Source organism: Lolium perenne, chromosome 1 (genome assembly GCF_019359855.2).
Source record: "Lolium perenne isolate Kyuss_39 chromosome 1, Kyuss_2.0, whole genome shotgun sequence".
Lineage (NCBI taxonomy): Eukaryota > Viridiplantae > Streptophyta > Magnoliopsida > Poales > Poaceae > Lolium > Lolium perenne.
The window spans coordinates 58383614-58455456 of record NC_067244.2 but is presented as its reverse complement, the minus strand read 5'-3'; the positions used below and the strand labels follow the sequence as shown (position 1 = coordinate 58455456).

At 45.1% G+C, this 71843-nt stretch overlaps 3 protein-coding genes and 1 long non-coding RNA gene across 7 annotated transcripts; 3 read left to right on the top strand and 1 right to left on the bottom strand.

Annotated features, from left to right (window-relative positions):
• The first annotated feature begins 10867 nt into the window (after window positions 1–10867).
• Window positions 10868–15128, top strand: LOC127331731 (uncharacterized). Its single transcript, XM_051357915.2, has 2 exons — window positions 10868–13023; window positions 14001–15128. The coding sequence occupies exon 1, from the start codon at window positions 10868–10870 to the stop codon at window positions 12692–12694; it is 1827 nt and encodes a 608-aa protein (XP_051213875.1). The 3' UTR covers window positions 12695–13023; window positions 14001–15128.
• Window positions 15129–31659: 16531 nt separating this feature from the next.
• LOC127294521 (boron transporter 4) lies at window positions 31660–37962 on the top strand. 4 transcript variants are annotated; one of them, XM_051324363.2, is made up of 14 exons: window positions 31660–31805; window positions 33241–33347; window positions 33442–33524; window positions 33818–34010; window positions 34115–34253; window positions 34596–34761; window positions 34842–35008; window positions 35099–35272; window positions 35505–35600; window positions 35687–35803; window positions 36167–36489; window positions 36632–36905; window positions 37273–37407; window positions 37498–37962. In XM_051324363.2, the coding sequence occupies exons 2-14, from the start codon at window positions 33244–33246 to the stop codon at window positions 37561–37563; spliced, it is 2037 nt and encodes a 678-aa protein (XP_051180323.1). In that variant the 5' UTR covers window positions 31660–31805; window positions 33241–33243; the 3' UTR covers window positions 37564–37962. The 4 variants fall into 4 exon arrangements, with proteins under 4 accessions (XP_051180323.1, XP_051180318.1, XP_051180331.1 ...); XM_051324358.2 differs by having other exon boundaries at window positions 33229–33347; XM_051324371.2 differs by lacking the exon at window positions 31660–31805 and adding an exon at window positions 32375–32814.
• Window positions 37963–39712: 1750 nt separating this feature from the next.
• LOC127294519 (uncharacterized) lies at window positions 39713–47420 on the bottom strand. The gene is made up of 5 exons (XR_007846709.1): window positions 44929–47420; window positions 44629–44844; window positions 44186–44541; window positions 43906–44083; window positions 39713–40015 (listed from the first exon to the last, which is right to left on the bottom strand). It is a non-coding gene; the product is annotated as an uncharacterized lncRNA (long non-coding RNA).
• Window positions 47421–52256: 4836 nt separating this feature from the next.
• Window positions 52257–63826, top strand: LOC127294510 (disease resistance protein RGA5). The gene is made up of 4 exons (XM_051324344.2): window positions 52257–53163; window positions 59924–61870; window positions 61969–62190; window positions 63382–63826. The coding sequence occupies exons 1-3, from the start codon at window positions 52328–52330 to the stop codon at window positions 61997–61999; spliced, it is 2814 nt and encodes a 937-aa protein (XP_051180304.1). The 5' UTR covers window positions 52257–52327; the 3' UTR covers window positions 62000–62190; window positions 63382–63826.
• Window positions 63827–71843: the final 8017 nt, after the last annotated feature.

Sequence of the window (71843 nt, the reverse complement as noted above, 5' to 3'; positions counted from 1 at the left end):
TCTATCTCGGAGGCTCCCATAAATAAGACAAATTGTTCTACCTCTTCGAACCCATAATGAATATAGCAATTCCGATTATAGCTCTTAATAAAATATTCCTCACTAAAGCCACATTGAAATTTAAGATGTTTAGTATCCTGTTGAGAGCAACAGTTTATATCATGGCGTCTAAGCAAGATTCTAGCAATTGTATTCAATTTTTCTATCATAGCACTCATTATTTTACCAGTTCTTGATTCTCTATAACAATTATAACATTCCATAAGCTCCAAGTAGGTTGTTGGTTCTCCCATAATAGCAGTTTTTAATTTTTCGGTTTTTCAAATTTTTATGGATTTTTGGGTATATGAGGAAAATAAAACAAAACTGAAATAAACTAGATAAAAGTAAACTAAGCAAACTAATACTAGACAGAAATAAACTAAGCACAAATAAACTAGGCAAAAGTAAACTAAGCAAAACAAAATAAAACAAAATAAAAACAGAGAGAGAGGTAGAGTGTACTCCCCAGGTGAACTTATGAGTAGAGCTATGCCTCCCCGGCAACGGCGCCAGAAAACAGTCTTGATAACCCACAAGTATAGGGGATCACGGCAGTCTTCGAGGGTAGTATAACCCAAATTTATTGATTCGACACAAGGGGAGGTAAAGAATACTTATAAGCCTTAACAACTGAGTTGTCAATTCAGCTGCACCTGGAAAAGCACTAGCAACAGGGGTGATGTGAAAGTAGCAGTAATATGAGAGCAATAGTAACAAGAATACAAAGCAGTAATAGCAATAACACAGGAGCAATGGCACCGGAAGATAGTTGATACTACTTCCAATGACATGTAGAACAAGTATATGATGATGAAAGATGGACCGGGGTTCCCAGCGATCTACACTAGTGGTAACTCTCCAATAACAAGTGACAAGTGTTGGGTGAACAAATTACAGTTGGGCAATTGATAGGAATCAAAGCATTAAGATAGAACATCAGGCTTATTAATTATGTAGGCATGTTTTCCGTATATAGTCGTACGTGCTCGCAATGAGAAACTTGCACAACATCTTTTGTCCTACCAGCCGGTGGCAGCCGGGCCTCAAGGGAAACTACTGGATATTAAGGTACTCCTTTTAATAGAGTACCGGAGCAAAGCATTAACACACCGTGAAAACATGTGATCCTCACATCACCGCCATCCCCTCCGGTTGTCCCGATTCTTGTCACTTCGGGGCGTTTGGTTCCGGACAGTGACATGTGCATACAACTTGTAGATACAATCTAAGCAATAAGTATAGAGCTCAAATCTAAGATCATGCCACTCGGGCCCTAGTGACAAGCATTAAGCATAACAAGATTGCAGCAACAATAACTTCACAAACTTTATAGATAGACTAATCATAATGTATCATCCATCGGATCCCAACAAACACAACACCAATTACATCAGATGAATCTCAATCATGTAAGGCAGCTCATGAGACCATTGTATTGAAGTACATGGGGGAGAGTATACCGACATAGCTACTGCTAGAACCCGTAGTCCATGGGGGAACTACTCACGGAGCATGGCGGAGGCGGTGGCGTTGATGGAGATGGCTTCCGGGGGCACTTCCCCGTTCCGGCAGGGTGCCGGAACAGAGTTCTGTCCCCCGAATTGGAGTTTCGCGATGGCGGCGGCGCCCCTGGAGTCTTTCTGGAGTTTCGTCAATTGGTACGGTGTTTTTAGGTCGAAAGGGGTTTTATAGGCGAAGAGACGGCGCAGGGGGGCACCTGGGGGCGCCACACCCTAGGCCGGCGCGGCCTAGGCCTGGCCCGCGCCGCCATGTGGTGTGGTGGCCCCCTGGCCCCTCTCCGACTCTTCTTCGGTGTTCTGGAGCCTTCCGGGAAAAATAGGAGGTTTGGCGTTGATTTCGTCCAATTCCGAGAATATTGCCCGAACAGCCTTTCTGGAACCAAAAACAGCAGAAAACAGGAACTGGCACTGTGGCATCTCGTTAATAGGTTAGTTCCGGAAAACGCATAAAAACATCATAAAGTGCAAGCAAAACATGTAAGTATTGTCATAAAACAAGCATGGAACGACAGAAATTATGGATACGTCGGGGACGTATCACTGGCCCTGATTTATCGTACGCAGTACGCGAACTACCAATCATAACCTTTCATTTACATACCCTAGTATAGGCACCTCTCCCCATGAGCTTGGCCTCCCAGTGAAGACAGATAGTCAGCCTGGGAACTGCACAGGGCTTGGGCCGGACATTCACCTCATTTCGCATCATATCTTATCGTTTCGGTTGTGGTAGAGGCAGCTTTCGGCATAACCCCGATGACGCTTGTTTAGAGGGAACCCATACTAAGACACACAAACTTCCAGTTAAGCCCTACCCAGATTCAGGTATTGTGGGGGTACATGTAAAATTGGAATGGTATCGCATCCGAACCCAACCATCAGTGTTTTTGTAAAATTCACCAAGTCCTTCACCAGTCATATTCACCTTCAAAATCTTTCAATAGAATGACTCATCATTCCAAGGTTTTCAAAGTCATTTCAATTTCCAAAGTTCCAAATGGAGTAGTCAGTTTCAAATTAGCACTAGCATCTATGTATGAGGGGTGCTAAGTATTTTGCTTGGTTTCTAGGCTAACTTTGATACTCTTGTACTAATCCAATACTAACCAAGTGAATCAAAAAGGTACTTTGCTAAACCAAAGTAAATAAAGCTTGTAAGGTACAACTGGGAAATACGATCATAAGCATAAAGTAAAAGGGGTAATGTCTTGCTCATGGTGAGCTTTGCACTTTGCAAGAGTATTATCTTGCTATGCTTGGGGGAGACTAACTTTACTACTCTAGTAACCAACTTGTACTTTGACCAAAGTTAACTATAAAAGTAACTCATTTAGAAAACAAGTGAAAACTGGTAAAGCAAAACTTGGGATGGGTTCATATAAGAAAAGGTAAGAAACATGGTGCCTTGCCCCAAGGGGCTTTGCACTTTGCAAGAATATTAGCTTGCAATAAGATCATATTGCAACACTATAACTTGCAATAGTCTAGCTTGCAATAATATCAGCTTGCCTTGGTTGAAGTGAGGGTCCAAGTTCTCTTCTCCTTTCTCCTGGTAGAAGTCCTCCTCTTCCTGATGGTCTCCGGTACTAGCGTCTAAAATACGAATACGGGGTACGCAATCATCATACCAAAATTTACATACTAAACTAGGCACACACAAGTTTTACACAACTTAACTAGCATCACACACTACTATTAAGTGGGTGGATGTGTTCCTCTTATTTAAGAAAAATAATTTCCTCTCATGAACAAAATATGACCTAGGTTGACCAAAGTCAACCTCTTCATACTCATCATTTAGGAAAATGATTTAAATGAGGTTTCATACCTCATACAATTTAATACTAACATAGTAGTGATTTAATGTCACCAAATATTCAACATGAGATTGTATAGACCATGGTCACCACCACATGTTGAAATACTTGGGACCAAGATTTAAATGAGAGGGAAACCTCTCATATGATTTAACACAGAGTTGTAACTAGGTTAACAACTATCATTGAGGTGATTTAACATTATCAACTATTTACTGTCTATTCTAACCCTACTTGTATTCACACCAATTATTCTATTCACACAAATACTACAATTGGGGTGCAATGGTTGGGTTGCTTGAGGAAAAATAATTTCCTCTCCTTGCATATGTAAAAGATAGTTTCCATCTAGTGTTTGAGAAATACTTTTCTCTCATTGACAACTTCTTAAGATTTAATTTCTCAAACAATCATACATGAAATCATGTTGACTCAAGTCAACCATTCATTATCATTATTTGAGAAATAGATTTAAATGAGGTAGAGTACCTCATACCATTTAATAATACTACATAGGATTTAAATCTCTAAGTAATTCATATAAGTGAGTTTGGCCAGGGGTCCAAACATCACATGAATTCATTTGAGACAAGATTTAAATGAAGTATAAGACTTCATATGAATTACTTAATAGTTTTGGACAATATCAACTAGTTAAACTAGCCATATTATCCACTACTTAAACTAGGGCATGATCATGCAAAATGACCACCCCATTTTATTGCATAAACAATTAGTGTAAGTCAAATGTGAGCTATTGGAGTTGGAATCAACTCAATATCTATTTTGGTTGATTTTTAAGAATTATTCTAAGGCAGCAAAGTCCCTGTCTTGTTTATTTTGTCAGATTAATTCTACAAGTAATTTTGAGATGGGGCCAGTGGCATTTGCTAGATAATTTCTCTAGCTTTCCAACGGTATAAAATTCACTAAATTTGGTTCAGCCAATTTGAATCTATTGATTTTCAAAGTTTGGGCAGTATTACAATTATTTGGAAAAGTTTAAAAGGAGTTTGAATTAATAGGGCCGGCGGGAAATGAAACTGGGCTAGATTCGAATTAAAGCGGCCCAGTCCAGCCCACCACGCGTCCACGCACGCGTGGGCTGTCTGACGGTGGGCTCCACCCATCAGTCACACATAACTCCCGAAACGGTACCTTTCTTTGTGAGCCGTAGGATTAGATGGACGATCGACGGTCGTGCGTCGTCGTCGTCGACGATGCGAGGGAGGCGCTGGCACGGCGGCGGTAGTGGGTCGACAGCGAGCTGGGACTCCGGCGAGGGTCGGCGGCGGCGTAGGACGGCGTTGTCGACGATGAGGGGTGTTCTGGTACCAGCGGCGTCGCTCGGGGAGGCGTCAATCGACGGCGGCTTCTGCGTCGGGTTCCGGCGATCGACGGAGCAATTGGTGAGCTCTGGTGAAGATTGGAGAGGGAAAATGGGTCGAGGAGATCGAGGAGAAGGAGGCGAGCAGGTTTGGTGTGGAGGAGAAGGCGCGGGGATGGCTCTATTTATAATGGCGAGATGGCCGTGTGGGGTGCGGCGAGGGTGACAACATCGCGGCGGCTCCGGCGAGGGAATCGGGTTGGCGAGGTAGGCACTAGCTAGGCGGTGTCCAGACGGTGCTAGGGAGCTAGACGGCGAGGTGGGGGACGGTCTGGTTGGCGCGCGCGACGTCGAGCTCTGGCGACATTGGCGCGGGATCCCGGCGATGATGTCGACGGCTGCGGTGCTTGCGCGAGCAATGGCGAGTGTCTGGCGGGCGCAGGGGGTGGCGGTGAAGCTCAACGTGCAGCATGGGGGTCCAGGGGAGGTGTGCTGCGGCGAGGTGACTCGTGGCCAGGGCATGTCCACGGGCGCGCGCACGACGCCTTCGGCATGGCCCTGGGCTGAGCTGGGCGCGTGTAGTTCGGCCGCTGTCGTCGTTCACCTCGACAGGGGCATGGCTAGGGAGGTCTAGGGAGGTGAGGTGGAGCCAGAGGACAATGTGGTCCGAGCTGGGGATGAAGGAGAAGAGAAGAGGAGGAACATGGCCGGCATGGGGTTGACATGGCCATGTCCATGGCCGGCTAGCCTCTCCCTTAGGGTTTCTGTGGTGGAGTGATGAAGAGAGGGGACAAGGGAACAAGGTGGAGAGATTTGGGGCAGGGTAGGGTTAGCTAGGGCACTATTTCAAATAGTGGGGTATTGTTCCATAATTGAATTTTGATGTAACTCACCCAATTTGGTTTGAATCAATTGATTTGAGAATTTGAGAATGGGGTGTTTGAATGAGTTGCAAAAGACCAGCGCCAAACATGTGTGGTGGTGGAATTTTGAAATTCAAAGAAAAGCAAAAAGTGACAAAGTGAGATTGTTCCCCATAATAAAAAGTCTCAACTTTGGATGAACCTAGCTATGGATCAAAGATGATTTTGGCCAGGGGGTCTTTACCAAAGTTGCTCTCCTTGATGTGCTCTTGGATGACATGCAAAGAGTTGGGAAAGTTTAGTTTGAAAAACTTGAGAAAGAGAGGCTCAAAGTAGTGACCAGAAAATAAATGGCAGATTTGACCATTATCATATGTGATCCCCAATTGAGTTTGAAAAACATTTGAATCGTGTTTCTCGGATTCCAATAGTTGTGATAAATGTTTAGTAACATTATACAACTAATGGTGAAGGCCAAAATGGTCTAGGGTCAAAATTTATAAAAATGGCATAAGCCATATGTGAGGGTTTTGTGCTTTTCTCACTTTTATTCTTTTATTTTTCTTTGCTTCAATTTGACAAGAGTGAGGTTTACTTAGTGCTAGATTGAGTGGGATAAAAGGTTCCAACCATTTTGAGACAAGGTTGGTGCCTAGGTCAAGATTGGATAAATTAGGCTAAAGGTGTATGTGAGGGAAAAATGGAATTATCCCACTATTGGATTTCTCTCCATTTGATTGGACTTGTCTTGACTCTAATGTCATTCTTATTAGCTTAGAAACATTTTCAAACCATTGAAACCATTCCCAAAAGGTCAAGCTCAAAGATTTGTAAAATTGGCCAAAACACAAGAGAGGTGACATGTCAATTTTTCTTAATCTGGTAAGGTGCTCCCCTTGCTTCACTTGGGCAAGGTTGAGGGTCAATTTAGGGTTAGATTGGGTTCAGAGATGGTTTCACACCATTTGGTTAGGGTAGAAGTGCATAGGACAAGAATTGATGAAAATGGCTATGTGTCACATATGCCTCTATGCATATGTGGCGTTTGATTTTTAATTTGACCCAAATGATGTTGTTGAGAGTTGAAATGGTATATAGGAGTGATCCACCCATTCAACTTCAAGTCTTAGGGTCAAGATCCTCCATTTCACAAATTGGATATTTTGCTCTCATATGCCTTTATGGCATTATTACTTTCTTTGTACAATCCTTTGTTTCACTTTGAATTGGGTTGGAGAAGTACTAGATAAGGTTTAAGAAGGTTTTCCAAACCTCTAAATAAGGTAGAAAGGCCTAAGGTAAAGTTTTACAAAATAGCCCTAGGCATATATGCCTCTATGCATATGTTTGATTTTATTTTGTTTCACACTTGAATTGGTTGTTAAGTGCTTTGTTGAGTGTGTTGAGGTATTTCAGTTTATCTACTCAAGGTAGATAAGGCAAAGCTCCTCATTTTCAACAAGTATCCCCAGGCTTGCATATGCCTTTTTCTTTTATTGAGGTTTCTCAAAATAGATCAAAATGATTTTTGAGAAGGTTAGGGTTTAGGGTTTTTCTTATTTGATTTCTTTCTCTTTTAAATTCATTTGGTTTGTGATCTTCACTTGATCACTTTAGGGTTTTAGGTTTTGTCCCCTAAGCATAATAACACTCATCATGGCAAAACACAAGTATTAGGTATGAGCACTATGCATAGCACTCTATTTAAGAAAAGTTTTTGTTGGTTCTCATTTTTGGAAAAAAGGAAATTCATTTTTGCTTTGTTTTGAAATTTGGGGTGTTACAAAGGGTTTCGATCTAAAAACGCGAGACGGAAAGTCGAAGTCGCCAGAAACCATCCAGTACGCCGCCACCGTCGCGAAACTCCGTCTCGGGACCAGAAACTCCGTTCTGGCACTCCGCCGGGACGGGGAAGTGGAGGAGATCATCGCCATCATCACCACCGATGCCTCTCCATCGACGAGCAATATTTCCCCCATCCATGTGTGAGTAATTCCCCCGCTGTAGGCTGAAGGGGATGGTAGGGATTGGATGAGATTGGTCATGTAATAGCATAAGATTGTTAGGGCATAGTGCCTAGTGTCCGTAATTGGTACTTTGATGATATTGTTGCAACTTGTTATGCTTAATGCTTGTCACTAGGGCCCGAGTGCCATGATCTCAGATCTGAACGTGTTATTGTTTCATGATGATATGCATTGTTTTATGATCTTACCTGCAAGTTGTATACACATGTCGCTGTCCGGAACCCGAGGCCCCAAAGTGACAGAAATTGCGACAACCGGAGGGGAAGGCAGTGATGTGAGGATCACATGTGTTCACGGAGTGTTAATGCTTTGCTCCGGTACTCTATTAAAAGGAGTACCTTAATTTCCAGTAGATTCCCTAGAGGCCCGGCTGCCACCGGCTGGTAGGACAAAAGATGTTGTGCAAGTTTCTCATTGCGAGCACGTACGACTATATACGGAACACATGCCTATGGATTGCTTAGTACTTGGATACTATTTTATTATTATCTGCAAATGTCCTGCTTTGATTGTTACATGAATTTCTCTCATCCATGCAACGCCCGTCATCCATCCCTGTGCCTACAGTATTTTAATCCTGCTGTTTACTATAATCACTACTGCTGTCTTTGTTCCACTGCTGCTGTTATTTCACTACTGCTACTACTATAAACTGTTACTACTGATAAACTCTTGCGAGCAAGTCTGTTTCCAGGTGCAGCTGAATTGACAACTCCGCTGTTAAGGCTTTCAAGTATTCTTTGTCTCCCCTTGTGTCGAATCAATAAATTGGGTTTTACTTCCCGCGAAGACTATTGCGATCATATCCCCTATACTTGTGGGTTATCACGGGCCACCCCTTGGCAGCGCCGCTAGGTGGGGACCCCACCTCGGGACTCCACCGACATCGTCCCTTCGCCTATATATGCTCCCAGATGTGAAAACCCTAAAACACCCGTCGATATTCCACGAAGAGTTCCGTAGCCGCCGCCATCGCGAAGACAAGTTTTGGGGGACAGAAGTCTCTGTTCCGGCACGCCGCCGGGATGGGGAATTTCCCCCGGAGTCATCTCCATCGACACCACCGCCATCTTCATCACCGTTGCTGTCTCCCATGATGAGGAGGGAGTAATTCTCCCCCGAGGCTAAGGGCTCTACCGGTAGCTATGTGGTTCATCTCTCTCTCTCTCCCATGGTGTGATCTTTATGTGATCATGAGCTTTGTATCACTATTAATCTATGTGCTACTCTAGTGATGTTATTAAAGTAGTATATTCCTCCTCCATGATGTAAAGGTGACAGTGTGTGCATCATGTAGTACTTGGCGTAGGTTATGATTGTAATCTCTTGTAGATTATGAAGTTGACTATTACTATGATAGTATTGATGTGATCTATTCCCCCTTTCATAGCTATTGGTGACAGTGTGTATGCTATGTTAGTACTCGGTCTAAATTGCAACGGTCTATTATGCACTCTAGATGTTACTTTAATATGAACTCCGGACGTTGTGGAGCTTGCTAACTCCGGCTTGATGTGTGCTTTTATAGCCCTACACAATGAATGGTGTTTGTTATCCAACAAGAGAGTGTTTGAAAGTAGCACAAGTGAAGAGAAGTTATTTAGTTATGTGATCATTGTTGAGAGTGTCCACTAGTGAAAGTATGATCCCTAGGCCTTGTTTCTAAGCATTGAAACCCCGTTTCCAACAAGTTCTGTTACATGTTTGCTTGCTGCCATCTTTATTTCAGATTGCAATTACTACTTACAATCATCCATATTACTTGTATTTCACTATCTCTTCGCCGAACTAGTGCACCTATACATCTGACAAGTGTATTAGGTGTGTTGGGGACACAAGAGACTTCTTGTATCTCAATTACAGGGTTGCTTGAGAGGGATATCTTTGACCTCTACCTCTCTGAGTTCGATAAACCTTGGGTGATTCACTTAAGAAAAACTTGCTGCTATTCTACAAACCTCTACTCTTGGAGGCCCAACACTGTCTACAGGAATAGAAGCGTGCGTAGACATCAGGTATGCATCAATCTTCCAAAAGGCCTGATCAATAAGTGCTTCGTCCCACAAATTTGTAGCTAGATTTATCAAATCACTCACCTTAGTGATCACGTTCTGGCCTTTATTAGTAAATACTTTCCGTGAAAAAACTATTGAGAATCCATTCATCCTCCCAAATATCAATAGAGTTACCATCTCCGACTCGTCATATATATCCTTTCTTCAGAGTTTGAATGCCGGACCATATACTCTGCCTTGTAAATGAACTTCTCTTCTTTGATTCTGCATTTAGAATCGAAGATCGCCAAAATGGAAATACCTAGCACCAAGAACTCTTGCGCACAGGAAGTCAGGTTCCTGGACAAGGCGCCACACCTGTTTGTCTAGGAGGGCCAGGTTGAAGCAGAGAATATCACGAAATCTCATCCCTCCTTTCTTTGGGATACACATTTTCCACCAGTCTACATGTGCATCCTTCTTTGATTTGCATCATCACCCCACCAATATTTGGGACATCGCACCCATGATTCCTTTGCAAATTTGTTTTGGAATCTTAAACACCGACATCACATATGTTGATATAGCTTATGCTATTGCTTTGAGAAGCACTTCTTTTCCACCTGCTAAAAGAAATCTATCCATCCATCCCTTTATCCTCTTACATACTCTATCAACCAAGAACTGAAAGCAGTCGCTACGATCCATGCCCACAATTGCAGGAAGACAGAGATATTTATCTATAAGAACCTCTGTCATAATATCTAGAACTATACATATTTCTTCTCTCTTTTTCACAAGTGTGTTGGGACCGAAGAAAATGCTAGATTTCTGCTTACTCACCAATTGACCTGAAGCAAGACAATATTGGTCGAGAATATTCTTCAAACAATTTGCATTATCAACATTGGCTTGCATTAGAATTAGAGAGTTATCTGCAAACAGAAGATTGGAGACCGACACTCTAACTCCATTTAGCTCACCACGAAGCTCTGCTTTGTTTAACAATACGGTTTAATCCTTTAGCACATATAGTAAGAATAGATACGGGGATAGAGGTCTGGTCTCGGTTAGTACGGCTCCCTATGAGTTTGGTACCTGAAATTAAAATTCTCGAGGCAGTTTCATAAATTTTGTGGTTTACCAGCATGTGTAGTTACTCTCACGGGCCGGATTGTTACCTCGGTTGGTCACCGGGTCGGAAAGGCCTTGTACGGTAGGCTGCAGTAACGGCCCACACCAAACCCACAAGCAAAATCCGGCTGCCGTAATGTCGTATGCCCAAAAGGCTTCCCCGCCGCCGTTCCAGCTCACCCTCCGCATCCCAAATCAGTCTCCCCACCGTGCGCCGCCACCACCACCGCCACGGCGCCCGCCGGTGCACCCCTCCATTGGCGACCATCGCGCGCGCCACCGCCCTCCCCGCCGCTCGGCTCCTGCTGCGCGGGCGCACGGTTTCCTCTGCCTCCGCCGCGGCCCTGGCTATCCTCCCCTTTCCCACCAGCTCCTCCTCCGACGACTCCGACGAGGCCAAGCCCCTCCCGCCTGCGCCCGCACCGGATGGAGCCCCCTCTCCTCCGCAGCGTGAGAACCAGCCGTGGTGGCAGCGCGAGCGCGACTGCAACGTGGCCATGAAGGCCCTGGCGCGCGCGGGCGACGTGGACCAGGTGGTCGCCCTCTTCGCCGACCTCAGGACCTCCGGCGCCGGTGCCGGCGCCGGAAAGGGCGATGCCTCGCCGCCCAACGTGCTCTGCTACAACACGCTCGTCAACGCGCTCGCCGAAGCCGGCCGCCTGGAGGAGGCCCGCGTCGCGTTCGACGAAATGCTCGCGGCGGGGGTGGCGCCCAACGCGTCCTCCCTCAACATCCTCGTCAAGCTGCACTCCTGGCGGTCCGCGCGGTTCGACCTCGCGTACAGGGACATCCTCCGGATGCGCGACCTCGGGGTGGAGGCTGACGTCGGCACCTACTCCACGCTCGTCACGGGGCTGTGCCGGGCGGGGAGGGTCGGCGAGGCCTGGGGCGTGCTCGACTGGATGCTGGAAGAGGGCTGCCGTCCCATGGTGCAAACCTACACGCCCATCGTGCAGGGGTATTGCCGCGAGGGCCGCGTCGAGGAGGCCAAGGAGCTCATGGCCACCATGGAGCGTGCTGGCTGTCCTCCCAATGTGGTCACCTACAACTTTCTCATCAGGGCTCTGTGTGATGCCGCCAGATTTGATGAAGTCAGGCAGGTTTTGACCGAGAGTAGAGCTAAGGATTGGACGCCCAGCACTGTCACCTACAATACGTTTATGAATGGTCTCTGCAAGAAAGGTATGGCTAAGGAAGCACTTGACCTGTTGGATGTTATGCTAGGCGAAGGGCTGGATCCCACTGATTTTACTTTGAGTATTCTTCTGAATTGCCTTTGCCATGACTCGAGGATTTCAGAGGCCTTATACCTGTTAGAGAGGAGTACATCATTGAGGTGGTATGCTGGTGTTGTTGCGTACAACACTGTGATGAGCAGGTTATGTGGAGCGGGACATTGGATGGGTGTTCTGAAGCTCTTGACAGACATGATCAAGAAAGGTATCATGCCAAACACGAGGTCATTCAACATTTTTATTCGCAGTCTTTTCTTCGGGCGACAGTTCCGCTTAGTCAAGAGCTTGATCCGTAACCAAGGGTTTGCTGCAACTGCAAATGTTGTCACGTACAATACACTCATTTATGCGATGCCTAGTGAGCTGAATAACCTAATGCACAGAATGAAAGAGCAGAATATTGCTGCAGATGAAGTCACCTACACTATAATGGTTGATAGGTTGTGCAGAGCTGGACAATTTGTTGCAGCCACTAATCTTTTTCTAAAATCGCTTGAGATTGGGCTGTCGAGGGATCTTTTTGCTGTCCTTACAAACAAGCTTGCGCACAATGACAAGATCTGGGAGATGACTCGCATATTCCAGGGAATGGAAAAAGAAGGTTTTATCCCTGATAGTTCTATATTTGATATCACAATCAGATCATTCTGTAGGACTGGTCATTGTCACGACAGAAATTTTTTTAAGCTTAACTTTATTCTGGATACAATGTTGGTGCCAAGTTTCATGCACTAGCCAACGCAACCAGTCCAAACTGATGGAAAAGGGCTAGACAATCCACATATGACTGTGACATGGAGAAGTCAAGAAGTGAATAGAACAGTCTCAGAGGTATGGCTCAAGAGGCCTATACGTGGGCACAGAGAGGGGCAACAACAATTTTTCAATAGATTGCGCAAGCAGAGACTCAAACTCGAGACCTTGGCTGTGATACAATGTCAAGTTTCATGCACTAGCTAACACAACCAAAAGTCTGAAGTGATGGAAATGGCTAGACAATCCACTTATACTTGGGAAGGCGAGCTGAACCCTTGTGGATCTAGGAAAGCCGCTGATAATTGAAGGTAGCATACGCTTTCTTTCTACTTTTCTAGCAATTAGAAATCGGATCAATTAGCATTTTCCTCCCTAATGAGTTTTTCTAGATAAATAACAATTTTATATTCTAGATTGAAGTTGTAACTTCTAAATAATTTGGAGTAGAATTTAAAGGTATAGCTCAATCCGTAAGTGTGGCATACAAAAAGTTTGTGCTCCGTAGTTATCAAATGTTTCTCAATGGTCTTTGTTCCAAACAATCAGCACTAGATTTTTCACTTACCATATTTTATTTATGGGTTCTCACTTCTCAACAATGTTTAATGTATCACAACAATGAGATGTAGTGGCTGATTAAGTAAGTCGCCTTTTCTGCCAAAAGATTTTTTTTGTAGCACATAATTTTTCTTTAACATCTAGTCATATCCGTCTGTTGGGAAAATTAGCGATTTTCCGTGATTTCTTATTTTATAGTTTTATGTTAATATGTTAATCATAGGTGTACTGTTAGGACTTTGAACCGATGCATTATAAAGTTAAACACATAGTCTGACATATGGTAGTGCCAATTTTTAGTTTATGTTATGGCAACTAAAATATCGTCTTATGATTGATATCCTTCCGTAGCTATTATGTTCGTTTTTCTCTACCACACTATGCAATTTGATTGGCTCCTCTTGTCTATGGTTTGCACAAAATAGTACTCCCGCCGTCCCATAATATAAGATGTTATAATATATGGGTATATTGATTATATTATAGAACAGAGTGAATAGTTGTTTTACCTTTTTTTTTTGCGAAAATAATTGTTTTACCTTAGCTACCGTTAAAGCATTTAACTTGCAATGCTCTATTTTCTGTCCTATTTGCTAAATAACAAAAAGTTTTCTTGGAAACAAACGTAGGGAAATATTATTTTCTACTACCATCATTTTTTTCGTTTCGTTCAATAGTAAAGTATTACCTTTTCTTGTACTCAGGTTTTCAATCTTCCATATTTCAGGAACGGATTTCCTCCTGCCAACAGCCATGACTTGCGTCGATATGGCTAACAATACTGACACATGTGGTGTACTGATGTTTGACTTTTATAGCATTCCGTTCATGGTACAAACATGGCACATGCCTTTTTGTGTAAACATATTCAACCCGGTCACTTGGGAGATATAATCCAATTGGTGAGTTCTGTGAAGATAGCCTAACTTAGTTGACAACATAGAAATATTTGGCAATTGATACTGTAGTGAAAATAATTATATCGATTTGCAAACATGACTATATTTACATATCTGGAATCGCGCACTAAGCAAGGATCAGCCATGAATGGTGTTGACATGTTCCATATTTCAGGAATGGATTTCCTCTTTGAATTATATCTCTCCTGCCAACAGCCATTAATGGTTTTGACATGGCTAAAGATACTCTGACACATGTGATGTTTTCTTTTCTAGCATTCCGTACATGGTACAAACATGGCGCATGCCTTTTTGTGTAAACATATTCAACCCAGTCACTCCGGCAGATGAAATCTAGCTGGTGAGTTCTGTGAAGATAGCCTGACTTAGTTGACAACATAGAAACATTGGTAGTTGGTACTGTAGTGAAAATAATTGTATTGATTTGCAAAAATGGTGCTATTTACATATCTGGAATTGTGATTTATTACTCCCTCCAATCCATATTAACTGCCGCTGATTTAGTACAACTTTGGACTAAATCAGCGACACTTATTATGGATTGGAGGGAGTAGTAAGGATCAGCAAGAAATATTTTTAGCTGAAGCAAATCATAATTTTCTTCTCCTTGGTCTCATCACCTTTCCGAATTTTATACATGTTCTGTCAATTTACATATCTATATTAACAAATAATTACTTACGAGGACATGTAATTTCCCTGTTCTGTCTATTTTATTTTCCATATGTGTGACACCTCAGCCTGGCTTGATTGAAATTCAGCCCAAGTGTAGCCTGGGCGCCGGGCCGATGAGGCATGTAGCATAAGTGGAGATAAGTACCATTTTGGTAGTTCAAGGGGGAATCACCAATTTAAATACCCAAGGGCTCCCAAGGCAATATGTGCGAAGCAAGGACGAAATAGCAAGCTATGGCCTACCTAGTATTTAGGTTAGGTGTAAGGACCTTGGTGTGTCATAGCATATGGGTTACAGTGTTTGATATTTGAATCTTGGTTATACGATATCTGCACTTCTGTTGGTATTTATGATGTTTGCCTACTTATTAGCAGGCTATTACTAGCTCAAAAGGAACATTGTGAATCATTTGTGATGGCAGGATTCTTGTTATCTGGTTCTTAGAAATCAGATGAACTGGGGTGAGGTGCTGTGGTTGCTAGTTACTATATCTACAATAGGTACAGTACATTTAGCACCAAGTGCTGGGATTACTCTACCTTTATAGAAGGCAAAGAGAAGTGACAGGTACAGATTGCCGTGAATTTGATTTTCTTAGTCTTACCAAATTTGTATCATGAGATGTAGCTCGAAGACACTTTGTTGAATTGGATTTCTTGGTATCAAATTCAGTTTGCAGTGTTTTGAGTTGCTCTAAATGATTAACAACAGTTAGCATTCAATGTCGGACGATGATGTAATTTTGTATTGTGGTCCTCGTTATTTAAAACTCGGGTCCTCAAGTTTTTTTTATCTCTACCAGATTTATCATATGGAAACCATATACTATTTCTTTGGTAGCATGGAAACCCACATGTCATTTCCTGCCTCCTTTTCTAATCCTAACTAATGTCAGTACTTCGCTATCTAGGCTCAAGTCTGATTCTTGGCGCTTTTATTGTTTCTGCAGTTTGCTGATGGGTAAAGCATTACAAACAAAGGACATTAGCTCTGAAACCGCAATTGCTCATGGTCACATCTGGTGTATATGGAAGCAGAGGAACACAGCGGAGAGAACACCACATTTCATAACTGTTGGAAACCATTAAGGAGGGGGGCATTCGGTGGGTGCCGTTGGGCTACGGATGGCATTGCCACCGGCATGATGTGTCTTTTGTAATCATGTGCATGGGGCTCGTACTCATACACATGGAAGGAAGTGACGCGCCCTCAGGGACACAAGGCTTATGCGTATTCTCCATGGGAAGGAAGTGACGCCCCATCTGTTACGTTCTGAATGGTTACCATTGGCTTATTACCGCTGCTACCTAGCATTAGTTTAAGCGACCTACACTAGATGCAAGTATTGTGACATTGTTTCCGTATGAACGATTGCTCTGTCCAAGTTAATACGATTGCTCTGTCCAAGTTAATCTTGCATGTTTCCTAATATGGAATGCAAGCTCGCTCACTTGGATGTACTAGGCCTTCTTCCACTGCCAGGTTTGCTCCCATTTATAATGAACAAGTTTGTGTAATTCCTGTAAAGAAAGACATGTTACATAAATGTCGAGAAATTACGACGTGTCTCCCTCCTTTTAGATGTTCACTACTCCGTAAGTCCGTAGTAGCTAACTGCACGAACCACTTCTTGAGGTAATTTGACTTCTTTTGTTTTTGTTTGGGTTTGGTTCAGTCAAAATCTTGCTAGTATTGCAAGCACTATAGGAATGGCGCTCTGCGCCGACGGCCAGTTGGGGCCGTCGGCGTATGGGCCTCCAGGCCAGCCCGTCAAAAGGGCCGTCGGCGTAGCGATGCTCTCGGCGTAGGAAACGGTACGCCAACGGCTGCCCTCGGCACATCGCGGGCCGTCGGCGTAGGCCTGTTACAATTTTTTTTTCCTATGCGTCAAACACTATTTAAAATTCTAAATCATGTACGATTCAACTGAACATGATATTCTAATCCTATAATTTTCCTATTTTTATGTTCTAAAAATCTTGTGACTCAAATAAGCACTTAATGGCAAGCTCCTTGTTGACACCTTATACACTCTAGAATTTTGTATTTCCTTATACCTATTCATGCACTAGAAACCACAGTCAAGATATTGCTTATAACAAAGCAATAGGGCTCTGCTAACATCATATCAATTTACACACAACACACACCAGCACATACACACAGAGAAAGAAGAAAAAGGTTATATTGCATACAAGTGCTGCAAATTAATCCGCCGGCGAACGGAATTTTTCTTTTTGGCTTTAGCCGCCTTTAAAACTATTTACTTAAACATATTCAAGAGACCATGTATCGAATATAAATCCAAAAACCAGGACCATTGTTTTAAAATATAACTTACACTTTCCACATCATGATGTACTTCTAATTATAGACATTGGGTTGAATAAAAAATAAAAAATATTTTGTGATGCGAATGTATAGTTAACCATGCTTTTTTTTTTATATACTCCCTCTGGTCTATAAGAGGATGCCTCAACTTTGTTAAAAATTAATGTATCTAGATACACCTAAATGTGTCCAAACTTAAGACTACATTTTATGGACGGAGGGAGTAACAAATATGAGTAAGTATAAAATTTTAGTATAAAACTAATAAGTTCTATTAGATCTAAAAGTTGTTTCAAGACTTTATTGGGAAAAATAGGAAGGAAAAAAATCTCAATGCAGTAGTTAAACATGAATCATGTAGTCATCTGTCTTAGAAGACAATATTTCATGAAATGTAGATAATATTTCACTTTGCTGCACTGATTAAGCAACTTCACCTTAGGTGTGGATGACATAAAAAGATACAAATGTCGCCGGTTTTTTGTCGGGTTTTTTATAATGTCCAAATGGAAATGGAAATATGAAAGTAGGAAGATTTTTGTTTTTGCCAGAAATTCAAGATTTTTTTAAAAAAAATAAAAAAATTGCATCTTCGGTAGAGATTATTATTACTTAACCATTGATGTTTATTTAAATAATTATTTAAAATTCCAAATAATAAAGAGTTGTGATATCATGATCTAAGGGTTAATATGATTGATATGGTAGTATTATCAGTAATGTTTCGTGAAGAAGATGGAAGCTCAACGAGATGTTAAGTGTGCTAGGGGTGGATGATGGGTGACCCGTGTGGGAAGTTTGATATGAGGGGTAACTTGACCTAAGATTAAGTGTAGTGTTAGAATTAAAATGATCCATGTGAGAGACTAAGAAAATGTGAAAAATTGATTTTTTTTTATTTTGAATTTCAAACGGACGGGACGGCGTGGCTTGCGCCAACGGCCTAGACGCCGACGCCAAGGGCCGCATCTACGCCGAGGGCACACGTGCCTCTGCCGATGCGGATCTTTTCCGAGAAGCTACGCCCTATAGTGAGTGGTCTTTTCAGTTCCGAAGATTGTTTCATGTGTTCAGTCCCAATGTAGCTAGCATTTCTAATGAGATATGAAGTGACCTTGGGGGTAATCGGATAAACTTACCGTATGTCCACTGTACCATTGATACATGCTGTGAGAGGGACGCGGGGCTCCTGTCAAACACGAATCTAGCGGCGCTCACGACTCACGAGTTAGGCAGCAGCAGGATGTGTCTGTCAATGCACATGCTGAAGTGAACTCCTGTACAGCTCTTACTGAGTACGACATGGCTGCAAAGGAGGCAACAATTCGTACGCTCGTACGGCAGTAGAGCCTGCCCAACCATCCCCTTTCCATGTCGACGAGGACGATGACTAGCTTGCCCGGCCAGCTGGCTGGCTGGCTCCGGCGGAACGTGCGTTACGTGCCTAAGCAGCCGCGCAGTTCACCCGCGTACGTCTCGGGCAAACGTAGAAGGAAAACGTGCGTCGGCCTCGGCCGTTTTGGCCCAACTAGGCAACTACACACCGAGAAAGCACCGATGAGGCAACGGCCTCGTGGCTGAACCTGAGCAGCCAAAGCGACGCACCCTCTAGACATTTTGTAGAGGTAGCTTTGCACACATATATATGTTCATACACATTGTCCGTTCTACAAAAGAAAGTGTGCTCTTTGATTCTTTTTTTTTTGGATTTGTAATTTCCATCAACTCTGATCCATCATGACATCTGGTGTTCAACAAGTTCTCATCACCCGGCCAACTCCCTCCATCCTTCTTGAATTACAGCAAGTCGGGTCAGGTAAAGGCAGCTTCACGACGGTGGATGCGCTTATTGTATTGCCCTGCGTGCAGATTACAGAAGACCTCAGGAACGATAGGCAGCCGGCCAAGTGCGCCTTGCAGCCACCGGTCCGGCGCCCGGTACAGGGTCGATGTCGAAGTAGAGATTGTGGTGCAGGTTCCACTCGGAGGAGATCCAACAGTGGTTGACGTGCGCCCTTGCAGCCGCCTGTTGGCCGACCTCCAGGGAAATCAAGGCAGGATGGTGACGATGCCATGCATGATTCCCGCATAGGCCTTCATATCGGCTGGGCGACCATGTGAGCCTTTCCACCACCTCCTCGATCCCTCGTTGAATCGCTAGCTCGCGATTTCGTCCGTAACCTTTCGATCGATTTCGGTACAATGACGATCGCCCCCATACTTAAAAACTTTTTCGATAAGAGCGCTTTATTACTTAAATTTTTTTAAGTATTACACCCAGCTTTTGCATAACTAGGATGCACATAGCCATTCTGAAGTCTAGTAGCCATCAAAATGCGATAAAAGAAGAGATAAAAGCCAACTACTACGACGCTCCGTTGGCTTCAATTCTCCTACTATGTAGCCACCCATGTTGGGAAATAAAGTCCGTGGCCGTGTTCTCCAATCGTGTAGACACCTCCATAAAGAGGTCGCGATCCTCCAAACGTTGAAGTGGCGACCATGAACGGAGCAAAGCCGTACATCGGTAGATAACCTGCATTAAGAGAAGAATTTTTATCATTAAAAACCTTGTCATTCCTACATAGTCAAAGCGACCATGCAATCGCAATCGCTCCCACTCTGATAATCGTTTTGTACCTAGAATCCACCCCATTAAGCCAATTACCAAAAATGTTTGCAATGCTACGAGGAGGATATAAGGTAGAACCTATCTGAATGATTGATCATAGGGATCTAACAACACGACAGTCGAATAAAAGGTGTTTTATTGTCTCCTCCTCGTGACAAAACACATATTTCGTACAGCCTTGCCAGTTGCGCTTAACAAGGTTATCTTTAGTAAGAATCACACCTCTACGAAGATACCATGCAAAGACCTTTGTTTTGAGAGGTATCTTCATCTTCCAGATGTATTTATTATTTAAAACCGGTTGTGTAGTTAGGCATAGAGCTTTGTACATGGAGCTAACCGAAAATATGTTATTTTTGGTGAGACTCCAACGTAATTCATCCGTTGCAAACAGACTCGCGCCGGTCCTGCCGAACATCGTCTCTAAGTGCCAGAGCGCATTTGTGAAGAAGAGAAGCATCCATGACAACTTCCTGCACGTCCAGAACCTCATCAAAGAGCTTCACGCATCTAAGACCCCGTCCCTGTTCTTAAAGCTGGACATCTCCAAGGCCTTCGACTCCGTTGGTTGGGCTTACCTCCTGGAGGTGATGAGAGCTTTGGGGTTTGGCCAGATTTGGAGAGATTGGATGTGCCTTTCGCTCGCCTCTGCTACCTCGAGAATCCTTCTCAACGGTGAGCCGGGGAAGCCTTTCTCGCACGCCAGGGGTTTACGCCAAGGGGACCCGCTGTCGCCCATGCTTTTCATCCTTGCCATTGATCCTCTCCAGCGTATGCTGCAGCTTGCCACTGAACATGGGGTCCTCAGTCCTTTGCGATCGCGCACGATGCACTGCAGGGTTTCCCTATACGCCGACGATGCCGGAATCTTCATCAACCCCATTAAAGCTGAGCTTCAGGCTGTTTCTGGCATCCTGGACTGTTTTGGCAAGGCTAGTGGCCTTATTACCATCCTGGCCAAAACCGAGGTTTTCGCCGTTCGGTGCGACAACTTAGATCTGCAAGACATTCTCACGGACTTCCCCGCCAAGATCGCATCTTTCCCTGGGAAATACTTAGGGCTTCCGTTACATCACCGTCGCCTCCGGAAAGTGGACCTGCAGCCTCTCATCGACAAGATCGCCGGGAAGCTCCGGGGCTGGTTTGGGAAAAACCTCGCACGCCCCGGCAGGGTCACGCTTGCAAAGTCGGTCCTCATGGCCACGGTCACCTACCACGCCACGACTATCCCTCTTTCGAAATGGGCCCGCGACAAGATCAACAAGATTGCCCGTAATTTCATTTGGGCGGGCGACGATGCCGACCACGCCTCTGGAGGGCACGCCCTGGTGAACTGGAAGACGGTCTGTAGACCCTAGGTTCTGGGGGGCCTGGGCATGACGGACCTTGAACGTTTTGGTCGTGCCCTGAGACTGCGATGGCCTTGGCTGCAATGGACTGACCCGCTGCGCACCTGAGGGGGGGGGGTCTAAGCTTCCATGCAATGAGGCCGACATGGACCTTTTCAGGGCTGCCACGCATATTACCATTGGAAATGGTGAATCGACCTCCTTCTGGTCAGACCCGTGGACTCACAGGGGCCCCATTCGGCTTTGGGCCCCAGATCTTTACAAGCTGGCCACCAGAAAAGGGAGATCGGTGGCCAAAGAACTGCACAACTGGATTCGCTCCATTGCTAGGCTTTCAACGCCTGTTCAGCTAGACCAGTATCTGCAGGTCTGGGATGTTATCGCGCATACGCAGCTCAACCCGACGGTGGCTGATTCGATCACCTGGAAGCTCAACACTGAAGGTGTCTACTCCGCCAGCTCGGCATACCACATGCAATTTCTGGGATCCTTCCCCAGATTCGAGGCCAACAAGATTTGGTCCGCGCATGCCGAGCCAAAATGCAAGCTCTTCGCCTGGCTCGCCCTACATCGGAAGCTCCTCACCGCGGACATGCTTGCCATCAGGGGATGGCCGCATGATCCTGTTTGCCCCATTTGCTTGTCTGCCTTGGAAACCGCCGATCACCTTTGCAAGGATTGCCCCTTCACCTCGGCCATCTGGACCCGCATCCAACAGGACTACTCTGCTGACCCCGTCCAACATGGCCAATCCTTCAGCTCCACCTCCGCTTGGTGGGATGAGATCATCACTGGCAAGTCCGCGGAGAACAAGCGTCGGCTGAGCGGACGTCTCCTATACTTCCTTTGGAATGCCTGGAAGGAAAGAAACAGACGTATTTTCACGGGGCGGCGCCTTACCTTCCTTGAGGTGGCTTCGCTCGCAAGAGAGGACATCACTCAGAGAGAGCTTGCCTTTGCTGGCAACAGGCAGACCATCCCGGCCGAACCTGATTAGGGCCAAGTTTTCTGGTTTCTTTTTGGTGGTTTCTGGCATGTTTTACACCTTTTAACAAACATGCCCCTTTGTACATTTGTATAGTTTTCCCTCTTGCTTAATGAAAAGGCAGTGCTCCTGCCGGTTGCTCCAAAAAAAAAATTCATCCGTCCCCTGAACCAACTGGATAGAACCTAACCGCTGAAGCAGTTCATTCCAGGAATCTAGCCGAGGACCGACAAGATCACGCCTGAACGTCATAGAGGGGGGAGAAGATTCCATCACCTTCTACAAAGTATCCCCTTTGTGATGAACAATAGTGTACAAGGCCGGATACTGTTCACGAATAGTGGTTGTTCCTAACCATATGTCCTCCCAGAAACGTATCTCCGTCCTATTCTTAATGGAGAATGAGCCAAATGGGAAAAAGTACTTCTTTGTTGCCATTATGCCAGCCCAAAAGTGTGAATCTCCAGGTTTCCACAGAACCTGGGATATCGCCTTTGAGCCAACGTACTTTTTCCGCAAAAGTTGTTGCCATACCCCATCCTCTGTTAACAACCTGGCTAGCCATTTACCGAGCAAAGCCTTGTTCTTAACTTCAAGATCGTGGACACCAAGTCCATCTTGATCTTTTGGACGACATACAACATTCCATTTAGTTAACCGGTATTTTTTCTTCTCACTATCCCCTTGCCAAAAGAATCTTGATCGGAAATAGTCCAATCTATGCAAGACTCATTTTGGTAACTGGAAGAAACAAATCATATACAGTACCATGTTTGTGAGTACTGAATTAATAAGAACTAATCTTCCACCAAGGGATAGTAATTTTGCTTTCCAACTAGTAAGACGTTTTTGAAGTCTTTCTTCAACAATTTTCCATTCAGCCAAAGTGAGTCTCCGATAATGAATAGGAATGCCCAGGTAGCTAATTGGAAAAGAACCAATCCCACAGCCAAATATTTCAGCATATGAGTTGGCTTCATCAACAGCTTCACCGAAGCAAAACAATTCACTCTTATGGAAATTAATCTTAAGACCGGACAACTGCTCGAATGCTGAAAGAATTAATTTCAGATTTATTGCCTTTTCCAAGTCATGATCCATAAATAGAATTGTGTCATCGGCGTACCGAAGGATGGATAAGCCGCCATCCACTAAGTGGGGGACTACACCTTCGATTTGACCATCAATCTTAGCATGCTCTATAATAATTGCAAGCATATCCGCCACAATGTTAAATAACATTGGGGATAGTGGATCACCTTGCCTCAACTCTTTTCTAGTCTGAAAGTATTTACCAATGTCATCATTGACTTTAATGGCAACACTCCCACCAAAAACAAAGTTATTAATTAGAGCACGCCAATCCTCAGAAAAACCTTTCATTCTAAGGGTCTGTTGAAGAAATGACCATTTGACTTTATCATAGGCTTTTTCAAAGTCGATCTTGAGGATTACCCCATTCAACTTTTTACGATGCATCTCATGAATTGTCTCATGTAAGGTTACCACACCATCTAGGATGTTTCTACCTTGCATGAAAGCAGTTTGAGAGGGACGCACCACCTTATCTGCCACTGAATTTAGTCGAATAGTAGCAACTTTTGTGAAAATCTTGAAACAAACATTTAGAAGGCAAGTTGGTCTGTATTGCTGAATTCGTTCCGCATCAGTAACCTTTGGTAGAAGAATAATTTCACCAAAATTGATACGGAACAGATCCAGTTGGCCATTATGAAGTTCGGCAAATAGTTTCAATAGATCAAATTTAATAATGTCCCAAAAGGTCTGGTAGAATTCAGCCGGGAAACCATCGGGCCCTGGCGCCTTGTTGTGTTCCATTTGAAATACCGATGTTCTTATCTCCTCCTCGGAATAAGGCGAAGTAAGAATAGTGTTTTTCTCAGGAGACACTTGGGGGATATCATCAATCCTGGATTCATCCATGGATACATCAGAATCCTCCGGGGCACCAAAGAGGCTTTTGTAGTAAGAAGTAATATAGGACTTTAATTGCTCGTGACCTTCGATCAGACTCTCATCTTGAACTAGAGAATGAATGAGTTTCTTTCTATGGCGGCCATTGGCCACACTATGAAAGTATCTCGTATTCGAATCTCCTTCTAACAAGAACTGGGATTTAGATCTCTGGTACCATTTGAGTTCCTTCTCTCGAAGTAATCCGACCAACTTTGCATTGTATTGACTTATAAGTTCAATCTCATGCGTTGTTAGGTGGACGTACTTCCGCAAGAGCCTCTAAATCATCAATACATGATGATAGAGTGAGTTTCTCTTTTTTGAGCTGTCCCGCCATTTGCCTAGCCCACCCTCCAAGGTATCATATCTACGCATGGAGCGTAATTTATTATTCCACCTTTGGATTGGAGTGGTACCAGCAACAGGTTTGTCCCAAATAAATTTTATCATATCCGAAAAGCCATCCCGGTTAAGCCATCCAAGTTCAAATTTGAACAGACGTCTACGGGGCGGCAAGGGTGTACCAGTAGATAACCGTATTGGGGCATGATCTGACAAAGCATCAATCCGAGGAAGAACCCGTACTAAAACTAGAGGGAATTTAAATTCCCAATCTGAGTCCATCAATACTCGATCTAACTTCTCGTAAGTAGTCTCGGGGAGACTATTCGCCCATGTGAATTGTCTCCCACCCATTGAAACCTCTCTCAAATCCAAGCTGTCAATGACAGCGTTGAATAAGAAAGGCCAGTGAGTGTCAAATCTGCCCCTACTCTTCTCATGAGGGTATCTCAGCAAATTAAAATCCCCGCCTATGATGATAGGGTGTGGATTATCCTTTGCTAGATTAACCATCTCCCGAAGAAAAGCAGGTTTATGAATATCCTGGGCAGCACCATATACAGACACCAAACTCCATATGAAATTATCGGACTTATTCCGGATGTGAAGCTTAATATGAAAGTCACCTCCGGAATTATCCAAAATTTCCATGGTTGTAGTTCGAATGCCAACTAATAGGCCACTAGAACACCCCCGAGGCGGACGGGATACCCAAGCAAAGTCTTCCCCCCTGACAGGCGATTTAGAAAACTTGTTGAATAGTTCCGTTTGCCCGTCTCGGAGATAGCAACAAAATCTAAAACATGTTCCCTAATGCTTTTAGCGATGTGTAAGTGTTTAGCCAAGTCTTTCAGCTGCTATTCTCAAACATGCCATTCATTTGGAAACAATTGGAGATTTAGTCACTTTAGCCTTTTTATTAGGCCAGGCATTACGCTTAATGGATGAAAGTCTTGATTTACGCTCAGCCGCTTGTAATTCAATACAAGAGCCCAGAGCGGTGTCATCTAGACCGACCTCCGACACCTCTCCAACAAGGTGTGAAAGAAGCTGTCCGTCTGAGATGGCGTACGCTTCCTCCTCATCCTCGTCAGAAAAAGAGGTATCCGACTTACTCGAAAGCGTAGGAGTAAATTTGAGTCTTTCAAACTCCATACGTCTCAGAGCATTAGCCGAAACAACAATAGAATTAATAGAAGAACCCAACGAAAGCCCCACATTATGCAGCTTAGAAGCCATAAGCGGTGTTGGGAAAGATAAAAAAGACTTTTAATTATTAACGGTACCTGAAAAGTCAAGATTTGACTCCGCCTTGCGACGCATGGCCTTTGCCATGGAGTCTTCATCCGTCACCATCGCCCCATCTATGCCGACCCCATGTCGAGTACTTCGACGAATGGGGGCGACCGCGGAGACGCCCGAGGTCCGCGAAGTGACTGCAGCCCTAGGGGAGGTGGTAAATGAAGTAGACCCTCCCCTAGCAGGCTCCACGCGCGGGAGACTAGCCCCGCCCCCAGCTGGGGGAGGTGACGCCACGTCGACATCCAAGCCCAAGGTCGCACTAGGCGACGCCCGCTGGCTCGCCTGGCGAGAGGGGGAACCAGCTGTGGGGACGGTGGCGGTGAAGAGCCCCCATGAGCGGCGGAAGGAGGTGCAGACGCCGGCTGTGGAGGCGGTGTCGGTGATGAGCCCCCACGAGCGGCGGGAGGAGGAGTAGCCGGCGCGTTGGCCTCCCCTCTGCAAGGTGCAGGTGAAGATACCGGAGGGAGTAAGGGCGAGGAAGACCCCCTCGCGGCATCACCTCACCCGCATCCGACCGAACAGCAGGCTGCCTGAGACCATGTGCATCAAGCGCTCCCTCGCAAGTAGCCATCGCAGCCGCAGCTCGCCTCGCCACCGCAGGAGTAGTACGGGCAAGAGTACAAACCCGACCTCTGGCTGGCCTGTCCAATCGGTGACCAGAAGATAAAGCAGAACCAAAACATGCAGCATCAAGAGCCAAACGCAAATCATCCGCCGACACCCTAGGAGTAGCCGCTGAAGTAGGCAAATCCTCCAAAGAAGGGCTAACTGCCCTCAACCTGTTCACCGCCTCAATAGCATGTGGCGTCTGCGGATTAGGATTAAAATGCGTGACAGCAAACACATGGGCCATAGCATGAGTAACCCCAGGCGCTGAAAAGCTAGATCCCCCCTACTGAACCTGTGAAGTCCCAGAAGCTGGAGGCCCCACACTCGGCTCCGAAGTGTCCATAGGGTCATCCCCACCATCTGGAGCACCATCGCCTGTTTTAGTAAGGATTAGTGGGGATAATACTCTAGAGTATTGGATGAATCACTGCTGTCACCCAATCCCCACAAAAGTCCATCCCCAATCCACTAGGTAGGGGTAGAGTATTGGGGATTGAAAAAATTACACTAAAATTTGGGGAAAAGTGGGATAAGTGAGGATTAAACTCGCTCATACTCTGGCACCAAACATGCATTGGGGATAAGTGGGGATTTAAAATTTGGAGCGAATTATCCCGCTAATTCTCACTAAAACTCTAGTACCAAACAAGACCTAAGAGAGTTCAGTATGAACTTATTCTCCTTCTAGACAAAAAAAAACTCAAAAGAAAATCTAGATTTTTCCGGCAGGAGAGTTGCAGTTTAGGATGGGAGGGACATACGAGCGACTCCTTCGCGGTTAGCCGGTTTTCCTGGGTTTCCTCTGTTTTCGGTGTTTTCCTGGTTTTCCTTAGTTTTCGGTCGTGGGATCGCTTGAGGGAGTACCGCTTTTTATACGTACGATGGTAGCCAGTTTTCCTGGGTTTCCTCTGTTTCGGTGTTTTCCTGGTTTTCCTCAGTTTTCGGTCGTGGCATCGCTTGAGGGCGTACGTTTTTTATACATACGACGATTTTTTCACGTACGGACACCTTCGATCGCTGTTTAATAGTAAAGATTTTTATGTTCTAAAAATCTCGTGAATTAAACAAGCACTTAATCGCAAGCTCCTTGTTGACACCTTATACACTCTGGAATTTTATATTTCCTCATATTCATGCGCTAGAAACCACAGTCAAGATATTGCTTATAACAAAGCAATAGGGCTCTGCTAACATTATATCAATTTACACACAACACACACCAGCACATACACACAGAGAAAGAAGAAAAAAGTTATATTGCATACAAGTGCTGCAAATTAATCCCCGCAGGGCGAACGGAATTTTTCGTTTTGGCTTTAGCCGCCTTTAAAACTATTTATATAAACATATTCAAGAGACCGTATATCGAAAATAAATCCAAAAACCAGGACCATTGTCGTAACATATAATTTATACTTACCACATCATGATGTACTTCTAATTATAGACGTTGGGTTGAATAAAAAATAAAAAAATTATTTTGTGACGCGAATGTATAGTTAACCATGCTTTTATATATATATTATACTCCCTTTGGTCTATAAGAGGATGCCTCAACTTTGTGAAAAATTAATGTATCTAGACCCATTTTAGTATCTAGATACACCTAAATTTGACCAAACTTAAGACAGTATTTTATGGACGGAGGGAGTAACAAATATGAGTAAGTATAAAATTTTAGTATAAAATCAATAAGTTCTATTAGATCTAAAAGTTGTTTCAAGACTTTATTGGAAAAAATAGGAAGGAAAAGAATGTCAATGCAATTGTTAAACATGAATCATGAAATGATCTGTCTTAGGAGACAATATATTGCACCGTGTTGCACTAATTCAGCAACTTCACCTTAGGTGTGGATGACATAAAAAGATACAATTGGCACCGGTTCCTTGTTGGGTTTTTTATAATGTCCAAATGGAAATGGAAATATGAAAGCAGGAAATTTTTTGTTTTCCAGAAATTCAAGATTTTATATTATATATATTTTTAATAAAAAAATAATTGCATCCTCCGTAGAGATTATTATTACTTAACCATTGATGTTTATTTAAATAATCTATTATATACTAAAAGCAAAATGCGGATGTTTAAAATAGAGACACCACGTTAATCCACATCATTCTAATTATTGTGATTGTTAGATCTATAATTTATGGTGGAGATTTAAAGATAACAAAGATTACGTAAAATCGTGGTTGGTACGAACATGTCAAGTATGTCACGTATCAGAAATCCTTTTCTTTAAAAAAAACATCACATATAAGATGTTAGTAAGCCTCACGATCTGGGCACTTGGTGGTGGAGATTTAAAGATAACAAAGGTTACCTAAAATCGTGGTTGGTACGAACATGTCAAGTATGTCACGTATCAGAAATCCTTTTCTTTTAAAAAAACATCACATATAAGATGTTAGTAAGGCTCACGATCTGGGCACTTGGCACGGAAAAAATAAGATGCCGGAGATCTAGATGGCCACGACCCAACAAAAAAAATCCAAATTTCCATACATGAAGCCCTGAAACAGATCCGTTCTAATTTAAAAAGGAAAAAACTAGACAAAGCTAGATATAGCGTGTGTCGCTAGGACACCACTAGGACATGCAGAAACAAAAGGACTCCATCACGGGCTGATCACCATAAATTCGGATACATGCGTGCAAATAATGAGATTATATCTACTGATTTACATATCATGAAACAAGTTTTCTCCTCCATTCTAAAATAAGTGTCCTAATTTTTTTATATAAATATGACTGTATTTACAACTAAATAAATCTAGAAATATTCGTATCTAGATAAAACTAAGACACTTCTTTTTAGCATGGACATAGTGATACTCTTTTCAGAAAAATAGCTTTTAGGATAAAATTAAGACAGTTATTTTGATTTTTTTAAAACCAATCTCAGTGAATCTCGGGAACCAAAATAAAATTTCTCAATATATCATATTAACACACCTTTGTATATTTTTGCACGATAGTACATGCAGGCTAAAAATGTATTTGATATATATACTTAGGTGGATGAATGGTACAATCCAATCATATATATCCATAGCTATATAACATTTACAATTTCCTTTTCATCATTTTCTCTGTGAAATTCGGAATCAAAAAATCGGAGAAAACCTGATATCGTTTTCATAAAAACTCCATATCAAGAAATGCAACCGAGCATTCTATAGATTTCCTTTTCACCATTTTTCTTACACGGATAAGTGTCGGGGGGAACTTGTGTAAGATGAGCTTGAGCATAAAATTTTGGGAAGATGAATGCACGAAGTGAAAACAAAACATCAATTTGAGTAACATTGAGGTGTTATATGAAATAAAACCTGCGGAGTATCCATGTAAGAGTGTGTGGTGATCACGAATCGGTTTGTTCAATATTTTTTTTATAGATAATAGATATATCCAATTGTACATGGGAGCAAAAAACTCAGCTCATATGTACCAATTTTTTTGCAACAACGATACCAATAAGATTGGATTGTATATAGCTATGCATAAAATGATAAATATGCATAGCTGTAGACCACCTGCACCTGAGAGAATACGGAGATTGCAACTTAGTTTCTTGGTGTGGCAGCTTTAGAATTTTCGTGTTAAAAAAATATTACTAAGAAAACATAAACCACTACCATCTTATTTGCCTAAGAGATATTTCATTTCATTTAGTTATTTCTTTGCAACTTACTAATATATTAATTTACAAAATGGAGACAAATTAAAACGGTACCAATATATCTATTTTCTAAAATAATTTCGCAATTAGGGAGATGAATAGAAAGAAAAAATATTTAAATAATTTCAAACAATTTTCAACATATTTTACAATAGAAGATGCCCTCGCATTTGCGAGGGCCACCATGCTAGTTATTTAAAATTTAAAATAATAAGGAGTTGTGATATCACGATCTAAGGGGTAATATGATTGATATGGTAGTATTATCAGTAATGTTCGTGAAGAAGATGGAAGCTCAACCGAAAGAAACCAAAATGTTAAGCGTGCTAGGGGTGAAGGATGGGTGACCTGGTTGGAAAGTTTGACTTTGAGAGGTAATTTGACTTAAGATTAAGCGTAGTGTTAGAATTAAAATGATCCATGTGAAATACTAATAAAATGTGAAAACAAATTGAAAATTTTAATTTTGAATTTCAAACGGACGGGACGGCGTGGCCTGCGCTGACAACCACTGTCAGCGTATTACAGCTACGCCGAGGGCGCTCGTGCCTCTGCCGAGGCGGACCTTCCCCGAGGAGCTACGTCGGCGGTGGCCCTCGGCGTAGACTACGCTGGAGGCCTTTTAAGGCTATGCCGATGGCTCGGAGCGTCGGCTTAGCGAGCAATTCCTATAATGAGTGGTATTTTCAGTTCTGAAGATTGTTTCATGTGTTCAGTCCCAATGTAGCTTGCATTTCTAATGAGATATCAAGTGACCTTGGGGGTAATTGGATAAACTTACCGTATGTCCAGTTGTCCACTGTACCATTGATGCACATTGTGAGAGTGACGCGGTGGGCTCTTGTCAAACATGAATCTAGCGCCGCTCACGAGTTAGGCAGCATGATGTGTCTGTCCACGCACATCCCTGAACATGGTACTCCTGTACAGCTCTTACTGAGCACGACATGGCTGCTAAGGAGGCAACACTCCGTACGCTCGTATGGCAGTAAGTAGAGCCTGCCCAACCATCCTCTTCCCATGTCCACGGCGACGATGACTAGCCTGCCCAGCTGGCTGGCTGTCTCCGGCGGAACGTGCCTAAGCACAGTTCACCCGCGTACGTCTCGTCCAAACGTAGAAGGAAAACGTGCCTCGGCCTCGGCCGGTTTGGCCCAACTGCACGCCGCGGAAGCACCGATGAGGCAACGGCCTCGTGCGCGAGCGGCGGGGCTGATTCATCAACGGAAGGAGTTGGGAGGAACGTGCTCGATCGGGGCGGCTGCTCGGAGTTGGCGAGCGAGACGATGACGTCGAATGAACAGATCGGCGACGGGGCCGATGAGCAGCGCTCTCTCTGCCTGCCGGGCCCGCCGTACGACCGGCTCGAACGGACGGCCGGCGACGCTCCTGGATTCAAACCCGCGAGAGCCGTGCGGCAGCGGCGCAACATCCAGGCCCGGAGCGGGCGCCCGTCAGACTGACCTCCTGGGTCCCGCGTGGTGGCCGCCGGCGCTATAAATACGCGGCCATTACGGAGGACAGAGAGAAGAAGAAGGAAGAAGGCTGCCTGCGATCCCGGCTCCGGCTCCTCCCTTCGCCTCAGCCTGCCGACGCCCAGGGTTCCGCGCCTCGCGTCGCGCGCGGTGGAGGCGGCATTGCCGTTCGCACTACCACGCACCTCCCGCGCCACCGCTGCGCCTCCCCGCCGGACCCTCCTCGACAGCGCCGCCGCCCCGCGCCTGGTAAGGCTCGATTCCGCAGCTTCCTTAACACCCCAACACCAACACTACATACGTTCCTTCAATTGCGCATCTGGGAGATTTTTTTCCCCGGACAGCCATGTGGATGCGCACGCGTTTGATGCATTTCAGCAATCGCTTCAGCTTCCTGTATGTGTTAGCACTACCAAATTCTGAAGAATGCGAATTAGTCGTCAGCTCGTTCGGCAAGGAGTTCAGTTTGTTAGTTGTCGACCTAATAATATTTCCCTGCTGCTTCAAGGGTTCGAAATTACAGCTTACTCCAACGGTGGGTGCGACTCCCTGCAACATGTCTGTACCATTTCGGTACTTTTGGCTGCTATTACACGGTCCTAGTTCCCAGCCAAGCATGCTTGATTAGTTGAGCTGTAGTCTTCTTTTGTTTGGCTCAACTTATGGTCACCAAGCCTGCATACAGTCATACAGATACAGGGGAGGTCGGGCATCTTTGCTTTGTTTGTGTTAAGCTTGCGTACAGATACAGGGGTGGTAGACCGCGCTTTCCTATGCTATGGCCTATGTATGATCCCGTCGTATCGGGCATTCTGAACCAAGGCCTCCAGGGGTGTTTCAAATGTCCGTCAGTTCATAAGCTGCTCCCATTCACCTGATTCAGCTTATCCAAATAGTCCGAATTAATGACCACTTTTTAGTCTGTCTGGAAGCCTAAACCCCCCTTTTTTTGGCCTTCTCGGCTGTCTATGTAATTATAATAATGCAAAAGAATGTGCTCATACCGAGTCCAGTAATGTAAAGCTAAATATAGCATCGTGTTAAATGACGGAAATTGGGCCAGCAAAATGCTATCATGCAATGGTTTGTGACCGGTCAAATTTTGGTCCAGCCACCATACTATGTATAGCATAACAAAACAGGGGCATGCCAAATTCAGCCAACCGTCCCATCTCTCTTGGCTGATGCTTCACGTGCTACCTCGTGTTCTTCCTGATGAGAATTCGGATATGAAGTGACATTATATCATCTTTATGGGGTAATGTAACTCTGTCGATTGTTTTCTTGCACAGTTTTCTTCGAGAAATCTCCTGGCATTATGTGTGTGAAAAGAACATGTGCATCCACTGTTGGATTTTACAAGATGCTGTTTTACTTGATATCTTGTCCGAAATTAAAATTGCTCTTACTTTGTCTTATGATATTTTGTTCATAGCCACAGAATCATGATTGTGAATTAGTATCTTCTTTCAAGTAAGTCCAGAGATAATAACTATTGGTCGCAGAACCTAAATATTGTTGAAATGCTTGTTGGTACAGATTATATTTTGAAACAGAAATATGTGGCGATCTTGTAACAATAACACAGGGAGTATTTCTAGTAAACCTATATGAGTCATGGCAGTACATGTACATCATGCCTTTTCACGCACACAATCTGATTATGTTTTAGCCCCCTTTTCAGACAATGGAACCTAAGAAAACCCTATTTAAGGGAGTGTCTGAGGATTTCAGGGGAAGGGCAGCTTGCTACAAACAAGATTGGCAGAATGGCTTCAGTTCTGGTCTCAGGTTTGCTGTGCCTCACGTCAATGCTCATTTAGTTGCACATCTCTTATAAGGTTTTGCAGTTGCGTTGACTATGTTGAATGCAATCTACTGTCAGGATATTGGCACCTACGCTGTACATCTTCTTTGCATCTGCACTACCTGTTATCGCCTTTGGGGAGCAACTGAGTAAAGATACAGGTTGGTTGTTCTTTGCACTGATCAGTAGCAGGTTGCCCATTTGTAGGTACTGTATGTGTCATGATATGCTACATCCTTTACTTTTATCTCTTACTGTGGTACTTATTGAAGACAATAAGGAAAATATATTAGATTCCTTCATAAACAATTTTTCTTCAACAAGGGGACGAAATAAATTGACAGTTACCTACATATATTGGATATTAAATTATAGAACGGAATAACCAAACAAGTAATTATGCACCGCCTTTCTTAGGCACGGTAGCTGACAAGTAAAAAATATTTTTTTTCAGATGGTACACTCACGACAGTTGAGGCATTAGCATCAACTGCTATATGTGGCATCATACATTCTGTAATAGGCGGACAGCCACTGCTGATTGTTGGAGTTGCAGAACCAACTATTATCATGTACACGTATCTCTACAATTTTGCAAAAAATGAGCCAAACCTTGGACCGAGATTATTCCTAGCATGGGCTGGATGGTAAGGAACCATAGATGAATAATTATTTGCCTTCTGGTTACCCAAAATGGTACTTATACTTATTTTATCTTTTATCTATTAATTTTATTCTTATCCACTGACAGGGTTTGCATCTGGACTGCAGTCATGCTGTTCCTCATGGCAATGTATAATGCTGCAGCTGCTTTAAACAGATTTACAAGGTTTGCAGGAGAACTGTTTGGAATGTTAATTACAATTCTGTTCATGCAAGAAGCTATCAAGGTATAGAAGTTTGTTATATGTATGTTTTGTGTACAACTGCCTCTGCTCTGAAATATAAGATATTTTACTATTTTCAAATTTGGGTGTTCAATCTTCCTTGACGTCACTGATAATATGTACAAAACTATCAGATCGATTGTATGAAAGGATAATAGTACCATCTTATCTGTTAAGTGAACATAGAGAAGTAGTTTGAAAATAATATTTTATATGAATATATTGCCATGGTCGATTGTCAAAGTTTTAAATTGGAGATCGTGCCTTGTTCAAAGTGCTTTACATTCTTGAGTAGAGGTAGTAATTAGGTAGATGCTTACTCATTACATCACATGTGTTCCCCAGGGAATGTTTAGTGAATTCAGTGTACCTGAGGGTAACGACCAGAGCCTACCGATATACCAGTTCCAATGGGTATATATTAATGGTCTGCTTGGGCTTGTGTTTTCAATGGGACTGCTCTATACAGCATTAAGTAGCAGGGGTGCAAGGTCATCGCTCTACGGCACTGGTTTGTCATATACATCCATATATATTTGATGAAAATTGTCTCCATATACAAGCTACTAATGCTCCAGATAAAACTTACAGGGTGGCAAAGGAGCTTAATTGCTGACTATGGTGTTCCGCTTTTGGTCATACTGTGGACCGCATTGTCATATTCGTTACCCAGCAAGATCCCTTCAGGTGTTCCCAGGAGGCTCTTTACCCCGCTCCCTTGGGAACCCAAATCACTACAGCATTGGACAGTAGCTAAGGTAATAAGGCTACTTCGAATCCAGGATCATATTGATAGGTCATATATGTGATCTCAGAATTTTTATAATAGTTCATTGGTGAACATGCAGGATTTGTTTTCTGTCCCTCCAGCCTACATTTTTTTGGCTATTGTGCCTGCAGCGATGGTTGCAGGACTCTATTTTTTTGATCATAGTGTAGCTTCACAGATGGCTCAGCAGAAGGAATTTAATTTAAAGAATCCATCGGCATATCACTACGACATTTTGATCTTGAGCTTTTCGGTATGATTTATTTGTGTCACTCCTAGTTAACTCTTTTCCTACATTACGGATGTTAGTCGGATTAGAATACGAAGATCTTATCTGTGAATTCCAACTTCTTAAGAGAACCAGAAAATGTAATAAATTCAGTGATGTGCAGAAAATTGTTAAAATATTATATCTACACATATGTAAGATATCAGACCATTACTATCATTCTTCCTGTTTTTCATGGTATAGAAATGCCATGCAGGTCTTGATCTGTGGTCTTCTTGGCATCCCTCCATCTAATGGAGTACTTCCCCAGGCCCCCATGCACACGAGAAGTCTTGCTGTCTTGAGGAGGCAGGTTGGTGATTTTCACAGGCTCTTGTCTGTCAATTTTCTATTCACTTTAACTTTGCTCATGTGCCGTCTCTTTTTCATTCAATTTAGGCCTTACGGAAAAAGATGGTCCAAACCGCCAAGGAAGGCATGATGAACAATGCTAGTAGTTCAGAAGTTTATGGAAAGATGCAAGAAGCTTTCATTAAAATGGATGATAAAATGAATGTAAGTAGTCATTATTCATAAGTTATATTACATCATGCTTTCTAGGTTCCTCAACTATGCTGATAATAATGTTCTAAAAAAATGCTTATAATCACGACAAGTTTAATACTGCTTGATGCCTCTTTATCAAATGACTGGCATGTTAGGGAATGCCATTCAAATCAGTTAAATGATGAAATGCCACCCAATTCGTTGTTACCTGTACAATCTCACTTACTGACTACTAGCATTAAGCATATATAGTACAAGCGTATAATGGAAAATTATTTTTCATAGTGTAACTGTTAGGCTTTACAAAGTTGTTCCAAAAAATCATATGAACTTCAATTTGTTGTATAAGAATATAACTGTAACGTCATGCAGGAGGATTCTGTTCACAAAGAGCTCAAGGACTTGAAAGATGCGGTTATCCCAGAGGGGGATGGTTCAGGGAGTGTGCCTGAAGTATTTGATCCAGAAAAACATCTGGAAGGTTACTTGCCTGTCCGGGTGAATGAGCAGAGAGTAAGCAACCTGCTTCAGTCTCTGCTGGTTGCTGGTTGTGTTGGAATTGTTCCGGTCATTCAGAAGATACCCACATCAGTCCTTTGGGGTTACTTTGCTTATATGTCCATAGATAGTCTGCCTGGGAACCAGTTCTGGGAGCGGATACAACTTCTGTTTGTCGCACCTCAGCGGCGCTACAAGTAAACTCTACTTGCCTGATTCTTGTGTCTGTTCATTTATTTGAAGCATATCCAAAGCAGTATATGCATTTTGATTTCAGCCAGTTCATTGTTCAAGAAATCCGAACATGCTGTAAACACTTATTTTGTATAATTCGGACAGGGTTCTTGAAGGTGCCCATGCGTCCTTCTTGGAGTCGGTGCCTTTCAACAAGATATCTGCCTTCACCCTTTTCCAGCTGATTTATCTCTTGATGGTCTGGGGGGTGACATGGATACCAGTAGTAGGAATCCTCTTCCCGCTCTTGTTCTTCTTTCTCGTTATCATTAGGCAGCATTTGCTCCCAAAATTCTTTGATACACGCCACCTGTGGGAATTGGATGCATCAGAGTACGAAGAATGTGAGGGGGTTCGCCGTGATCCATCGGTATCAGAGGTATGGATTCTTCTCCCTTCCTCTTTCATCTACTGCAAATTCAGTTTGCAGGAGTAAATTTACAATTCGGTTCAGCTGCGAAAGTTCAGTAAATATATTAAATGAAATTTGGTGATGTGTCTAAGACTGCAAGCCCCTTTGCATAGCTTTCTAGTAATTATCAACACTGCCTACTTGGCTTTTTATTTTTCTTCGAATCAAGTCGGGCATTTTAATTCATCCTTTTTTCTCCGAACCAGAAAAGATCATAATAGTAGTATAAGCTTTATGCTCATTTCCATTTTATGCTTTGACATCCTAGGATCCTTTGCCTCTCTTTAACTTCTTTCGTTTGAGATGATCTGAATTACGTCACTATTTTGTGCAGGCTGAAGACGAATCCATTGCCCGCGGCATTGAAGCTCCCCCTGATTATGCTTCTGAGATATTGGAAGAATTCACGACTCACCGTGGAGAACTGAAGCACAGGGCCCCGAGCTTCCGCGACGAGCGGCTGATACGGGTACTGTCTCGACCATTTTCCATAGCTGCCCTCAAGCTTCAGAACATAACCCCGTGCTGAAACTCAACATTCCACACTTTGTTTTGGCAGCTGAACTCGGTCCAGATGACGAGACAGTTCTCCCGGATCTCTTCTTTTGCTCCTCCACGGCCCTAACTGAGGAAGGAGATGTGAAGACATTCTTTCTGGCATGGATCTCTAGACGATGGGTGCAAAAATACCCGGCGTATCACGGCTTGTACATGGCGGAGCGAGTGATAACATTCTTGTCTACATCAAGTAACCGCTGCCAAGAATACATACCAATCTGGGGCCAAAGACACGTCGAGGAACGACGAGCTGCGCGGGGAATAGTGAAATTTGTAGTGCGTGAATATGAGCTATTGTGCAGAAGAGAAGAAATGGAAATGGAAAGGGGATACGGCAAGGAACAGCGTATTATTTTTGTTAGGCTATTGCACATCGTTTGTCATATTAACTGAAATGAAATGATGATGTAAATAAACTGAAATGAAATGATGACGCACCTGCTCTAGTTAGCCTTAGAAAAGCTAAGCCTGACCAATCGATCAGTCATTCCTTGCATCTTAATTTCGATATAAACTGGAAAGGGTTGCTTGACATCATTATTTGGGCCTTTACTGGTGTCAATGTGCAGCAAGCCAGCAGCACAAAGTGACAGAATGCCCAACAATTGCAATAAAAATTTAGAAGATTAACAAGTAAGAGTACGGACGGTGGAGTAAAAGAGCAGCGCAAATATAATTGTCAGACGTGTACCGTACATTCATCTACCTTTCAAAAAAATATTTTTTCGATAAAAAAATATATTAATATCATGAAGATATCAATTACAACCTAGCCTCTACACCAATAAAATATTCAAAGACATCGGGATGCACATAACTAAGAAAATAAATAAAAAAGAGAGAAAAGAAAACAAAGACCCCGTGGCGATGTTGAATCACTCGCCAGAGTAGCAATCTAACCACCACCGAAAACAACTACTGCAAATGAGATTCTCCAAAAGCAACGTCTTAAAAAAACCAGTGCATAAGCTTTGTCATCATCCGATCGAAGATCTTTGGGTTTTCACCCTAGAGAAAGTCCTAGTTTCTAAAACAATGGTTTCAGTAAGGCCATTGCGAGGTACATCCAGTGAAGACAAGACATTGGGTTTGCAATCATGGATCCGTACTCGAGGAGCAACACTACGAATGCAGTCCACCTGGGCCCCCCCCCCCCCCCCCCCCCCGCCGCCGCCAAGGTTGCTGCTGCCAATCGCCAAACACCGGACACATAAGGAGAACATGTGATGCATTGTCTTCATCGCAGCCAGTACCCTCTCCGCCATTACCAACCTAATATATATTAAGACATGTCCCGTGTCACCGACAAGACGGCGAAGCTTCGCTACTCGCCCAAATGAATCAACTCTAGCTGAAGATAAGGACGCACATGACTGCATCGACTCCACTCTAGATATCAAGTAGCGTCCTGTGCAAAACTACGGAAATCTTCGAGTGGAAGACCGAAACTCGCCGACGGCTAAATAGAGATAGTGGAGGCCGACACGAAGAAGATCGAGGCCTTGGTGCTCAAAGAACAGCAGGGCCAAACTACCTTTATTCTTCGATGCAGACAAGCAGGTCTCCACGCCGCCATCTGCCACCCAATGGGCCCAACCGCCCCCGAAGAAGGAGGAGGCCACCACCATGCCCGGGACATCTTCCCCAGACGTCCTCGTGCCGCGGGACTACCCAGGAGTTCCTCCGCGTGCCGTCATCAGTGACGTCACGATGCATCAACGGAAACAATGGTCATGCCCTAGGAGGCCTGCCCATGACCACCAACTGTTTTCGTCATCTGTCGCTAACGATGCTCGCCAAGATCTCTTGGACGGCGCCATCCTACGCTACCATCGAAGCCTAGGTCGGTGCGGGGCATCACTGCCGATGCTACGAAATCTACGCCGCCGCGCTAGGGAGGCCCGTCGCAGCAAGGAAGCCGGTTGAGGAAGCTTCGCCGCGGTCACACCGCCAAAACTTTTCCCAGAGATGATGCCAGCGGTGGCGGGAGGAGGGGCGAGGATGGGGTGCCTAGATGGGAGGGGCGGCGGCGCTCCTGTGTGGCTCGGCGTGACCACACGGGAGCGGTTTCGGGAGCGCGTGTCTCTTGCGCACTAATTATGTACTCAACTTAAACTTTCCTCATAAGAAGGGAGACCTTTGAAATAATAATGGAATTTATTAAATGAAAAAGCTAATTCACTCAAAATCACAAATGCACTTTTTTTTCCGATATGGGAGCATAGCCCGGCCTCTGCATCAATCGATGCACACAACCATTTCATTTATTTAAAAGATGTTCAAAGTGTGTACTTATTACAACCATGCCGTATCTAAAGTCGAGACAAGGACCTACCAAACAAAGATGAAAAGTATAAAAAACTATCCATCTCCAATTCTTCTAATATGCCGCCATCCAGGAAATAACAGTCTCGTGTGACCGTCACTAGATGGTTGCATCCAGTAGCCATAATATCTCGCAGCTCCTCCGGAAGTAGGTATGCCCATACCTGTATCCAATGCACCGCACGAAGAATAACCTGCAAAAAATTGGTTCCCTTCTGTTTATTAAACACAATATCATTTCTACTAGTCCATATCGACCAACAAATTGCAGAAACACCGATACGAATACGTTCCTTATCTTTCTTAGGCACTCCATTCAACCAATTACCGAACATATTAGTAATGTTGGATGGAGAAGGTATGTTATAAGAAAAGAAAACCATCCTCCAAATTAGTTTTGCGAACGGGCAGAAAATAAACAAATTTTCAATATTCTCATTCTCATCAAAGAAACAAAATTTTTGACAACCTGCCCACTTTCTTTTTAGCAAATTATCCTTAGTTAACAACACCTTATTACTAAGGAACCACATAAAAAATTATCTTAAGCATAATTTTGATCTTCCAAAGGTACTTGCGCAAAAATCTAGTATATCCGTGCATAAGATCCAAGTACATAGATTTAACTGAGAACACACCCGACTCCGTTAAGTTCGAGATAAACTTATCAGTTTCATTAGTTAGATGCACATACATTAAACGCTCACATAGATGCAGCCACCAATTCCACTTATGTACGTTTAGAGATCTCCTAAAACCAATGTTAATAGGCACTTGCCTCAAAACCGTAGATACCAACACATTTTTTCTTTGGGCAATATTATACAAAGACGGATATTGTTGCGCTAACGGCACATCACCCAACCATATATCTTCTCAAAACCTAATCCTCAACCCATCTCCTACCTTGAATTTGCCTCTCTTAAAAAAATTAGTCTTAACCCGCATTAATCCATTCCAAAATGGAGAATCACTGGCTTTCTCCTCAACCTGGGCTAAAGTCTTATGTTTGAGATACTTATTGTGTAGCAATTGTTGCTACACTCCCTCCTCAGTTAATAATTTGAAAACCATTTACTTAGCAAACATTTATTTTTCAGTTCAAGGACTTCAATACCTAAGCCCCTTGATCCTTGGGTCTACAAATTATATTCCAACGAGACAATCTATATTTCTTCTTATGCTCATCTGATTGCCAAAAGATGCGAGACCGATAAAAATCAAGTCTCTTTCTTACTCCTACCGGAATCTCCAAAAAGGATAGCATAAACATGGGTAAACTAGTAAGAACCGAGTTGATAAGGGTAAGGCGATCTCCATACGAAAGCATCTTTCCCCTCCAACAACCTAACTTTGCCGCAAATCTATTTTTCACCAGATTCCATTCTGAATTACGGAGCACACGGTGATGAACTGGGATTCCAAGATATCTAATCGACAAAGAACCAGATGCACACCGAAATATTTCTTTATATTGGTGTTCCATTTCTGATGCTTTACCAAAACAGAATAATTCGCTCTTATGGAAATTTGTCTTTAGCCCCGATAGTTGCTCAAAGATACACAAGATAAGTTTCATATTAACCGCTTTTTCTAGGTCATGCTCCATAAAAATAATAGTATCATCTGCATACTGCAAAACCGACACCCCCCCTCAACCAAATGGGGAATAAGACTACCCACATGACCAGCTTCCTTAGCCCCGCATAATTAAAATAGCTAACATATCAGTTATGATATTAAATAAAATAGGAGATAACGGATCTCCCTGCCTCAAACCCTTTTTTGTTTGGAACTTATGACCAACGTCATCATTAACCTTAATCCCAACACTCCCCCCTACACAAAGTTTTTAATCCGATCACACCAAACTGGGTTAAAACCCTTCATCCGCAAAACTTGTTGAAGGAAAGGCCACTTCACCTTGTCATATGCCTTCTCAAAATCAATTTTAAATATAACCCCATCCATCTTTTTACGATGTAATTCATAGATTGTCTCATGCAAAACAACAACCCCTTCCAAGATATGTCTACCAGGCATAAAGGCCGTCTGAGTAGGTTTTACTATTTTGTGAGACACTACCGAAACCCGATTAGTGGAGACTTTAGTGAAGATTTTGAAACTAACATTAAGCAAACATATAGGCCTGTATTATTGAATTTGCACCGCATTTTCTTTTTTAGGTAATAAAGTAATAATCCCAAAAATTAACTTGAACAAGGGAAAACCACCAGCCTGAAAATGACCAAACATAGCCATCAGGTCCTTTTTAACGACATCCCAAAATCTTTGATAAAATTCCGCAGGAATCCCATCTGGCCCCGGCGATTTGTTGTGGTCCATTTGAGATATGGCTTCAAACACTTCTTCCTCGGAAAAATCAACAGTTAAGAGGGCATTCTCCTCTTCAGAAATTTGCGGAATATCATCGGTACTAGTTTCCATCATTTCGAAATTGTTATCTTCAGGAGGTCCAAAAAGTTTCTTATAGTATTCAGTGATGTATACTTTCAAATTATCATTACCCACAATAGTCCCTTCTTCTTGTTCTAATTGGAATATTTTTTCTTCCTATGTTTGCCATTTGCTATCGAATGGAAGTATTTTGTATTGTTTCCTCCCTCCTGTATATGTTTAACTTTAGCCCTTTGTGCTCATTTGATCTCTTCTTCTCGACGAAGCTTATTCAATTGATCATTTGCATTTTTTAAATCCATCCTCCCCCTCTCAGTTGGAGGGCAAGTTTCAGCTTGACTTTCCAAGAAGTCTATTAAATTCAACAGCTGTTCCTTCTCTTTCTTATATTTTCCACTTATATTTTTTGCCCATCCCCTAAAAAATCTCCTCAAATGTCTAATTTTATTTTGCAAAGTCTTAATTGGTGTATCACCAATAGGACGAGCTGCCCACTATCTCATCGAAGCCATCTTGTTCAAACCAAGATAGTTCGAAAGAGACACGCGCATTGTTACCCCGATGACCCTTGTTTCCCGAATCAATCAGCAGTGGAGTGTGATCCGATCCAGCTCGGGATAAAGCTCTCACCGAAACAAGTGGAAAATTTTGTTCCCACTCCACACTTGCTAGAACCCGATCTAACTTCTCATAAGTCAGGTTTACTCGCCTATTCGCCCATGTGTATTGACAACCAGATAAAGCAATTTCCCACAGATTTAAATTCTCAGTGATAGCATTAAACATAAAAGGTCATCTAGGATTATAATTATCATTACTTTTCTCCTCCGGTTTACGGAGTATGTTAAAATCTCCAGCTAACATCATAGGTAAAGACTCCGTATCACAACTCCTAACCAATTCGGACAGAAATTCAGGTTTGCGAGAATCTTGTGCCGCTCCATACACATATACTAAAATCCATTCAAAACCATCATGTTTACAACGGACATGGAACTTAACACAAAAATCCCCATTATCCACTTTTTTTAATTTGAAGAGAGGAGGTATTAATACCAATCAGAATCCCTCCAGACTGCCCTATTGGTGGCAAACAAAACCATGCGAAGTCAGCATCCCCCAACAAACTGGTTATGAGTGCATTCGAAAAATTAGATCGTCCTGTTTCCAACAACGCAATAAAATCTAACCTATACTCTCTAATCGCCTCTTTAACAAAAAGATGCTTTCCAGGATCTCTAAACCCCTCACTATTCCAGGACATACCTCTTAAGCCCTCCATTTCAAGAGTATGATTTTTTAAACTTAGTTCTGGTACTTCGACGAAGAGGTGCCTTATCAATGGCCTTTTTTTTAATCTTAGTACAATTCACTACAGTCGGTTGTTCAATAGCAAGTTCCTCATTTAACAAATTTTCCTCGTCATTCAAATCTTCACATAAATTCGAAACCCTATTAACCAGTAAACATACAGGTAGTTCCTCAGTACCCTCATTTGATTTTAATAAAGTCAAAGACCTCCTACATTCATTATCAAGGATCAACTTAGCAGAATCATTTTCTACCTCGGCTGAGTTTTCCAACGACACCCCCAAAGTCTTAGACTTATCAATAATATTAGAGCAAGTAAACAATAACAAAGAAACTTTATTCGGAGTCGACGTACCAGGCAAATTATACATAGACTTTCGCTGCACCGAGGCCATAGCTCTCTGCAATTGAGAATCATCTACATTGGGTTGAGCTCCGATCCTTGCACTAGAACGAGTCCCCCGCACACGAAATCCCGCCAAATGCAATAACCTCCTCACGAGTAAAAGTTTTTGCCTCTTCCAATACAGGGACTGCATTTTTATTGTTATGAGGCAAAATTGAGTCTATCACAGGTGACTTTAAATTGTTTGGCACATTTTTGACAGCAAAAAATCGATCCCGGATCGACGTACCTTGTGTCACGCATCCATTGCCATGCAAGTTGGGCTCGGCATGCAATATAGGCCTCGGGCTGCTACGCTGCTGATGAAGCGCGTGCCTTGGGCTGTCGACAAGTGGCACACACACTCCGTCCCGGCACTGTCCGCCAGCGCTGGCAGCTTTTGGCGAGCCATCGCTCACTGCCTGAGCACACCGGGCCTCCTGCCTAGGATCACACGCCCCATGCAGTGGACGTGCACCATCTGCATGCTCCCGACGTCGACCGGCCACCCCAAACAGCACATTAGTAGCACCATTTCCAGTATTCAGAGAGAACAGCGGTGAATTCCGACTCGCCGGAGAGCGAACAGCGGACAAGTGTTGCTCCCTACCCTCGGAAGAAAAAGCATCAGGACACAAAGGTTGTAAGATTTTAGAAACAGAATGAAAGTCAACAACATTTGAATCCTTGTACCTCAAAAAATCAGATGAATTGGCTGCCATATTTGCCCCAGTATAATATAAACATGTATTCTTCAATTCGTTGATATGAACCTCAGTATCAACTAGTGGTATCATCTTGGTTGCCGCATCCTTGATCAATGGGGATACAGCAACATCTACATGAGCCTAGATAACCTGTGCAGTACTTAGATCATTCGGAAAGCGAACAACAGGCATTTGCTGTCCACTACCAAATGAAGAAACAGCCGTAAATATAGGTTCTAAACATTTTGGACTAGGATATGAATCAACACAAATTGAATCCAAATACCTCGCCTCAGAGAGACCCTTGTCTGTCAAATTTAGAACAGAATGATCTGACCAAGTACTGTTTAGCTTTGTGATATCAAGTGAACCAAAGTGCACTGGTGTATTAGCTAAATTCTTTGTATTACCCTTAGACTCATTAGACTTTCTGTTTATATCATTCTGTGCCTCTTTGTTGGTCTCACCCTTGGACCTCTTAACCTCCCGATCCGCTACATTATCCTCTAGTTGTCCAGAACCATTGCCACTTGGGTCATCATCTTCCCCTGATGCTGCAGTCATAGTGACATCTGGTGAAATATTGGGTTGCTGCCCCTCCACCTCAAATCTAAGACAATAAAAATCGTTTTTAATCTTCAAGTCCCAAGTAGTTGGTATTAGTGACGGATCTAAACAAGTAATCAACATACGCAAAACATTATTTGCGCGAGTGAAAACAGTGTCTATATTCATGGTCTTTCCAAAGACGTCACCCAGAGCCCACATATATAGCCAGAAAATCATCAAGTGCAAACGGAGGTAACTGGTGCACCCGTACCCAGATGTCCTCCGGTGCCCAAATAGGTTCGAATTCTTTCTTCCAAAAATCAAAAGAGATGGATATGACCGAATCTGGAATATTGTAACGACCAAAACGCTGCACTCGTACCAAATCCAACTTGCTTGGAAAATTCACCCTAAAGACATTAGCCTCCACTTCTTGCACCTCCCACTCATATTGATCATCTGGAACAAACCATTGTAACTGAGTGATCACCTCATCAACAGTAAGAGATCCCCCGGATACAGTCACTCTTCCTAGTCTTGTGTTCTCAATTCTTGGCTTTACCGAGTCAGACAGCGGTAGCTCCCAAAAAGACAAATCGACATGGCCCAAACCATACATGGCCAACCGAGGTCTTGGAGCTTTCAACAACGGACATTCATTAGTAATATGTCCAGAACGCTGACAACAATCACATAAGATTACCTCGCAATCATTCAGAAAATGTCCAGGTTTCCCACAACGATAACAAGTCGGACCCTTTTTCTTCCCCCCTGCTGCATTATCTCCGGCTAGATGATCAGATTCAACTATGTTCTGAGATACTTGCTTATTGATACCTGCAACTGCTAACAAAGCATATGTAGCATTAGTGGTATTGGTTGGCTGCTGATTAACTTCATTACGCTGACCCGAAACCATCCGCGACACATTGCTCTGGGTGGCATTGGGCATCACACTGTCTGCATTTGCTCCCTGTTTATGACTAGAAACCTCCGCCATTTGATGTGCTAAGGCCTCTGCGGTATCTCTTACCAATTGTTGCTGAATTGCATTCAAAGCATTTGGAGCTGGGGGATTTCGACTATTTGCAAACCTATCATAGTAAGGACCAGATGTGAAACGACGCTAAAAATTATTGTTACCATACCGGCGTCCGCAGCATTGTGCCGCTGAAACCCCGTATTCCGGTACCCTCCTTGATCATATGTGTGCCCTTGGCCTGCCCGGAATACACCGTCATCGAAGACATTGTCCCTATTATCTTGCCCATCCCGAGAACCACCATCCTCACCCGCTGTCCTGCTAGGTCCGCCTTGAACGAAGTTGCCTCGGCCACCACTCGGAACTCCGTCCCAGCGACTGCCTCCACGACCTCCTCTCGGCGGCTCACGTCCGCGGTTCGGCTGCCCCCCGCCACGGTTCATCGCAGCGGCGACAATTCCCTCCGAAGACGAAGATTGCAGCGGTGGTGACGGCTGCCAGATGGTTCTGCCAAACCCTAAACGACGTCGAACACCCCGATCAAATTGTGGTGCTCGACTCGTCAGGTGGACCTCGATCGTTGACTCCAGGCCCAAACAGCCCTTCATGTGAGTCAACGGATTTTATTGGCCCGCACGGCCCAAACTTAGAGGAACAGCGTTTGAAAATCTCCTGCTCGACACATGCAACGGAGATCTGGAAGATCGCCGATCACCACAGAATCGTCGATTCCCACAGAGTTGGCGTTGCAAATTGTTTCTCCTTTGTAAATTGTTTCTCCTTCGAAGAACCGCAAACCACTCGGCAGCATCGAAGCTATCCAAGAGGAATGTCATCGGTGACAGCACCGACAAAGACCGATCACTTCTCTTCGGCCTCGATCTGTAAAGATTGGAAGAAATATCATAATCAACAGAATCCAAACACTGACCTGATCGTAAGACAATCGCATCTTGTCTTTGTCGCCTCTTCTTATCTTCACGTCTACGCAACGCAGAGATATTCTCCTCCACCAGCGTACAAATCCTCGACGCCGGCTCGCGGACGAGATACGGTGACTCCCCGGTGATGGCTGACGATGAACTGACGGAATCCGCCTCCTCATCGGAGCTCACCGTGGCCTCCTCGTCGGAGAGCGCCCAAAATCGCCCACGAGTCGCCTCTAACGGCTCTCCGCGATTAGCGGACATCATCTGTCATCCACCTATATCAAGTGGCCCGAGCCCTAGCGACCGGGTGCTGGCGGAGTTTTGCTATCTCTATTATGGTTTGGAGATGGCCCAAAGATGGGACTTACTTATCCAAGTGTGCATATACGGCCTTTTTTTTTTTTTTTGAGCAACCGGCAGGAGCACTGCCTTTTCATTAAGCAAGAGGGAAAAACGAACCAAACTGTACAAAGAAGGGCATATTTAGATTAAGGTGAAAATATGCCCAGAAAACCACCCTAGAAACCGACCCAAAAAAAAGAAAAACTAGTCCGGCTCGGCCGGGATAGACGGCCCGAAGCCGTTGATGGTACGGTCCCGCTGCAGAATGTCTTCCCTAGTGATGTCAGCCACCTCCAGATAGGTTAGGCGATGCGCAGTAAAAATGCGCCTGTTCCGCTCCTTCCAAGCGTTCCAAAGAACATAGAGAGAGAAAACGGCCGCTGAAGCGTTTCTGATCCTTGTTAGTCTGTCCGCTGATCATGGCGTCCCACCACTCCGAGGTCGAGCGGTAATCATGGCTGATGTCAGCACTGTCATCGTTGTCCCAGGACTTGATCTGATTCCAAATGGCCATGGTGAAGGGGCAGTCCTTGCAAAGATGCTCGGCCGTCTCAGGAGCACGGAGGCAAAGAGGGCAGAGAGGGTCATGGGGCCATCCCCTAATGGCGAGCATGTCTGCAGTGAGCAGCCTTCCGTGAAGAGCAAGCCAGCCAAAAAGTTTACATTTCAGCTCGGCGTGGGCCTCCCAGATTTTGTTGGCGAGGAATCTGGCATGCCCACCGAAGAACTGCCAGGACAATGAGAGCTCCTATTCTTGATGAGATCTGGAGATCGAGGGTCCCTTACAGCTACAATTTTTTTATGTGGCAGGTCTCCAGGATGGCCTACGGATAGGCTACAACGACGAGGCATTGCTCACCCTGCAGCTTGCCCTCTCCGTGATCAGGAGCCTAACTAGTTGCGTTGTGGCACGTGAGGATTGGGGATGGGCACTTGATCCAATGGTGGACGTCACTTTCTTGCATGGTGGTTCACTGGTGCGACCTCTGGACAGTGGTTCTTGTCTTTTGGTGCATTTGGAGGCACTGAAACGAGGAGGTCTTCAAGGGAGCCTCGCTAGCAGCGGCGGTGATCAGGAGCAAGATCAAGGAAGAATACGATAGGTAGCGTTTGACGAAGCTTTTCCGCAGAGATTCCAGAGCCGGTGCCCCTTTGGTTGCTAGTACGAGGATTTTTCTTTTTTCTTTTTTAGAGATGTCACCTCATGCTGGCAGCAAAACAGTTTTCGTTGGCGTTGTTGCTGTATTTGACAACCCTTCTATATATATGATTGATACACCTTTGCTTTGAGGGTGTATTCTGGAGAAAACCTAGCATGTCTAAAATAAAACTATATTGTTTACCGTAAAGTTCGCCCAGTACTTCGAATACTACTAGGTATGAGTGACTCGTTTTAGACATTACAATAAACTGTAACGGAATTACCTCGTTTGCAGGATCTGGTTAGGATTTTCTTTTTGGCAAGCACCAATAAAATAGTGGCTATTTTTACGATTTCAGCTATTTGCATGAGATGCTCATAGGAAAGTTGGTCTTGATGTGAATTTGGGTAGCCAGGGGCTGGTTAGTACTCCTATGCTAGCAAGGAAAATGGAGGATGCGCTTGATCGGACAACGGTGATTGTACAAGCAAACGGCACAAATCCAGGGCATCAGTAAAACGGAATTGCTACACACACGACGAATTGCGTACGATGCATGCTACTTTTTCTCTGAGCCCACCACGCTAATCAACGTCAGCACCAGCGCCCTATGCCAAGGCCCAGTCCAAAACAAAACAACACCCATAGTTCTATATGTCTTGGCTTCTTCAGCATCGTTGTATTCAGCCTGACAAGTCTAATAGAGCTGAATACCTTGGTATGACGAATCTGATGGATTACAGATTAACGAGCTACCGTAATTCCCATGGAACAAATGAACAAGCTTTGCATACATATACACTTCCGTGGCAATGTTAAATCTGTCACACAAACAGAAACAATGAGTTCATCCGACACATGTTGTATGCACGGGCATCGAAAGGTAAAGGTCACCCCTCCACCCTCCTTGACATAGCCGCTGCCCCTCCACCTCCACCCTCCTAGCGCTGCCGCCGCCCCTCCATCCTTCACCACCGCCCCCTCCCATCCCCTCTCTTCCCTTTCCACCTTCGCCCAGGGTCGTCTCGCGCGAGGCGGCTCCCGGTGACGACCCGAACCCAAAAAGAGGCGGCCCATCTTTCTCCTCCTAGCCGCCGCCGCCGTCGGGGTCGGCGGTGGCGGCTACGTCCGGCTGCCAAAGCCAGGGGCGGTGGTGGCGCGTCCATGGACTCCCCTTCGCGCGGAGGCGGGGTCCTCCAGGGGCGGCGATAGTGGACGACAGGTCTAGTGGCGGTGGCCTTCGGCTACTTCACCTAAATAAGTTTTCGGTAAATTGAAGTCGAGTTTTTCAGTACGCCCCTTTATGGGCTCAGTTAGAGATTCTCTAATACCATTTGATCTTGGACTTGCGGTGTAGATTGGTCGGCTGTAATTCTGAGTAGAAGAAGTCAAATAGCAAACGCACATAGTCATGTTTCACGCGCGAAAGTGCTTCACACACGACAAATCTTGTCCGATCTGTGTACGATACTCCTTTCTCTTGGTGCTCCCTTCTCTTCCCAGTGCACAAGTTCAGCTAAGATTCAAACCGCAGTACTGCCGAGCCTAGTAAAAATACCATTGGATCCGAAACATATACTAAGAGCATCTCCTCCAACAGCGTTCCGCAAAGCGTTCTCCAAACGACGCTGGATTTATCATTTGGGGACGTGTTTCCTTCGTGATGTGTTTGGGGGACATCGCTTCCCAGCCGCGTCCCCCAAACAAAATTTCAGATATTTAAAACTTAAGCGAATTCGTTCAGACTTGCTATATATTACATAGATTCGAACGAAATTCGATAAAATTTAAACTAAACCCTAATCTAGTAGTACTTGCGGCGGCCAGAGGCGTCGTGTACTGGTGGAAGTTGTACATGTCATCGACAACGACGTCCTGCTTGCCGCGCTCGACGGCCTCGTCCTTCACCACGCCGCTTGTCCCAGCCTCGCCGTCGTCGGTGAGGTCCACGAGCGGCTTCCCAGAGTCACATATGGACATGGTGATCGCCGCGTCGTGGTCGCCCCTCCAGGCGTCCTTGTCGTTCAACGACGCCAAAGACGCCGCTCGCAAGCCAGGGCAGTCCTCGGGGTCATCGTTGCTGGCGATGAGACGTTGCTGCCGCTTGTACTCCGCCAACAGCGCCGCCTTACCGGCTGCCTCGTCGTCCTCCTCCTCCTTCACCTCCGGCTTCGGAGGAGGGCACCGCCGGCGCGCCTGTGCTGCTGTCGGCTAACGCTATTGCCGCCGCGCCTCGGATTGACGGGCGGCGTCGCGAACTCCGGCTCCTCCTTCACCTCGCGGAAGGAGGATCGGCAAACCCGAGGGTTGGAGCGGGCCGCCCAGCGATGGTGCAAGCAACAAAGGCAGTGGCGAGGGACCAAACTTGCTACGACGACAACATGGAGGTTGCATTGCTGGCGGAGGGAGCTCGCAGGCGCACTAGGGGTTGGAGGAGGGGCGCCATGACCGTGATATGCGGAAGATCGTGTCCACGGCCAGTTTCCAGCGCCGCACGCGCATCAGGAGCTCGAGGTTTGGGACTCGTGTCGGATCCTCGACAATATCGAGCCCTCTTTCCACACCGACACAGGAGGCCGCTCGATGCGACACTTGGACATCCACCCTAACTAGTTTTTTTTTTGAATCAATGACAGGCGAGACCGGGGCAAAAGCAGGATGACACTCTGAGAGCCACGGTTCGTTTACATATTATAAGTTTCGGAAAATTTGAATTAATTTTTGCATGTACATATTATATTAATACTTACTCGTGCCAGTTCTCATGTGTAAATCCAATCCTTATAGTGTTATTTGTATATTTTTTCAGATTTATATAAGTGAGATACAATCTTATGTTTTCTGGGGAATTGGCACGTGTAAGCTACATGTAAATATTTATTTTATATTTTTAAAGAACTTTAAATAACAATTTTTTAAAATTTAAATAAACAGGTACGTTTACACCTATTTTTCACTAGCTATTTCGGGAAAGCCTACAGCTATTTTAGAGATGTTTACACTCGTGTCACTCAGTGGAGAGGGTCTATCTTGATAGGAGAATAGACCAGGTCTTTTCTTCCAGATCCCAAGTCAGAGTTTCAGCCCAAAGCCAAACCGCTCTTTGCGTGCGTGTGATGAGTTGGATCGTACAAAAATCGTACGAAATTTGTCGTGTGTATAGCAGCACCCTTTCACGCGTGAAGTTGGCTTTCCGGTAGGCTGATCGTACGAGTATCGTACATGGATTGTCGTGTGTATAGCAGCACTCAAGACGAGTCGCCTGACCAGATGGTGGACAACCAGAATATTTCGGGCAAAGAGAACTCAAAAGAACTGACAGCAGTTAATGCACGGATCTAGATGAATTGTTAACCTCAACATGATGCTAACAGCTACTAATACAGATCTGAGATCTGAGATCTGGTATCGATTCACTTAATCAAAGGTTTTCCAGTCGAGAGTTCGAGATCTCCGTATGGCAATTGGCAACGGAGACAGCTAATGCAGTTGGGCATTAATCATTTCGGGTTTACCTGAATAATGTGCCAGTGTGGTTGCTGGCTTGAGAACCGTGGAGCGCACATGGAAGACACCTCCTATACATGGTAGCAAGGAGATTATTTTAATTTTGTTTGAACGACTTAGACTCAAAGTTCCGGTCAATCCAACTATAAGCCTAAGGAGAAGAGCATCCATTCTCCTACACTGCTACCAGTCTACCACATCCATTCCATACACACACAAAATTAACCAGTAACCATGGAGGGTGCTCTTGTGAGTGTGGCGACGGGAGCTTTGAAACCGGTGGTGGAGAAGCTGTTTGCTCTGCTTGGTGATAAGTACAAGCAGTTCAAGGGGGTGCGGGACCAGATCAGGTTCCTCACCAACGAGCTCACCACCATGCACGCCTTCCTCCTGAAGATGTCGGAGGAGGAGGAGGCAGGTCATGATCCGCTGGACAAGGCGTGGATGAAGGAGGTTCGGGAGCTGTCATACGACATGGAGGAGTCCATCGATGACTTCATGTTGCATGTCGGTGACAAAGATGCTAAGCCAGATGGCTTTATCGACAAGATCAAGCACTCGTTGGGGAAGTTGGGGAAGATGAAGACTCGGCGCCGGATCGGAAAAGAGATCGAAGAGCTGAAGAAGCAAATCATTGAGGTGGGCGACAGGAATGCAAGGTACAAGACAGGAGGTGTCATCTCCAAGATGAGCAACTTGACTATCGACCCTAGAGCACTTGCTATCTTTGAGCATGCCTCTAAACTGGTTGGAGTTGATGAACCCAAGGCTGAGATAATTAAAATGTTGGCTGAAGAGGAAGGATGTGGATCAGCGCCACAACATCCGAAGGTGGTCTCCATCGTTGGATTTGGAGGAATAGGCAAAACAACCCTCGCGAATCAAGTGTATCAAGAGCTCAAGGCGCAATTCCAGTGCAGCGCTTTTATATCTGTGTCTCGCACTCCAGACATGATGAGTATTCTGAGAACTATTCTTAGTGAAGTCAGCAATCAAAAGTATGTAGACACTGAAGCAGGGAGCATCCAACATTTGATCAGCAAGGTCCATGATTTCCTAACAGACCAAAGGTGATGTAGCAATTTTCTCTTAATTAATCATGCTAGTAATTTTCTTTTCAGTAATGTTTCAACTTCTTAAGATTTAATTAAGTAGCAATCCCCATTAACCCTCTTGGTGGTTATGCCTGTAGTTTTGCTGTCTTCACCTTGAATCCTCGGATTTTTGGGCGCCTCTTAAAAAACATTGTGTGTTGCTTATGTATTATGTCCACATAAGATTCCTACTTGTGACTATTAGTATATTTATGCTATCACATGTGTACCTAGTGTGCCCAAAGTTAGTGTTAGATTATTAGGCAATTTCCGTGTGAGTTTAATTACCGAAATCAACATTACAGATGCACAAGCATACTTAACCATACACATCAGACTAAGCACATGCATCAGATCTGAACATGGAACAAGTAGCAGTGCAAGGTAGGAGAGGAAAAGCACGTACATCGCGACCGGGAAGGTCGCACCAGCAGCACCACCACCACCATGGTTGTTGTTGATGTCGCCCATGGTGTAGTCGGATCTGTCGATGAAGCACCCGAACCGTCGAAGAAGAAGACGAACAGCAGCGAGCAGTCGCGCCGAGACGCTCCCCAAAAACCTTATCGCCCGTCTCCCGGTGCAGGATCTCAACGGACGGGGTTTCGGAGGCCTGCTCTCCCGGAAAGCTGTGCACGCAGTCGCCGGGATGGGGAAGACTAGAGAGTAGCGCAGCAAAAGGAACTTCGCGAGAGAGATGGACTAGAGAGTTCTCAGAACTGTATATTTCTCTAGATCTGATCTGTCTCCTTGTATAGCCTGGGAAGCCGACCCGACCCGACCGCGTTGACACGCGTAGGAAGCCAGGGACACGCGGCGAGCATGCACATGCAGGCCGACACGTACCCAACACAGTTGGTGCACCAAGCAAAAATTTAGGCTTCCTTGAGTGTGTCTCGAACTCGAACTCGAGTCACGAAACGCAACGTGCGTGCGTGACGAGGCGAGGCGGGGCGGGCGGAGGAGGAGGAGTGCGCGAGGGCTCTTTCTATTCTCACTCACTTGGAATGACTAGAACAGCAGCCCTTATATACCACTCCAACTCTCTCCCAACTAGCAATGTGGGACTAAACTTTGTCCCCCAAGGCTGTCCCAAGCTGCCAACGTGATGGGCCTTGAGATTTCAGGAATTGTAGACTATATGGGCTGCCTTACTGGGCTGCAGCCCATCTACATTCAACAATCCCCCACCAGATCTCATATGCACATCAGATGACACATTAGTTCCATTCACTGTTTGATATACCTACACTTCGGTGGAGACTGTTAAGTTGAACTTTCACTTAGGCAAGGTGCTACGCTTGACTACAACTGAACAATGGACTATGCCTTGAATTGTCAGTCTTTGTGCAGCAAGTTTCGCTCAATGCCGGCACGGTACTAGGCTGCCATAGCCTTCCCCTCGGGTGGAGCTTATAAGTCATACTCCTCGGCCTTTCATGAGCTTACTAGAGATTCACCCAAATCTCCCACACTATGACCAGTAGTGTCACTCATATAGGTGTGTTCTTCAAAGATCGCCCTGTAGGACAGCGTCTTCGCTCATTAAGAGCCGCTCAGAACACATTAAGACATCGTCAACCTGCCTTACAGTAGCTATGAGAGAATTGCATCTGCAGCGGAGTGGGAGTATTAAATTTTCTCTCAACTCAGTTACTCCGGTTTGTTTTCCCAAGTCCTAGTTCACGGAATTTCCGATCACCTAGGTTGGGTTACCCCCTCGGCAACTCAAGTGGGTCTCAAACCCATCTCCATCGATGCAAGGTCTATCATATTTCTTGATAGTCCTTTTGTGAAAGGATCTGCCAGATTTTTAGCACTTTGGACATAATCCAATGCTATCACTCCGGAGTTCTTCAGTTTTTTGACAGACTTCAATATCCTCTTGATATGTTTGGAACTTTTCATATTATCCTTAGAACTTTTAACTTTGATAATCACAGTTTGATTATCACAGTTCATGAGGATAGCCGGTATTGGTTTTTCAATCATAGGCAAGTCCATCAAGAGCTCACGAAGCCATTCCGCTTCGACAGTAGCTGTATCTAATGCTGTGAGTTCTACTTCCATAGTTGACCTCGTTAAGATGGTCTGCTTGCAAGACTTCCAGGAAACAGCGCCACCACCAAGAGTGAAAACATATCCACTTGTGGCCTTCATTTTAGCATCAGAAATCCAATTGGAATCACTATACCCTTCAAGTCCTCTTGGATACCCGGTATAATGAATTCCATAACTCATGGTTCCCTTTAGATAGCGCATCACTCTCTCAAGAGCATGCCAATGATCATCTCCCGGGTTGGCCACAAACCGGCTAAGTTTGCATACAGAAAACGAGATATCAGGCCTCGTAGCGCAAGCTAAATACATGAGTGATCTCTAGTTGCCTTTTCATTCTTTCGAAGCAAGACACTAGGATCATAAGGCGTGAGAGAAGATTTGCAATCAGCATAGCCAAATCTGCTCAACACCTTCTCAACATAATGAGATTGCACAAGTGTAATCCCATTATTCCCATCTCTCAATAACTTGATGTTCAATATAACATCAGCTTCTCCAAGATCTTTCATCTCGAAACACTGAGATAAGAAGGTTTTTACCTCCTCAATCACTTTGAGACTTATCCCAAAAATTAGTATGCCATCCACATACAGGCATAGGACAACTCCCTCACCCCCACCATGGCGGTAATACACACATTTGTCGGCTTCATTGACAACAAAGCCCACAGATGTCAAAGTTTTTTCGAACTTCTCATGCCATTGTTTGGGTGCTTGTTTGAGACCATACAAAGATTTCTTTAATTTACACACCTTTCTTTCTTGACCTTGTAGTACAAAACCATCAGGCTGTTCCATGTAAATTTTCTCGTCCAACTCTCCATTTAGGAAAGACGTCTTAACGTCCATTTGATGAACGAGAAGACCGCGTGAGGCAGCCAATGACAGTAGTACTCGAATTGTGGTCAATCTCGCTATAGGTGATTAGGTATCGAAGAAATCTTCGCCTTCCTTTTGGGTATAGCCTTTGGCTACAAGCCGAGCTTTGTACTTCTCAATAGTACCATCAGCTCGAAGCTTCTTCTTAAATACCCATTTACATCCTACAGGTTTGCAACCATAAGGACGCTCAGTTAACTCCCAAGTTCCATTAGCCAAGATGGAATCCATCTCGCTTTGAACCGCTTCCTTCCGTCTGCATCAGGAGATGCGAGAGCTTCTGAAACAGTAGTGGGAGTATCATCCACAACATACACAATGAAATCATTACCAAAAGACTTCGCACTCCTTTGTCTCTTACTCCTTGTGGGAGCTTCATTGTCATCTTCATCAGAATCTGAACTCTCATCATCAGATTCCTCATCAGACTCCATAGGAGTTTCATGTATTGGATCAGATTCCCAACTAGACATGCCATGCATATCTCTCATAGGAAATATATCCTCAAAGAATGTAGCATCTCTTGATTCAAAGATGGTGCCAACATTCATGTCATCCACTCCAGATTTCACCACAAGAAATCTATAAGCAATGCTATGGGCAGCATAGCCAAGAAAGACACAGTCCACGGTTTTTGGTCCAAGCTTTCGCTTTTTGGTGATTGGCAAATTCACTTTAGCCAAACAACCCCAAGTTCGTAGGTAGGAGAGTGTTGGTCTTTTCTTTTCCCATTCCTCATATGGGGTAATCTCTTTATTCTTGGTTGGAACACGATTTAGGACATGACATGAAGTCAATATAGCCTCCCCCACCATTCCTTGGATAAACCCGAAACATCTAACATGGCATTAACCAAATCTGTTAGAGTACGGTTTTTCCTTTCCGCAATCCCATTGGATTGTGGGGAATTGGGAGGCGTCCTCTCATGGATTATACCATGTTCCGCACAGAATAAATTGAACTCATTAGAAAAGTACTCTCCACCACGATCGGACCGAACCCTTTTTATCTTTGTTTCAAGTTGATTCTCAACTTCAGCCTTATAGATTTTAAAGAAATTAAGAGCCTCATCTTTAGTTTTCAGGAGATACACATAACAGTACCTAGTGGAATCATCAATCAAAGTCATGAAAAATTTATTTCCACCTTTTGTCAACTCACCATTCATCTCACATAGATCTGAATGTATGAGCTCTAGTGGTGCCAAGTTTCTTTCCTTCGCAGGTTTGTGAGGCTTGCGAGGCTGCTTTGCTTGCACACAAGCATGGCACTTAGAGCCTTTGACAAAGGTGAATTTCGGAATTAAACTCATATCAGCAAGCCGCGTCATACAACCGAAATTAACATGACAAAGTCGTGAATGCCAAACATTAGTTTCATTAATACTAGTGCTTACATGGTTCACAACATTATCACAGAAGTCTTCTAGAGAGAAGCGCAACATTCCCTCACACTCATATCTCTTTCCAACAAAAGTTCCATACTTAGACAGTACAACTTTATTGGACTCAAACACCAACTTAAACCCATCTTTCATAAGACGGGAGCCACTAACGAGATTCTTCTTGATGGAAGGGACATGCAGCACGTTCTTCAGTTGCACGATCTTTCCCGAAGTAAACTTCAGATCTACCTTGCCAACACCACGAACAGTAGCATGTAACCCATTCCCCATCATTACTGAGGAACCTCGGGCCTGATAAGAGGTAAACATGGAGATGTCAGCACACACATGAACATTAGCACCTGTATCAACCCACCATTCTGTGGGCTGAAACACCGAAAGAACAGTAGGTAACATATTACCATACCCTGTAGTTCCTTCCTCTGTGTTGCCAATGACCATGCTGACAGAATTTGAGTTCTGTCCAGCCTGACATTTCTTTCCTTTGCGTTGTGGACAACGATTGGCCCAATGGCCAGTCTCGCCACACACCCAGCAAGGCTCTTTCTTCTCCGTTTTTCCCTTCTTCTTGAAGTTGGTAGTCTGGGAGACTCCCTTATTCTTTCCCTTGGACTTGTGGGCATTTTTCTGCACCATATTAGCAGCAGAACGTCCCTCGGTTCCTCCAGTGTGTTTGTCTTTTGCCCTCGCCTTCTCCTCAACATCCAGAGAGCCCATGATATTCTCAACAGAAAACTCATGCCTCTGATGTTTCAGGGAAGTGGCAAAGTTCCTCCATGAAGGGGGAAGCTTAGCGACAATGCATCCCGCGACAAACTTGTCCGGTAGCACACACTTGAGGAGCTCAAGTTCTTTTGCCATGATCTGTATCTCATGAGCCTGTTCTACCACAGATCGGTTCTCAACCATTCTGTAGTCATTGAACTGCTCCATAGCATACAGTTCACCTCCGGCATCGGCAGCACCAAACTTAGCGTCCAGTGCATCCCACAGTTCCTTCCCATTTCGTATGTGCAGATAAGCATCAACCAACTTGTCTCCAAGCACACTTAGGACGACACCCACAAAGATTACGGTGGCATCCCCGAACGCTTTATCCTCTTCAGGAGTAAGCGGACCTCTGGGAGTACCTTCCGCAACTCGATGCACGCCCATAGAAGTGAGCCACAAGAGGGTCTTACTCTGCCATCTCTTGAAATGAGAACCCGTAAACGGGCTCGGTTTAAGCGCAGCAGCAAAACCAGACGGTGAAAATTGCCTAAGCATATAAGGTTTTTGGATTGTTAGATTATTAGGCAATTTCCGTGTGAGTTTAATTACCGAAATCAACATTATAGATGCACAAGCATACTTAACCATACACATCAGACTAAGCACATGCATCAGATCTGAACATGGAACAAGTAGCAGTGCAAGGTAGGAGAGGAAAAGCACGTACATCGCGACCGGGAAGGTCGCACCAGCAGCACCACCACCACCATGGTTGTTGTTGATGTCGCCCATGGTGTAGTCGGATCTGTCGATGAAGCACCCGAACCGTCGAAGAAGAAGACGAACAGCAGCGAGCAGTCGCGCCGAGACGCTCCCCAAAAACCTTATCGCCCGTCTCCCGGTGCAGGATCTCAACGGACGGAGTTTCGGAGGCCTGCTCTCCCGGAAGGCTGTGCACGTAGTCGCCGGGATGGGGAAGACTAGAGAGTAGCGCAGCAAAAGGAACTTCGTGAGAGAGATGGACTAGAGAGTTCTCAGAACTGTATATTTCTCTAGATCTGATCTGTCTCCTTGTATAGCCTGGGAAGCCGACCTGACCCGACCGCGTTGACACGCGTAGGAAGCCAGGGACACGCGGCGAGCATGCACATGCAGGCCGACACGTACCCAACACAGTTGGTGCACCAAGCAAAAATTTAGGCTTCCTTGAGTGTGTCTCGAACTCGAACTCGAGTCACGAAACGCAACGTGCATGCGTGACGAGGCGGGGCGGGCGGAGGAGGAGGAGTGCGCGAGGGCTCTTTCTATTCTCACTCACTTGGAATGACTAGAACAGCAGCCCTTATATACCACTCCAACTCTCTCCCAACTAGCAATGTGGGACTAAACTTTGTCCCCCAAGGCTGTCCCAAGCTGCCAACGTGATGGGCCTTGAGATTTCAGGAATTGTAGACTATATGGGCTGCCTTACTGGGCTGCAGCCCATCTACATTCAACAGTTAGGTCCATGTAGGATTATTTTTTGTGGTCAAGACATCTATACTTTCAACCGTTGATTTTTTCCGACGTAACGTATCATACAAACATATGTTTATTAAATGCGGCCTTTTTATTTCTTGGTTGGATACTCTTTACACTTTACAATAAGGCCACACTAATATCACTCATAAATTATGTGCAGATACATTATCGTAGTTGATGATATATGGAGCGTGGCAGCATGGGAAATCATTAAGTATGCATTCCCCATGATGAGTGGAGGCAGCAGAATAATCACAACTTCCCGTGTTAAAGATGTTGCTCATTCATGTTGCTCATCATTCAGTGGTTGTGTCTATAATATAAGGCCTCTTGATATGATGCACTCAAGACAATTGTTCCATAGAAGACTATTCAAATCTGAAGAAGATTTCCCTTCACACCTCAAAGATGTTTCAGATCAAATATTGAAAAAGTGTGATGGATTACCTTTGGCAATCATTGCAATATCTGGTTTACTGGCTGACAGAGAAAATACAAAAGATGAATGGGATCAAGTGAAAGTTTCAATAGGTTGTGCACTTGAACGAAATCCTAGTGTTGAAGGAATGATGAAGATAATATCACTTAGTTACTTTGATCTTCCTGCTCATCTCAAAACTTGTTTACTGTATTTGAGTATATTTCCTGAAGATGATATTATTCAGAAGAAGACCCTGATATGGAAATGGATTGCTGAGGGATTCATTTATAATGAAGGCAGATATACACTGTACGAGTTGGGAGAGAAGTGTTTCAATGAGCTTGTCAACCGAAGTCTAATTCAACCTGTGAAGACAAAGTATGGTGTGGTCAAGAGGTGTCGAGTTCATGACACCATCCTTGATTTCATTATATCAAAGTCAATTGAAGAGAACTTTGTTACTTTAGTTAGCGATTCCAATACAACTGAAATGCAAAGCAAAGTTCGTCGGCTTTCTCTCCAAGGATACAATGAAGGGAATTTATTTGTGCCAGATAACTTAGTCTTGTATCATGTCCGATCACTTCATGTGTTTGGGCATTCAGGGGATACCCATTCTCTGGATCGATTCACACATTTGCGTGTTCTGGACTTTGTAGATTGTTACCACTTAGAAAACCATTATGTTGAAGATATATGGAGGCTATTGCAGTTGAGATACCTAAACCTCAGATGGACACATGTTAGTAAGCTGCCTCAGCGAATTGGAGATCTATTGTGCTTAGAGATGCTAGACATAAGAGACACCACCGTAGATGAATTACCAACCTCCATTGTCAATCTCAAAAAATTGGCGCATCTATATGTTGATTTTCGTGTTATATTTCCTGATGGAATTGCAAAGATGCAAGCCGTAGAGAAGTATATAAATGTCCATGTCTCCCGACAATCAACAAAATTCCTGCAAGAACTTGGCCAGTTGAATAATTTGAAGAAAGTGCGCCTTAATTTGAAAGGTGTTTGTGGCACGGGAGACGAAAATGGAGTTGCAGAGGTGGACGTGAAAGCCATTGTGTCTTCTCTGCAGAACCTTCATACTCTTAAAATTAGTCATGCTGGCAACTTCTTGACGGAAGCATTTTTGCCTAGGCCAGCCCTCAAAAACCTCCAGGTTTCGGGTTCAACCGTCACAAGGGTTCCGAATTCAGTGGGCTCCCTCGTCAACCTCCGGTCATTAAGGCTTTCGATGGTATGTTTCAGGGAGGAAGACCTCTGTATTCTTGGTGGATTACCCGCTCTGCTCAAACTGAGGATAATAATTAGGAAGTGTGAAGATATCGCTGAAACCAGAGCCATAGTCAGTGGTGCACACGGATTTTCGTGCTTAAGGAAATTTCTTTATGCCATACGGCATGGCGAAATGGATCTTATGTTTGCAGCAGGATCCATGCCGAAGCTAGAAGTTTTTACTACTCGTTTCGATGTAGTTAAAACAGAGTCTTTCACTGGCGGCGATTTCGATTTCGGAATTGAAAACCTCACCTGCCTCACTACAGTCAAATGTAAAGCATATGGCCGTACAATCAAGACTGATGACGCCGCAAAGGCTGCTATGGAGAGGAAAGTGAGAACACACCCCAACCAGCCTAGCCTGACATTTAATTATTATGTTCCGATGGTGGACAGGTACTAATTTTTCCGCTGAACAGGGCCACCTTATATAATTTCCAAACTATGTATGTCTGTTACGTTGCCTGACATGATCAGGATCTCTGTATCTTTAGTTCGGGGGCACTATACTACACTACAGCGTGAGGCCGGGAGGCGTAGAAGACGAGCGTGGACCGCAGAAGAATATGGCGCACACTAGGATTGGCATCTGGGCAATGGCCTTGTTGGCGTAGCCATGGTGGTGGAGGACAGCGTCGACCTTGGCGGTAACGGTGATGCGGACAGAGCCGGATGTCTAGAAGGTGGGATGGTGGTGGCAGGGCGGACGCTACGAGGTTTCCCCTCCTCGAAATAGGCTTTCGCCCCGCTATATTAATATAGCACAACACCGATACAACATAGGATCCATTGCTGGGGCAAACAGCACAAAGCAAGCTCAAAAGAAAACACAAAAGAAAGAAAAGAGAAACTAATGCCGAAAGGGACGGATCAACGAAAACGGAGATGCCTCGCAACTGCTGCGCCCGCCAGATAATTCCCACCACGCTCCTAGCACTCTGAAGTTCCGTGTACCAAGCAACACCTTCAAGAAGGGGTGCGACGACGACGTCACTGCTGCCCGGAGTAGTCCTAGGGTTTCCCCCGGTACACGCAAGGACGAGGAAACAGGGCTTCACCCAACGCCCTCCAGGAAGGAAGAATGGCGCCCGCGGGCGTCACCTCGTCGGTGCCGGCAAAGCCGACAGGGATTTCTCCCGACCCTCGCAACCTCGCCTTGGACACTCCATTGTGCTCCACCACACTCGCCACCCACCACCATGCGCCACCACAGCCTTGCAAGCACCACCGCCGTCTCACCGTGACCAACAAAGCGGGATCATCACGAACAGGACGAGCTAGCCGGGAGCGGGAGACAGCACGCCAGCAGCCACGCCGGAGGTACCACCTCCACCGCCACCTGCGGACACCGACCGGACGCGGCGACCGGAACACACCAGGCCCACCTGGCCCGGCCGAGCCCGAGCGGGCTCGTGAAGTTCCTGTCTATGCGCTGCAGTGTACGCGCCGCCGACGTTGCCGCCCCGAGCTCCGGCCTTCTCTCCGTCCGCCTAGAGGAGCACCACGGGGCGAGGAGCCCGGCCCGCCGGACCAGATGGGGCCCGAAGGGCCAGATCTCGCCGAGCAGAGGAGTCCCGAGCCATCGCGCCGTCCCACGGCCAAGGAGCCCCCGCCGCCGCTCGTTGCCACCCGCCGCCGCACCGCCCGGGAGGGAGCGCCGCCGCCGGATCCCCGCCGACTGGGCGCACCGTCGCCGCTGCCACCCCGCCTGGAGAGGACGCGCCGGGTAAGAAAGGGCCACCGCCGCCGGCACCGCCCGGGCTTTGCCCGGCGGCTTCCGCCGGCGGCGGCGGTGGGGGAGGACGGGGAAGGACGGGGGAGGAGTGCTAGGGATGGCGTCCTGGAGTCGCCCGCGGGGGAGCGACCCGAGGACGAGGACGAAGCGTTTCCTTCTTTCTCGCTACGAGGTTTCCCAGACTTCATTCAAGCATGTCCGGAAAGCTTCTGGATTACTATGGTTCAAATGCTAGCAGAGCACGCACATCGTTATTTCCATCCGGTGCATGCACTATATTCAAACAGGTTTAATTGTTGTAAGATCGTTCAGTGCTTTGAGTTCATCTGGATCTTACTGTAAGATTTAAGCTTATTCCGTATTGTCACCTGTAATTATGTTTTGGAGTTCAGTTGTTAGGTTTCAAAGATGTGGACTTCACCTGTAGGAAAGAATTTTTTTCAACCTGTCTACATAGTCCTTGTCAAGAAACTAAGAAGTTCCGTACGAACTTTATTAGGAGCAGCAGTGTGCATATGGGATGTTTGTATCATATTCGTACAGTCTTTAGCTTCCACAAGGATTGCAGGCGTTTGAATTATGATGTCAATTGTTTAAGTTCTGTTTCTTTCTGTTCATTTGTCTTTTGCAGAGGTTTGACGGTAATCTTAATCTCTGTCCCCGTGACCATCACGTCGATAAACAAGTTATCAGGTAGTTTCAGTAATCGTTATATAGAAGCACCTATCTCAGATCCTGTGCTACAATCAATGGTGAATGTCATAGTAGTAGCTCCAAAGATAGGTACCTCCGATGATGTATTTTCTCCATAGTTTTAGCTGATTTGATTTTGGTCCACGTCCTCCAATCTCACATTTGAGATTGGTTTGACAGGTGTGGACAAACTTTAGGCAGATAATGATGAGAGGGGCCTTTGGAAACGCCCTTATCCGTCAGGCATGACCATCTTATTCACCACCCTTCTCAGTGGCAGCTATAATTTGACTAGCTGTGTCAATGCTAGTTATCAACCGAACAGAACATCATTTTCACAGAACACGCGTAGCTGACTAGCGATGTTTAGCCTGTGCGCCGAACTCGGCGTTCGGACGTCCTCCAATCTCACATTTGAGATTGGTTTGACAGGTGTGGACACAATTTGGGCAGATACTTTCAGACAGTTTCAGACAAGCGAAACGATGAGAGGGAGGGACCTTTGGAAATGCCCAAATCAGTCAGATCTTGCTGAAAATATATGACGATCGTCTTACTCAGGGGGGATTTGTCAATTTGTCACCCATTTCTTTGCAATTTGATTGTTTGTCGCACCTTGTGTCACTGGCTTTTGATGAAAAATGTGGCAAATAATCAAATTTCAGAGAAACGTGTGGCAAGTCGTCAAATATCCCTCTTATTCAGTGGCTAGCTGTGTGAACATAACACACCCAAATGCGTAAGAAATTGGCAAAAGCGATAAACGATATGCAGTCACACACAGACGATGACTTGCAAGGATCAAGGTAAAACCGATACGAGAACGCGTGGTGACCAGATTCACGCTCTCGACAATGAGCAGCGGACGGCACGGCACGGGTGCCTGCGATCGTGCTGGTGCGTGCCCCTGCGCGAGCTTGTCGGCGCGTCAGCCAGCAAACGCGTCGACGCGGCTGGACCATCTTTTCAGTCCGTACCAACTCCAGCATTTTCTTTGGCAACCACACCGACGAGGTCCCGTCTTCTCTTCTACCGTTGTTTATTCGAACTAGGACCAGGCCCAAGCACGATCCGGGGCGTGGACTCGTGGCCACGATAAGCCCCGACCCGTTCGTCGGCCAGGCAGACTCACATCCGAGTCACCACCCCGTGGACCCAATCTAGGAGTAGATCGAATCCAATAAAGGCACCGGCATGCATGGCGCCATGTGATCATGTACACGCTTTTGCTGGCTCAAAAACAAGTGTGCACGCTTTTGCCATTATCCGAAAGAAAATGTACAGTGTACATTATTTTGCCTCTTCAGCGTGAACTTTTAACTTACATCTACATTTTAGATAAGGTCGAGACATCCTTTGTTAAACTTCGGCGGTGGAGAGCAAATACTCCGATAGGATGCAGCGCAGCTGTGCAGCGTGTCGGGTGCGTCATGGATCCAAGCCATCAGGCTTCGATCTGGTGTATCTCCGCCACCCTGCTACTACTTGGATCTGAAAGCATCCCCACTCGTTTGGCCTCCCCACGCCGAAATCCGGGGATAATTTCGTCCGGATTGAACGGAAAAATGGCGTGGGGAGGCCAGTTTCCCAGCCGCGATCCCTGGCGTAGCCATTGATTTAATTTTGAAAAACGTAAAGTTGAGAAAATACGGCAAAAAACGACTGAATTTGGACTAACTTTAATGATATTTACTATATAGAGGGCGAAGTTCATACATAGAGGCCGAATTCGACTATATTTCGAATTCGGCTAGGGGAATACAACTCTAAATTTCGAAACACGGCGCTCTACATGCCGAAATGGCGGTAGAACACCGTGTAGTCGCCGCCGTCGCCGCCATCATCGTCGGAGCCATCGTCGCCAAACTGCGGCGGCGCGGCCTGGGTGCTGCCCTGACCGGCGTCTCCCCACCGACCACTGGTGCGAGGAGGGGACGGCGACGGCGATGGCTTGTACCAGTCGTCGTCGGAGGCTTCGAGGTCGATGACGGGGACGGCGACGCCGGATGGAGGAGTCGCAGGCCGGCGGTAGCGAGCGACAACCTCGAGGAGCCTCGCCTGCCGCTCCGCCTTCTCCTTCTCCCACTGCTCCCTCGACCAGGCGCAGGCCTGGTCGAGTGGCATGGAGTTCTCGGCGGGGACGAGGTCCTGGAGGGACCTCGCCTTGACGGCCTCGAGGATGGCGGCGTCCTCGATGCTTTCGGCCTCCTCCACCTTCACCTTCGCTGGATTGCGCTTCCGCTTTCCGGAGGTGTCGGGTTCGCGCTTGGGGCGCCGCCGTCCTTGTGCCGTCGATGGCTCGCGGATGACGATCCCGCCGCCGCGCGCGCGGTTGCTCGGCGGTGAAGATGGCTCCTTTTTCACCGGCACCCAGGAGGATGGCGCCGACCTGGAGATCGGCCTCGCCGCCGAACCGGACGACGAGGAACTGGCAGCCATGCTGTAACATCCCAAAAATTCAATAAAAAAAGAAAGAGAGTTTCCAGAAATGCAAATTTGAGAACCAACAAAAACTTGTTCACAACACAAGTACTATGCATATAACTCACCCTTTTTTAATTATGTTAGTGTGCATTTTGCCATGTTGATTGCTTGTGTGTCTACCATTGTACTAAAACCTTAACCAATGATCTCGTGATCACTTAAATGGAAGGAAAAAAGAAAAGATAAAAATCAAATAGAAAAATCAAATCAACACTCACATATGGCTTATGCCATTTTTGCAAATTCTTAACCTAGACCATTTTGGCTTGCACCATTGGTTGGAAATGGTTACTAAATACTTATAAACACTTTTTGAACCAAAGAAACTCAAATCAAAATGAAAACAAATTGAATTTCCAGCTCACATGCAATATGGTCAATTTTGACAATCTTAGCCTAATGCCATCTTTGAGCCCCTGGTTTGGAAGTTTTTCAAACTAAACTTTGCCAACTCTTTGCACCTCATCCAAGACAACATCAAGGTGAACAACTTTGCCCAAAACAACCCCTGCAAATTCTTTCTCAAATTCAAATGGTGATCAAGGAAAGTTGCAACCATAATGCAAAATGAAGATCATATGCATTTTGTGATTTTGCAAATCAACACCATTTTAACCACCACCACCACCAATCTACTTCAAATAATATATGATTACAATCCACCAAAGATCTTTCCAAAATTCAAAAATAATTTTCTTGCGGCCATATTGCCGAACACCTTACAGGCAGGGATCAAAATTGTGCCCATACTGATTTTTACCATGGACCAAGTCCAACCCTGGCCACCTCTGCTGTTCTGGAACCTCACCACACCCATCAGCACTAGTCCAAGCCATCTGCATCACTGGACCTTGGTCACCATGACCAAAACAAGCCCATGCCCGTGCTCACCATGCACCACCATGCCACCCCCTCTCTCTGGTCACCTCAGCCCTGCACCACCATGTCCTCTAGCTTCCTCTCACTCCCCTGATCATGCTAGACACGAGCCTCGATGTTTTTGTGCACCGCATTGACCAGAACGAGCCATGCCCAGACGTACCCAGTGACGCGCGCGCACGCCAGAGCGTGCATCGACGCGCGCCAGAGCACGCCAGGACATGATGTCGCCCCGACGCTCCACGCCACCACTCGCCATCACCGCTCGTCAGCAGCTGCGCCAAGCCACCAGGAGATGCCCAGACACGACCGTTTGACCGCGGGAATGTTGTGGTCATCGTCACCGTCGACGAGACCCGCCACGGCCCTGCCAGCTCCCGTCAAGCTCACGAGCTCGCCAGTGCATCATTTTCCGTGCAATCAAACCATGCGTCATCGCCAGGACGTCGCCTGCCCGCGTGCATCATCGCCAGTGCCTCTGCGCCGCTGTAGCACCAACGCCATGGATGACTTCATCTCAGCCCCGCGGCATCGCCTCGCCGCTATAAAAGGAGCCCCTCCCTTCTCAATCCAAGCACACCCCCACTCCTCCCCCATCTCACTAAGCCTGCTCGACCTCCTCTCTAGCTCGATTCACCGCCGTAGCCACTCAATTTGATCATCGGAGCCCGCGGAGGTGCTGAGAAGGGCGCCGTTGATTCAGGCTGCCGTTGGAGACGCCGCTGCTTCCATCTGCTTCCTCGTCATCGACAACCTCTCCGCAGCTCGTCGCCAATCATCGCCACCGCGCCAGTGGTAGGTTCTCGCTGGAGACGACGACGCTCGTCGTCCGTCCGATCCGCGTCTAATCCAACGGCGCGGAAAGGAGCGTACCGCTTCGCCTGTTAAGACCCGCTGACGCGTGGACCCCACACGTCAGGCGGCTCGCTGCGCTAGACGCACTGCTGGGCCGGCCCATTTCCTCTGTTCCTCTGCGTAGCCCGTAATTTTCCCGCCAGCCCGTTTCGTTTGAATTTTGATTTCCAGTTTAAATCAATTTGCAAAGTGATTCCATTTTCAAAATTAAATACGGACAAATCCACTTGGCCAAATTTCACAAATTTTATATTGTTGGAAAGCTGAGCAAATTATCTACACAACTACACTGGTCTCAACCCTAGATTTTGTGTAGAATTAAAGTGAAAAAATAAACAAGGCAGGGCCTTTTGTAACTTCAAACATTTGTTAAAAATCAACCAATAATGTTTTTGAGTTGTTTCCAACTCTCAAAAATCATATTTCATATTGTCTATAAGAATATGCAAAAACATCATATAGTTGTTTGTATGATCATGGCCTAGTTTAAAAAATGGCTCTATGGCTATTCTAGTCCATTTAAATTGTGCCAAATTTAATTCTTAAATAATATGGGAGTGTTTCTCTCATTTAAATCTTGTCACAAACAATTCAAAATGAGATAGAGACCCTGGTCTATTAGGTCTCATGTTGAATTGTTTGATGATATTAAATCCTTTCCATGTTAGTATTAAATTGCATGAGGTGCTTCACCTCATTTAAATCATTGTTCCTAAATGATGAATATGAAGAGGTTGACTTTGGTCAACCTAGGTCATATATTAGTCATTGAGGAAATTAAATCTTAACAAGATAATGAGAGAAAATTATTTCTCTAAGGAATTAAAAGAAACACCTCAATTAGTATTTATAATGAGAGGTAATTATTTTTATTAAAGAAGAAAACAAAGTCAATCAACCTAATCTTAATATTGTGATGCTAGCCTAAGTTTGTGTGACTCATGTGTGTGCTTAGTCTAGTACCTAAGTTTGGTATGATGATTGTATACCTCGTATTCGATTTTAGACGCTAGTACCGAGGAGTATCAAGAGGAGGAGGAGGTCTACTTCCAAGGAGAAGAAGACCACTTTGACCAATTCCCCAACCAAGGCAAGCTAATATTCTTGCAAGTGCAAAGCTCACCAAGAGCAAGGCATCACCCACTTTTTACTTTATGCTTAATGATCCTATCCCAAGTTTTTTACTTTACAAGCTTTATTGAAATTGTTTTATCAAAGTTACTTTTTGATTCATGATTCACTTGGTTAGTAGTGGTTTGGTACAAGAGCATCAAAGTTAGCCTAGAAGCAATGCAACTACTTAGCACCCCTCATACCTAGATGCTAGTGCTAAGTTAAAAATGACTACTTTAGATGGGAACATGTGTTTTTGAAATAATGGTGAAAACCTTGGAATGATGAGTCATTTCCATTGAAAGATTTTGAAGGTGAATATGACATGAATTTGACTTGGTGAACTTGATAAAAACTAATGATTGAGTTGGATGCGATACCATTCCAATTTTTGAGTACCCCCACAATACCTGATTATGGGTAAGGCTTAGCTGGAAATTTATGTGTTTTAGTATGGGTTCCCTCTAAACAAGCGTCATAGAAGTTATGCCGAGGCTGCCTCCGTTGAAAGTGAAATGACGTGAAATGAGGTGAATGTACGACCCAAGCCCTGTGCACTTCCCGGGATAACAGTTGGCTATCACCGGGAGGCCAAGCTCATGGGGAGAGGTGCCTATACTAGGGTGTGTAAGTGAAAGGTTATGGTTGATGATCCGCGTACTGAGTTACGATTATTCGAGGTTATCCTTGACGGATGTAATCAAATGTTGTGGCACAAGTGTGCAACCTCTGCAGAGTGTAAACCTATTCGAATAGCCGCGTCCGCGGTCATGGACAGTTGGAAAGGCCATACTGTTTCCGTCATCGGAAATTTATATCAAATTTTGACTTGTGAATTGAACTTGAAAGGTGACTTTGATTTGAATCACAACAGAGTTGTGGGAATGACACTAATGTTCCCACTTGAGTTAGTTAGCACATGAGGTGGCTTTATTAAAAATGTTTATGAACTAAAATTGGCTTTATGCAAATAAGCCTAGAGCTTAGAACACTCTCAACAGAAATGTTAGTACTTACACTAGTATTAGTTTGCGAGTACTTGAAAGTACTCACGGCTTTGTCCCTGGCTATTCAAATGGCCAGACTATGAAGCTGAAAAGCAATATGAAGATGACGGCCAGCAGGACGTCTACGACAACTAGGAGCTTCTAACGTCAAGCGTTGCCTGTGGAATAGATAGTCCACTACTACTTCGCTTCCGCTACGTATTCGTGTAATGATCAATAGATCAAGTGTTGTAATGAGACTGGATCATGTGATCCTCTTTATGTAATGACTATGTTGGTATTGTAATGAATGATGACTCTATGATATTCAACTGTTATGTCTCGCAAAAACAATCTTCCTAGGATTGCGATGTATGGCATAATAGGCATCTGGACTTAAAAATCCGGGTGTTGACACATGCGCCGTGGCTGCCAGCTTCCCCTGCGGCGGTTGGCCGATGCCCTCGACAGTGGGGGCATCGTCAGGATGGGAAAGTTGCCGCTCTCGATGTGCTCGAGGACGGCCTCGAGTGTCCAGCCACTCCACCACCGCTTGCGTCCGGTGGCGTTGTTGCGCGGAGGCGGAGGCGGCGGGCCGTCGTAGGCGGCGAGCTCCTGCTCCCACCGGCAAAGGAAGAAGCTGTTCCACGCCGTCAGGTTGTTGGGGTGGTAGCGCGGCTCGGCGCGGTCCTGGTCCGACAACGTTAGTCGGACCTCCTCGATGGCGGCTTCGAGGTAGCGTCCCTGGGGCGGCGGCGGGATTGGCACGCCGCCCGCACTTAACCGCCACCTGCCGCCGGGAGGCCTCGTGTCCGGCGGGCAGGGGTACCCCGCCTGGTGGAGGAGGTGCCCCTCCCACGCGTGGAGGGACCGGCGAGGGAAGCCGTTGTTGGTGGCGCCATCTTCGTCATTGTAGGCCATGGATCTCGTCGAGGTAGAGGAAGAGGAAAAGGAAGAGGAAGACTGGTGTGACACGTCGCGGCGAGCGGGGTATTTAGGCGTGCGGCGAGCCGGCGATTTATTGCAGCGTGGATGCTACGCGTCCGCGGCGAGCTGACCGGCGGCAACCTTTACTCTGCGCGGAAGACGATGCGTCTGTCGCTGACCGGCCGGGTCCATCTCTCGCGCGGAAGCTGAAGCGAAAGCGCGGGAGAGAAATCTCGGCGTTTCGCGCGCTTTCGCTTCGTCCGGAGTCCCCGAGCGCGCCTCGGGGGACCGGGGATGGCGTGGGCTCGCCGGATGTATTTTGGCCCAAATCCGGAGAAAAACGAGGAATCGGGGGCGCGACTGGGCCAAAATTCGCCGTCCGGATGAGAAAATCGTCGCTCGGGGGCCTCGTCGGGGAGACGAGTGGGGATGCTCTGAGCCATCTGCCTTGGATATGGTGTTAGCATACCTCCTTTGATCCACCGACTCCATGGTGTGTCCTTTCTCTCGAGCCATGGACTCATGTTCGCCGATGTCGACGCAAAACCTGTTGTCTCTCTGCTATCAACCATGGGGTATGTGCAACGAATCTACGATCGCCATGGGGCATTGCTTTTTTGTATCCTCACTGTGACTGGGTTCTAGGTGAAAGCTCTAGCCCACGTGCAGGCCTATCTTGGTTCTAGGTGAAAGCTCT

What these genes read in the sequence shown, in the direction of transcription:
- LOC127331731 (XM_051357915.2), top strand. Translation starts at nt 10,868, where the DNA reads ATGCCCAAAAGGCTTCCCCGCCGCCGTTCCAGCTCACCCTCCGCATCC.
- LOC127294521 (XM_051324363.2), top strand. Translation starts at nt 33,244, where the DNA reads ATGGAACCTAAGAAAACCCTATTTAAGGGAGTGTCTGAGGATTTCAGG. An exon ending in GCAACTGAGTAAAGATACAG is followed by an intron (nt 33,525 to 33,817) that starts GTTGGTTGTTCT and finishes ATTTTTTTTCAG; the next exon opens with ATGGTACACTCACGACAGTT. An exon ending in AAATGGATGATAAAATGAAT is followed by an intron (nt 35,804 to 36,166) that starts GTAAGTAGTCAT and finishes AACGTCATGCAG; the next exon opens with GAGGATTCTGTTCACAAAGA.
- LOC127294510 (XM_051324344.2), top strand. Translation starts at nt 52,328, where the DNA reads ATGGAGGGTGCTCTTGTGAGTGTGGCGACGGGAGCTTTGAAACCGGTG. An exon ending in GATTTCCTAACAGACCAAAG is followed by an intron (nt 53,164 to 59,923) that starts GTGATGTAGCAA and finishes AATTATGTGCAG; the next exon opens with ATACATTATCGTAGTTGATG. An exon ending in TATGTTCCGATGGTGGACAG is followed by an intron (nt 61,871 to 61,968) that starts GTACTAATTTTT and finishes CTGTATCTTTAG; the next exon opens with TTCGGGGGCACTATACTACA.